The sequence below is a fragment of the Salvia miltiorrhiza genome, chromosome 2 (genome assembly GCF_028751815.1).
Source record: "Salvia miltiorrhiza cultivar Shanhuang (shh) chromosome 2, IMPLAD_Smil_shh, whole genome shotgun sequence".
NCBI lineage: Eukaryota > Viridiplantae > Streptophyta > Magnoliopsida > Lamiales > Lamiaceae > Salvia > Salvia miltiorrhiza.
This window is the reverse complement of record NC_080388.1, coordinates 44,016,408-44,088,496: the sequence shown is the minus strand read 5'-3', so window position 1 is coordinate 44,088,496 and position 72,089 is coordinate 44,016,408. Positions and strand designations below refer to the sequence as shown.

General features: G+C 37.8%; 2 protein-coding genes and 3 long non-coding RNA genes across 5 annotated transcripts; 4 read left to right on the top strand and 1 right to left on the bottom strand.

Annotated features, from left to right (window-relative positions):
* The first annotated feature begins 13,962 nt into the window (after nt 1-13,962).
* On the top strand, nt 13,963-15,218 carry LOC131013628 (uncharacterized). The gene is made up of 3 exons (XR_009097755.1): nt 13,963-14,040; nt 14,122-14,655; nt 14,838-15,218. It is a non-coding gene; the product is annotated as an uncharacterized LOC131013628 (long non-coding RNA).
* A 21,758-nt stretch (nt 15,219-36,976) lies between these two features.
* Nucleotides 36,977-42,616, top strand: LOC131013627 (transcription factor TCP24-like). Its single transcript, XM_057941758.1, has 2 exons — nt 36,977-38,360; nt 42,463-42,616. The coding sequence occupies exon 1, from the start codon at nt 37,296-37,298 to the stop codon at nt 38,334-38,336; it is 1,041 nt and encodes a 346-aa protein (XP_057797741.1). The 5' UTR covers nt 36,977-37,295; the 3' UTR covers nt 38,337-38,360; nt 42,463-42,616.
* Nucleotides 42,617-49,305: 6,689 nt separating this feature from the next.
* LOC131013626 (uncharacterized) lies at nt 49,306-50,301 on the bottom strand. Its single transcript, XM_057941757.1, has one exon. It carries the CDS (start codon nt 49,898-49,900, stop codon nt 49,403-49,405), a length of 498 nt encoding a protein of 165 aa, XP_057797740.1. The 5' UTR covers nt 49,901-50,301; the 3' UTR covers nt 49,306-49,402.
* A 9,561-nt stretch (nt 50,302-59,862) lies between these two features.
* Nucleotides 59,863-60,549, top strand: LOC131013624 (uncharacterized). Its single transcript, XR_009097754.1, has 2 exons — nt 59,863-60,208; nt 60,318-60,549. It is a non-coding gene; the product is annotated as an uncharacterized LOC131013624 (long non-coding RNA).
* Nucleotides 60,550-70,821: 10,272 nt separating this feature from the next.
* LOC131013623 (uncharacterized) lies at nt 70,822-71,461 on the top strand. The gene is made up of 2 exons (XR_009097753.1): nt 70,822-71,120; nt 71,230-71,461. It is a non-coding gene; the product is annotated as an uncharacterized LOC131013623 (long non-coding RNA).
* The last annotated feature ends 628 nt before the right edge of the window (nt 71,462-72,089 follow it).

Here is a 72,089-nt window from a genome sequence, read left to right as displayed (position 1 = left end):
TGGCTGGCATCATCTGAAGCCCCACCCCTTTTTGACGAACTTTCTTCTTGGTGCTCGGGTTTGGGCACCTCATCTCCTTGGTTCATCTTTAGATCAACCATGTTGAGGTTAGCAAAGGATTCTGCTAACTCCTGTAGATCTTCTAATCCGATTCTGTCAAGGCTATTCATGATATTTGCCTTTCATGATTCGGATTATATCCTTCGGCTGCAACTCCTTGGGTGCTGCATCAAATATAGGGGAATTCGTCGGGTCGTTGGACCATTGATTCCGAATTTTTCCGGAACATGGTTTTCGCCTTTCGATCTCCTCCATTCTTCTCTGGATATCACGCAAGAGGGTTAGGATTTCCTCTTGTTTGAGTGATATTCTGCTTAACTCCATCGGCAGATCATACAGCTTGACGCCATAATATTCCACCGTCTTTTGGATCTCCCGCAAATTGACGTTGTCGGAAGAGCTTGGCTCGATCTTTTGGTAGCCTGGAAAAGCTACATTCGTCTTGTCTTTTGGTTCCATCAGTTGTGAGACCAATGAGCATCCCACATGTTTTGTTCAATGGTCGCTCTGGCTGCGGCCATTCTCATGAGGTGTTCGTGGTAGAACTGGATACTCGCAATAATATCGCGAATAAGCTCGATATCTCCTCCTCGTCGTAGGTTGGTAACGAGGGCTCGATTGTTCCATCTGAGGTCACTTAAAAAGTGACTGGTTTCTATCTCCAGATTCTGGAGAGAGTTCCTGTAGTGTACACATCTCGGACACTCGTCCGGATCCATAAACTTTTAATGGAGTCTCCTCCCACATGGGTTAATAATAAAATAAACTAAAGATTATATAATTCCTCTATAAAAACCCGCTCTGATACCATTTTCAAACAAGGATCTTTTAAACTGTTTTTTGCTTAATAGTACGTGGCGTTGTCTCACAGTCCAGACCCAGATCACAAAGTAATCTATCGGGCACGAGGAAAGTTTCCAGCCGATATACTTTTTAAGCCAAATCTTAAACATGTTTTGGGTATAAATTGTCTTTTAGTCAAAAACAAAAGTTTTAGGGGTCAAAGTGTAATAAATTTTATAATGGGGTAATTTTTTGAATATCCATACTTTGGCCATGGGAGATTTGAGAAAGAAATGAAAGGTGATGTATTTTGAGGCAAAATTTAAAGGTGGTGTTATAAACTAGAATTTAGTCATAGTTCATGTATTTAGGGGCAATAACCCCTTACTAAAAATAGCACCTTACGAGATCTATTCTTGAAATACTACTTCATTAATAACTAGAAATTAAAAATTGAGTATGTGCATGGAAAGCTTAAACTTTTTTAAAACAATTAAGTTAATTAGCCAAACACCTATATATACCACAATCATAATATTCATGGGGTGACAATTTAAATTTGCGGCAAACTATGTCTCTACATTAAATTTGAGCACAAAAAGTTGATGTTAAACATTCAATAAACGATAAAAGTATTCACGTAGATTTTTTTTATTATTATTAAAAAAAGTTCATGATAATCACCCACACAAATGTAATTCGCTCTGTTTCCTTGAGAGAAAGAAACTAAAAGCCAATGATACGTTATCATTACAACGTAGAATACTATATAGTGGCTTTTGTTATTATTAATTCTCTCCATAAATTAACATGGGCTTTCGCTTTGAGGAAATAATGGGTAACGACCTAACTTCTCAACTTGACACTTGGTTGTTGGTTCACTTTACTTCATACGTCGCTTTAATTGATTGAGAAGCAATATTATATTTAGTGTTGCCCCTTTCTCATGTTTCTTGGAGCAAATCATCACTCTTATTTTCTTTAAAACAATATCGCAGTTTAAGGGGACCTCGAAAAATGGGCTATACAAATTTAGAATTAATTGCATGAAAATAATCAACTTATGCTAAAATTTATTTTTGATGCGAATTAGTTAATTATATACACCAATTTTATTAATTGTTCAATAAATATTATGGTTCGTTCTCGTTCTACTACTGTCCCTTGGAGATTCTTCGGCTGGTGGAGAAAGATTATTCAGGACATTGTTGGTTTACACATTACGATCTCCCATATCTTCCGCGAGGGGAACGAGTCGCTGATTTCCTGGCTTCCTTGGTGTCTAAGGAGGGTTTTTGGTCTTTTTGCATTCCTGATATTCTGCAGCTAGTTCAGGATGACAAGCGTGGTCTTCCTTATGTCTGAATCGTTTCTTAGGCGCCTCTGCTTTTGTGGGACGCTCCTTTTTTCAGGGAATGCTCTTTTTCCTTTTACTTTCTGCCCTGTGTGCTTTTGCTTTTTGCTCGCCTGGTTGTGGGGTGGGGCGAATGATCCCTCTTGCTTGATTGATTGTTGGTTGTCGGATGCTTCACTCTTGCTGAGGTCGGGTCATTGGTTGATTCGGGTGTTGCGCTTGGCTTAGGTTGTTGTCATTGTCTCGCTTGGTAGGTGCTGCCCGGGTAGTCTTATTAGCCTTTTGTTTTGGGTGCAACATCTTGGTGAGCAATTTCTTAGTGCGATTTGTCCAGTAGATGTTATGAGGAGTGTTTTCATTGCATTGCCTAATATCTTTCTCTCGTGTTTTGGATTAGTTGAGCGTTGAGAATTGATGGCTCTGGGTCTCTGCTCCTCTGGTGTTTCGATTGTCCACTATGAGCATGAGAAACCATGCAGGATCATTTTGGATTTCCTCCGAAAGTGTTCATCCCGTGAAGTTGACCTTACTGCTGAAGTTATAATTTGCTCAGTGAAATTGTTTGTGGTTCAGTGAAAGTTTGAGACTGATTGTAAATGCATATGCATTAGGAAATTCACCCATAACGGAGAACTGGGTGTATTTTTCGGAGCGCAAATTCAGCAAGAGTGGGAGTATTTTCCGGAGCATACACCACAGCTAGCAGCTCCTTCTCCGTGGTTGTGTAATTCCTCTGAGCAGAATCCAAAGTTTTACTAGTGTAGTAAATTACCTTGAATAACTTATCTCTCTTTTGCCCCAATACAGCTCTGATTTATGCTTAATTTACTCTATTTTTAAGGGTTTGTTTGTGCATGTTTTAAGATAATCTTCTGGAAATTGGTGCATTTATGGTGTATTTTATGCTTTGCAGGAGATTTAGGCTTTCGAGATGGAAGAATGCAGTTTTGAATGAATTTGGAAGAATTTGGCGTTCTCCAGGTGTTCTGGTTTCCAGAGCAGAGGAACCGACATTTTCAGAGCAGAGAAATCACCATTCCTCTGGAGTCAGAGAAATCAAAGTTCAGTGCAGCGAAATCCGCGAACGCCAGAGGAATCGAAGCGAGCGCGGAAACGCCAGAGGACTCATAAGGCGCCAGAGGAGTCGCCATTCCGGAGCGCTAGTCAGAGCAGAGAAATCAAATCGGCAGAGGAGTCGAGGCCAGAGGATTCCCTTCCCCGCTGTCAGAGGAGTCGTTATCCCTCTGATAGGGAAGTCGCCCAGGTCAGAGAAATCATCAGTCCATTACAGCGGAATCGAGAATGCCAGAGCAAAGGAATCACCCATTCCTCTGCAGAAAAGCGTCAGAGCGGAAGACACTCCGCTGGCGACCCATTCCGCTGGCGATACCATTCCTCTGGCGATAACAGGGAAATCATCCATTCCTCTGGCGAGAGCTGCGAGGTTGGCAAAAGCGGGAGTATTTTCCGGAGCGCGCATCCAGCTAGAGAGTTGCCTTATTTCACACGATTCTATTACCTTTAGAATTCTACTTTGCATGGCAACTTCCATGTTGATCCGAAGGGAATCTGAAAACTATAAATAGGTCCTCTTTTGACCTATTGAAGACATATCCGAGAACCCTAGCATTTATACTTTAGTTTTTAGCTTTAGAATTTTATTGCTTTCTAGTTTTAAGGCTTGGATCAAGATTGAAGATTCAAGCCGCTACTTCAGTTTTTATTCGGTTTTTATACAATTCAGTTTTTACAATTGCGTTCAATTTAATTATGCTTTTGTTTTATTTTGCTATGTCTGGCTAGTTTCTTTTAGCTGATTCTAGGGTTTGTAAATAGTTGATTGAATTTATGTGATTTATTTGTTAATATCTTTGTGCCTTCCACTTTATGATTCATAATCCTGGTGCTTAATTTCTTGTGAATTATCTGATCAATAGTTTGCATGTTTAGCTATTCGGTTTGAGACCTAGCGGAGATAACTGTTTAGCGGATTCATGAATGTATGATATGATTTTAACCTTGAGACCTAGCGGAGATAGGTGGATCATAGGGAGCTATTCTTAGGAACTTTTGGGAGTTAGTAGATTTTCTTGAGACCTAACGGAGATAGATAATTTACTAATCTACTATCGTTGCTGCTCTAGCGGGAGTAATTGATTAATTAAGTGATCTCTCATCATAACTGGATTAAATTGGTACATAGGATTAATAGATTTATTGCGTAGATTTAATTGATGAATTTACTACCCTAGGATCAGTTGTCTTTTAATACTTGATTTTTCCTACGTGTTTGGATTTATCGTTATTTGCGTTTTAGTTTAAATCAATCTTTACTTTCGTTGCCTGAATATTACTAGAGTTTAATTAGGATTATTTGGAGTGATTCGTTATAATAGTCCCTGTGGATACGATACTCGGTTACTTTTACTTGCTACAATTGCCTGTGTTAGTTGCGGTATTTGTTGCTAAGAAATTAGTGATCAAGCTCCCACGGCCCAATCGCTAGCATCGCACATCAACTCAAACGGAGCACTCCAATCCGGCGTGATCAACACTGGCGTAGAGATCAGCGCGGCTTTCAACTTCTCAAAGGAGACGAGGCACTCATCGGTGAAGACAAACTTCACATCCTTCTCTAGTAAAGCACAAAGTGGCTTGGACAGCTTGGAGAAATCTTTGATGAAGCGCCTATAGAATCCTGCATGCCCAAGAAAGCTCCGCACTGATTTCACAGAAGTTGGCGGCGGCAACTTTTCAATGGCCACGATCTTAGCACGATCCACCTCCAATCCTTGGGCAGAGACCCTATGTCCCAAACCAATGCCCTCACGAACCATGAAGTGGCACTTTTCCCAATTGAGCACGAGTGCCGTCTCCTCACAACGCTGCAACACTTGAGCAAGATTGTCCAGACAATTATCAAAGGAAGATCCAAAGACAGAGAAATCGTCCATAAATACCTCCATGATATTTTCAATCAACCCATGGAAAATCGCCATCATGCAGCGCTGGAAAGTGGCAGGAGCATTGCAAAGACCAAAAGAAATCCTCCTAAAAGCAAAGATGCCATAGGGACAAGTAAACGTGGTCTTATGCTGATCCTCCGGGGCTATCATGATTTGATTGTAGCCCGAGTACCCATCCAAGAAACAGTAGTACTCATATCCTGCCAAACGGTCAAGCATCCGATCAATAAACGGCAAAGGAAAGTGATCCTTACGTGTGGCTACATTCAAAGCTCGGTAATCAATGCACACGCGCCATCCTGTGACCAGTCTCGTAGCTATGAGCTCATCTCTCTCATCCTTAACCACAGTCATGCCTCCCTTCTTAGAGACAACTTGAGTTGGGCTCACCCACTCACTATCAGAGATGGCATAAATAATGTCGGCATCCAACCACTTCAGCACCTCATTTCTCACCACTTCTTGCATAGCCGGATTCAAACGTCTCTGCGGCTGCACCTTAGGCTTGTATTCCTGCTCCAATAGAATACAATGCATGCAAATAGAAGGACTAATTCCTTTGATGTCAGAAATAGACCATTCTATAGCAGACTTGTATTTCCTCAAAACTCGCATCAACTTCTCCAACTCCAACGGAGATAAATAGGCAGATACAATAACAGGAAAAGTTTCATTGTCACCCAAAAATTGGTACTTCAAATGCTCAGGAAGCGGTTTCAGCTCAATTTTGGGTGCGGCCGCTGGCCCGGCTGATCCCTCTGGCCTGGCTGATTCCTCTGGCCTGGCTGATTCCGCTGGCATGCTTGATTCCTTTGGCCTGGCTGATTCCTCTGGCCCGGCTGATTCCTCTGGCGCAGGGAATTCTTTTTCCACAGACTTCCTTGCCCCATCAACAGGTTTGTGAATATCCATGTAAGGCACAGGATCGATGGGATGTCTCTCTACAGCCTCCAGCTCTGCAATATAATCTAAGATCTCATCAGACGCCTCGTCTAGATTGGAATATGGATATAAGGACCGTGTGATGCACTCCTCCAAGGGATCCTTCACGGCTGCAGGGAAATCCACTACAGACTCAATCATGTTGCACACATCCATCTGCGGCTCGGCTGGTTTTCTCATAGCGTCATAGATAGATACAGTCAATTTTTCATCATTGACTCTAAATGTGAGATCTCCATCGTGTACATCAATCAACGCACGTCCGGTAGCTAGGAATGGACGCCCCAAAATCAATGGAGTATTCTTGTCCTCCGGCATGTCCAAGACCACAAAGTCCGCAGGAAAAATAAACTGTTCCACCTGCACAAGAACATCCTCCACAACTCCCTTGGGATATGTGATGGAACGATCTGCCATCTGCAATGCAATTGAGGTAGGCTTGATATCTCCGATCTCCAACCGGTTGAAAATAGAGAGAGGCATCAAATTGATGCTTACCCCTAAGTCACAAAGAACACGGGAGAAGTTCTGCCCTCCAATCACACAAGCGATAGTAAAGCTGCCTGGATCCTTTTGCTTCAATGGTAGCTACCTTTGTAGCACTGCACTGCATTCCTCGGAAAGATTAATCGTCTCATATTTCCCCAATTTTCTCTTGTTGGAGACTGCATCCTTAAGGAACTTGGCATAACCTGGCATATCTCTTAAAGCATCAAGTAAAGGAATGTTGATGTGAAGCTTTGAAAACATCTCCATAAACTTGGCTAACTTCTGATCCATCTTTGGCTTTGCCAGGCTATTCGAAAAGGGTGCTACAGGCTTGTACTCTGGCCTGGGAAACGTAGGAGTAGGAATAGGCTTCTTAACAGTAGAGGTTTTCGACGATCCCTTAGAAGTAGGGGGTGAATCGCACACAATCGTCTCCAGGTCATCCTCCTCCATAATCTCTCCATTTTCTTCCTTTCCATTCTTGCCATCCCGCTGTTCTGGCTGATCTCGCTGCTCTACAGAGGAATGGTGATTCCTCTGCTCTGTATGATTTTTATATTGAGTTCCGCTCCTTAGATGAATTGCATTACACTGATTTTTAGGATTGATCTCAGTGTTGCTAGGAAAGTGGCCCGGCTTGTGCTGTGCAGCTGTTTGGTTGGCAATCTGACCAACTTGAGTCTCCAAAATTTGTACTTGCTTCGACAGTGATGAAAAATTATTCCCAATGTTACCCACTTGAGACTCCAAGTTAGTCATCCTTGAATTAACAGTTGTCTTCATGCTAGACATCTCTGTTAACATCTGCTGCATCATATCCTCCATTGATGCTTTCTTCGGCTCATTTATAACTCCTCCGCTAGATACAGAGAATCCAGGTGGAGGCTGCAAAGCATTGCTCGGATTTCCGTAAGAAAGGTTAGGATGAGGACGTGCTCCTGGCTGGAACTGCTGCTGACCCTGCTGAAATTGTGGACCTCTGCCATACATTCCTGGTTGTCCTCGCTGGAAATTCCCATAATTTTTGCCATTCACAAAATTGACATCCTCCATGGCTGACGGGTCTATCACAGTTTGCTCATGACGTCCACCATTCAATTCACCAATTTTTGTAGTCAGCTCTGCTACCTGAGTAGCCATCGCTGCCTGTTGAGTAACCATTGCTGCCATAGGATCAGAACTTGACGCAGCTGCAACCTTCTTCAATTGTACTCGCTCAGATGGCCATTGGTAGCTCGTGGAAGCCATACTATCAATAATGCTCCATGCTTCAGAACTACTTTTCTGGAGAAGAGATCCACCTGCGGCTGTATCCATGTGCATCCTTGTACGCTCCCCGCAGGCAATGTAGAACATTATCACGAGCGTACCTTCATCAAATCCATGGCTTGGGCATTTTCTGAGCTTCTCCTAATATCGCTCCCAAGTCTCCGCTAGCTTTTCTCCGTCGTACTGTTGAAACTGCACGATGTCCATCTTCAGTTTCAACGTAAGGCCAGGCGGATGAAACTTGCGTAGGAATGCATGAGCCAAATCTTCCCACACGATATTTTCTCCCAGCTGCAGCGTATGATACCACGACTTCGCCTTATCCTGCAGTGAGAAGGGAAAAAGACGAAGACGGATAATGTCATCGGGGACACCATTCATCTTCACCGTGCTACACAGCTCCAGGAAATGCTCCAGGTGCGCATTAGGGTCTTCGATGGCTTGTCCACCATATTGGCTCTGTTGGGCCATCGTGATCAAGCCCGTTTTCAGCTCAAAGTTGTTGACGTTTACTCGTGGAGGCTCCTGATACACATACTGTGGTATGAATGCTTCATTGATGGCTGGTTGCTTCTGACCCTCTTCAGCCTCCGATTTATCAATCAGCTTCTTCAATTGCTCTTGCAGAGCTCGCATTTGAATTTGGATTTGCTCAGGAGTAGCCATCGTATTTATCTCAACTTGATTGTTCTGCTTCTTAAGATCGCACAAAGTCTTGTTGATTTCAAGGTCCAACTCAAAAAGAGGATTTTCGTGAGATCTAGTGTTCATGCGCACCCTACAAAATCACACTAAAAAAAAATTAGAACAGAAAAAAAATAAAAACAAATAAAAGCCTGAAGTACTATAAAGTCCTATCGGAAATATTAAAGTAACTTCTAATCAGTCCCCGGCAACGGCGCCAAAAAGTTGATCACTAATTTCTTAGCAACAAATTACCGCAACTAACACGGTGCAATTGTAGCACAAAATAAGTAACCGAGTATCGTATCCACAGGGACTGACACAACGAAACTACTTTAGCTATATCCTAAACAAACTTAAGTAGTAGACAGACAACAAAACGTAGAGATTGATTTACTTAAACTGAAACGCAAATAAGAATAATTAAAATCACGTAGAAAAATCAAATATGAAAGACAACTGATCCTAGGGTAGTAAATTCATTAACTAAATCTACGTAATTAATCTATTAATCCTATGTACCAATTTAATCCAGTTATGATGAGAGATCACTTATTTAACCAATTACTCTCGCTAGAGCAGCAATGATCGTAGATTAAAAAATTCTCTATCTCCGCTAGGTCTCAAGAAAATCTACTAACTCCCAATAGCTCCTAAGAATAGCTCCCTATGATCCACCTATCTCCGCTAGGTCTCAAGGTTAAAATCATATCATACATTCCTGAATCCGCTAAACAGTTATCTCCGCTAGGTCTCAAACCGAATAGCTAAACATGCAAACTATTGATCAGATAATTCACAAGAAATTAAGCACCAGGAATTATGAATCATAAACTGGAAGGCACAAAGGTATTAACAAATAAATCACATAAATTCAATCAACTATTTACAAACCCTAGAATCAGCTAAAGGAAATTAGCTAGACATAGCAAAAGAAAGCATAAACATAATTAAAAAGAAAGCAATAATAAAAACTGAATTATATAAAAACTGAATGAAAACTGAAGTAGCGACTTGAATCTTCAATCTTGATCCAAGCCTTGAAAACTAGAAAACAATAAAATTCTAAAGCTATAAAACTAAAGTATGAATGCTCGGGTTCGGGTTTGTCAGGTGTACGTCAATAGGTCAAAAGAGGACCTATTTATAGATCTCAGATTTCCTTCGGATCACCATAGAAGTTGCCATGAAAAGTAGAATTCTAGAGGTAATAGAATCATGTGAAATAAGGCAACTCTCCAGCTGGACGCGCGCTCCGGAAAATACTCCCACTCTTGCTGAATTTGCAGCTCTCGCCAGAGGAATGGATGTCACCCGGGGAACGAGTCACGCATATGCATTTCCTAATGCATATGCATTTGCATTTGAGCTCCGGAAAATACTGGGCGACGAGGAGAATCAATTTGGAGTTCAAGGAGGCTGGTCACACAAGGCGAGATCTATTGACGGAGTTAGATGAATGGAGGAATGAGGCCTATGAGAGTTCCCGCATCTACAAAGAGAGGGCCAAGAAATTCCATGATTTGAGCATCCGCACCAAGGAAATCAAGCCAGGAGATGAGGTACTTTTATACAATTCGAAATTACGTTTGTTTCCTGGCAAGTTGCAATCAAGATGGACAGGGCCATATGTGGTGCATAAGAGCAATTGGAATGGGACGTATGAGTTGTTTACCGCTGATGGCACTACCTTCACTGTCAATGGTCATCGTCTCAAACCATACTTCAAGTCAAACGTGGATCGTGGTCTTGAAGTTGTCAAATTCAATGACCCATGAGTTTGAGGTATCGTCGAGCTCTAGACGTTAAATTAAGCACTTGTTGGGAGGTAACCCAATTGTTTTTCTTTGTTTTGTTTTCCTTTCTTTCTGTTTCGTTTTGTTTCTCTGTGTTTCTTTGTTTAGTTTGGGGCAGGTGTTTCTCTGCCAGATTTCTGGTGGTCTTCATTTTCCAGCGCAGCCACTCTCTTCGCTGCACTTTTCCACGCTGCACCTGTCCAGCGCAGCCATTTTCCACGCTGCACCTGTCCAGCGCAGCCATTTTCCACGCTGCACCTTTCCAGCGCAGCCACTTTCTTCGCTGCACTTTTCCACGCTGTACCTGTCCAGCGTAGCCATTTTCCACGCTGCACCTGTCCAGCGCCGCTACTCTCTTCTCTGCCCAAGGCCACAAACCTTTTCGCCACCTCTCACGATGGTTCAGCTTTTCATTGCCGATAATCAGGGATGTTTTCTACACTCTTCGTATTTCTTTTATGCCCTGAGGACATGGCATACTTTAAGTGTGGGGGAGTGGTGTTTTATTGCTTATATTTTTCAAAATTGGGCGAAATTGATTTTTCTATGCTTAGTTTTTGGTCTCGAATCTTGCTAATTTTTATGAATTTGTGGAATAGAAGATGGTTTTCGATGTGCATTTCGGGTTTGTGTTTGTTCGGTGGTTATTCTTATTTTACTTTTAATATATGTTTCTTGTTTATGCAAAGAATTATGAGTTTTGTTGCAACACCATTGTAAGTTAGTAAAATGTGATTTGTCCGGTAGATGCTAGAAGGAGTGTTGTCATTGTGATTGCTTACGATCGTATCTTATCTGTGAAAATGTTGGACGAATTGCCAACTTTAAAAATTGCCAGCTCTGAAACATCTGGCCTGTTCTGAAATGTGATAGCTCTGAGTCTCTGCTCCTCTAGTCTAACTATGAGCATGGGAAACCACGTGAAAAGACTTTGGATTATATCCAAATGGTTTTATTTCATGAATTATGGCTCAACTGTCGAAATCTCAAGCACACAAAGTGTGAAAATTGGTGATATTGATTATAAAGGCGATCACATTAGGGAATTCACTTCTAGCGGAGAATTGGGTCTTTGCATTACTCTTTTGTTGCTTCTTAAACTTTGAGTTACTTGCATAACCGAGAGATGTATGTTGATTGTAAAGTGTTGAATTGACTTTGTGAATGTTTGAATGGAAATGAACATTGTTGAAATCAATCTCTTCCTAGGATTCATATAGATTTTGTTTGAGGACAAGCAAAAGGCTAAGTGTGGGGGAGTTGATTTATACTTAATTTACTCTATTTTTAAGGGTTTGAATGTGCGTGTTGTAAGATAATCTTCTGGAAATTGGTGCGTTTTATGGTGTATTTTATGCTTTGCAGGAGATTTAGGCTTTCGAGATGGAAGAATACCATCTTGGAGAATTTTGGATGAATTTGGCATTTTTTTAGGTGTTCTGGTCTCCAGAGCAGAGGAACCGACATCTCCAGAGCAGAGAAATCACCATTCCTCTGGCGTCAGAGAAATCAACTCGCCAGAGGAATCGAAGCACCAGAGGAATCGAAGCGCCAGAGAAATCACCGTTCATCTGGAGTCAGAGAAGTCAAAGTCCAGAGCAGAGAAGCGCCAGCGTCAGAAAAGCGAAGTGCCAGTACAGCGAAATCAAGTCTCCAGTGCCGCGGAATCAATAGCCAGAGAAATCTCCATTTCTCTGGAGTCAGCGAAATCAAGAAGCCAGAGAAATCACCGTTCCTCTGGCGATACCAGAGAAATCGTCATTCCGCTGGCAACCCATTCCTCTGGCGATACCATTCCTCTTGCGTGACCCGTTCCCCGGGTGACATCCATTCCTCTGGCGAGAGCTGCAAATTCAGCAAGAGTGGGAGTATTTTCCGGAGCGCGCGTCCAGCTGGAGAGTTGCCTTATTTCACACGATTCTATTACCTCTAGAATTCTACTTTGCATGGCAACTTCTATGGTGATCCGAAGGAAATCTGAGATCTATAAATAGGTCCTCTTTTGACCTATTGACGTACACCTGACAAACCCGAACCCGAGCATTCATACTTTAGTTTTATAGCTTTAGAATTTTATTGTTTTCTAGTTTTCAAGGCTTGGATCAAGATTGAAGATTCAAGTCGCTACTTCAGTTTTCATTCGGTTTTTATATAATTCAGTTTTTATTATTGCTTTCTTTCTAATTATGTTTATGCTTTCTTTTGCTATGTCTAGCTAATTTCCTTTAGCTGATTCTAGGGTTTGTAAATAGTTGATTGAATTTATGTGATTTATTTGTTAATACCTTTGTGCCTTCCAGTTTATGATTCATAATTCCTGGTGCTTAATTTCTTGTGAATTATCTGATCAATAGTTTGCATGTTTAGCTATTCGGTTTGAGACCTAGCGGAGATAACTGTTTAGCGGATTCAGGAATGTATGATATGATTTTAACCTTGAGACCTAGTGGAGATAGGTGGATCATAGGGAGCTATTCTTAGGAGCTATTGGGAGTTAGTAGATTTTCTTGAGACCTAGCGGAGATAGAGAATTTATTAATCTACGATCATTGCTGCTCTAGCGAGAGTAATTGGTTAATTAAGTGATCTCTCATCATAACTGGATTAAATTGGTACATAGGATTAATAGATTAATTACGTAGATTTAGTTAATGAATTTACTACCCTAGGATCAGTTGTCTTTCATATTTGATTTTTCTACGTGATTTTAATTATTCTTATTTGCGTTTCAGTTTAAGTAAATCAATCTCTACGTTCTGTTGCCTGTCTACTACTTAAGTTTGTTTAGGATATAGCTAAAGTAGTTTCGTTGTGTCAGTCCCTGTGGATACGATACTCGGTTACTTATTTTGTGCTACAATTGCACCGTGTTAGTTGCGGTAATTTGTTGCTAAGAAATTAGTGATCAGTTGTCCTAGCGGAAAATAGCGCGAGAGAGAGAGAGAGAGAGAGAGAAGATGAAACTGTTGCTGCTGAATTAGGATTTAGGATAGGGAAAGACGGGTCAGGGTATTTGGTCAGGTAGTAGCAGGTTGACCCGCGAATCAGACCCGTCTGATACATACATTTGAGTGTTGTGTATTAAGTATTATTATGTCATATTGAAAGTAAGGTCTATATCGTAATAACGAGCAAACTTTAGTCTTAAAAATGATAATATTGACACAAAATTGAACTATGATTTAATAATTTTCCAACAATTCATTTTCTAGAAATTATACTCCCTATGTCCCACCTTCACAGTCCATTTTATTTTTTTCCCACATATTAAGAAAATACAATTAATATTGCTTGAAAAATACAAATTATATGTAATTATTCAATTTTATCCTTATTTATTCTACGTTTGACTATATTTAAATAAGGCTATTTTAGTAAAAAAAAATACTTAATGTTAATTTAATTTAGAAAGTGGACTATATATTGGGACATCTCAAAAAAAATAAGGGACTATCAAGGTGGTATTAGCTTATTCAAGCTGCTCTTAACAAATTCTGTTAGCAGTCAGTTAAGTTGTTAAGAGAAGTTAGTTAGATAGATACATAAGTTGTATCTACAGTTATGTAGTTAGAACGTTGTATATATACCTAAAATGTAATTCATTTTTTATTCATTATGATATATGAAATTACATTTTCTCATTCTCTGTAGCTTTTCCATAGCTCAGTTTATATCTTAACATGGTATCCAAAAAAAGGTAATCTCACGGTTGATGAAAATTTTCTAAAGATGCGTGGATATGTTGATCAACTAAGTGCAATTGGTCGTGTTATCACAGATGAGGACCTAGGAGAGTTCATCATTGCTGGTTTTGGCACAGGAATATGAATATGTGGTGGTCAATCTTCTTCATCGATACGATCCACCAAATCTGCAAGAGATGCAATATGTTTTGCAATCTCATGAGATTCGTCTGCAGCAAACAACATACATTATATTTGATCCTATGGCTTACTTCATTCAAAGAGGTGGTCGAGTTTTTCGTGGCTGCGGTGGAACAATTGGAAGATCTGGTTCATTTAAGCCAGCTGCTAAATCTTTAATTATCTGCCAACTTTGCCAACGGCCTGGCCATGTGGCTCCCTAAGTGTTTTAAAAGATTTGATGTTAATTTTACAGGTGTTGAGTCACAGAATGCTAATCCCCAAGCATATCTTACTGATTTGCAGAGCACTCATGAGTATGCATATGATGAAGAAGATGGTGTTTGGTATGTTAACTAGTGGAGCAACAAACCATATCACCAACAGTCTCCAACAATCTTCAAGTGTCTACACCCTACTTTGAATCTGAAGCTTTAACTTTGGTAATGGTAAGATAGTCTCTATGAACTCCATAGGCTTTCAATCCATTCATTCCCCCTCATCCTCATCTCTTGCTCAACCATATACTGTTTGTCTCTCAAATAACTAAAAATCTCATAAGCATATCTCCATTCACAAAGGATAACAATGTTATCTTCGAATTTCATGATAATTGTTCTCTCTTGTGAAGGATAAGAATACCAATGAACTTCTACTGAAGGGTCGTCTCCACAAGGGACTTTACAAGCTTGATCTTTCAAAATTCTGTGTCACCAACTCAAGTTCCATTTCTAACAACTCAGATTCTGCTTCTCAACATGGTGCTTGCTTTCTTGTCTCTACTCAACATAAGAATAATTCTGTTTCTACTTGTAGTACAATCGTTATATGTAATTCTGATTCCTCAAATAATGTTTCTTCCAGCTCATGTATTTCCTAATATTCTTGTAGTTTCTCAAAAGCTCCATCTAAAATGAATGTTTGGCATTAGAAATTACGCCATCTAAATGTTGATGTGCTATCTCATGTACTCAAACACTTAAATATCTCTACAAAAGGTCATTTTATTCAATTCTGTGATGCCTGCAGTCTAGGGAAACTTCATCAAATTCCTCATATATCACAGTCTCTAAAAACAACCAAACCTTTCCAACTCATCCACTCTGACCTTTGGGGACCTGTTCATACTACATCCACTCAAGGTTACAAATATTACATACATTTTGTGGATGACTATAGCCGGTTTACATGGATTTATCCCATCACACTCAAATCAAACACTGCTCAAATAGTTCAACAATTCTGCAAAATGGTCCAAACTCAGTTTTCTTGTCAGGTTAAAACTTTCCAATCTGACTTGGGTGGGGAGTATAGGAGTCCAGTTCTTTTTTTCAAGTTACAAGGTATACTTTCAACACCCATGCCCTTATATTCATGCTCAAAATGGCAAGGCGGAACGAAAACACCAACACATTATTGGTGTTGGACTCACTCTTCTTGCTCAGGCATCTCTTCCATTACAATGTTGGAGGGTTGCGTTTGAAGCGGCATCATACCTTATCAATAGACTTCCTGCCTAAAATCTCAACATAAATCTGTATATCAAGTTCTATTCAACAAACTTCCCACCTATTCTCACCTCAAAGTGTTTGGATGCACTTGTTTTCCTTATCTTACTTCCTATAATGATCACAACATCCAATTCAAATCTGCAAAATGTGTTTTTCTTGGGTATAACCTTCATCACAAATGCCTTAGTTCTACTGGTAGAATCTATATAGCAGATTCTGTAAAATTTAATGAGCAAGAATTTTCTTACTCCACTCTATTCCCTGATACAACAACTACCACTAACTCTCTCCCTAATGTTCCTATTTTCTCTCTTTCCTCTCTTCCCATCACTCATCTAGTACTATCTCCTCAAGTTACTCCTTCATCCTCTACATTACCTCATTCTTTTGCTCAGTTAGTACCCACACCACCAACTCTCATTCTCCCTCAATATCTATATCACTTACCTCTCATGCTAATTCAGCTTCTCCTCAGGTTGCCTCTACTCCACATACTTCTCCAACTCCTGAACCAGCTTCATCTCCTCCCCCTTGCCCTTCCAGACCTATGAACACTCACCCTATGGCTACCAAGTCTAAACATGGCATCTCAAAAACAAAAGTTTACTATGTTGAGATTACACATCCCTCTGTCTTCACCATCACTTAAAATCTCATTCCTGACTTACCATTATCACTAGAAGAAGCTCTTCAGCATCTGGGTTGGTTTGAGGCCATGAGTACATAATTCAATGCTATTCTAGGAAAAGGTACGTGGTTGCTTGTTCCCCTAGTCCTGATCAGAAATTTATCAGCAATAAATGGGTATTTTCGTGTGAAACTAAATGTCGATGATACTCTGGACAAGCTCAAATCCAGGTTAGTTGCTCGGGGGTTTGAGCAATTAGCATGTGTGAATTTTCTTGAAACTTCCAGCCCTGTTATTAAGCCTTCCACTATCAGACTTATGTTCTCTCTATCAGCCACAAAATGATGTACCATCTAGAAAATTGATGTAAATAATGCATTCATGAATGGAGAATTAACTGACAATTTTATATGGCTTAGCCCGTAGGTTTTGAAGACTCTCAATATCCAAATAATGTTTGTAAATTGACTAAGGCTCTTTATGGTTTAAAACATGTACCACGAGCTCGGTATGACACTCTTCGTAGTGAGATTTGTTTTATTGGATTCAAGAGGCCATCATCTGATTTCTCTCTATTATTTAAAAGAACTAACTCCTCATTCACTCTGATCTTAGGGTATGTAGATGACATCTTGGTCATCGGGGATGATGCTAATGAAGTAGCTCATATTATTGATACACTCCATGCCAAATTCTCTGTGAAGAACTTTGGAAGTATTCATTATATTCTTGGAGTTGAGGTTTATAAAGTTGCAGGCAGTTACTCCTTATGCCAGCATAAATATATTCATGACTTGTTAATCAAGACTAACATGGTGAACTGCAAATCGTGTCGCACACCAATGACTACAGCTACAAAGTTATCAAAAGACATTAGCAGAGCCAACTTTGTATAGAAGCACAATTGGTGCTCTGCGGTATCTTACACTCACAAGGCAAGACATTGCCTTCATAGTCAACAAACTTAGTCAGTTTCTCACTGCTCCAACTGATCATCATTGGACCGCCTGCAAAAGACTTTTGGGGTATTTGAAAGGCACTGCTTCATTTAAGCTCTTTTTTCATCCTGCTACTTCTTCTCAGTTAGAATGTTTTGCGGATGCTTACTTTGCCAACTGTGTTGATGATAGAAGAAGCACGAGTGGTCATTGTATTTTCTTTGGCAAAAATCTCATAACATGGTCAGCCAAAAATCAAGAGTTGTGTATAGAAGTAGTGTTGAATCCGAGTACAGGAGCTTAGCTAATGCCACCACAAATATAGTTTGGCTTCAAGGTTTATGTGCTGAATTGGGGCTCCTCCTCACAAACTCTGGAGTGATAATCAAAGTGTCATTGCTATAGCTGGTAATTCTGTGTTTCATGCTCGGACCAAACATATTGAAGTTGATGTTTATTATGTTAGGGATAAAGTTTTAGATGGTACTATTGATGTTGGATTTGTACCTTCTACCGATCAAGTAGCTGATATATTCACCAAGCCTATCAGAGTCAAGATTTCAGATGCTCATAAGTCATTTAAATCTTGCCGAGGTGGAACCAACTTTGATTGTTGGGGGTGTATTAGCTTATTTAAGCTGCTCTTAACAAATTATATTAGCAGTCAATTAAGATGTTAAGAGAAGTTAGATAGATAGATAGATAGATAGATAGATAAGTTGTATAATTAGAACGTTGTATATATACCTCAAATGTAATTCATTTTTCATTCATTCTGATATATGGAATTACATTTTCTCATTCTCTGTAGCTTCTCCATAGCTCAGTTTATATCTTACGAAGAGACAGAGTGAGTAATAAGCATCTTAGTGGACCCGCTAGTTTTAATTTATCAGTGGCATTTAGTGTAATCAATTTAAACATCCAATATAAGTTTGTATACCTCGACAAAATATATAATTTGAAAATATCGTCTTACATGATGCAAAAAGTTAGGATCCCAATTATTTTTATGTTTATCAATCTCTCACTCTCTCCGATTTTTTATTTTCATTTAAAAAGAGAATATGCAGATTATTAGTTCCTGGAATTCTTGTACGTTCAACTTTTTTGAATCTTTCTCTACTTTCGAGCTGCAATAAATGGCTTTTGCAGCTCCACGACGTGGTTTACTTTATAACGACTAGTGTTTATAGTTATTTTATTTGATACGTGGTAGAATAACATACGTTAGTCCGCTAAATCAATAACATACATTAATTAGTATATAGCATAGACTTAGATATTAAAAGTATGTTATACGTAGTCATTTGGCTCATAATAGTTGCCCAAAAGGTCAATGTGACCAACCTCTATTTATCTATTTGATGCTTAAATTGCACTAATTAATATTTCATGTTGGGTTAATTTTTTAATTAATATATCATTATTGTAAAAACTATTATTACAAGAAATACAAAATAACTCAATCTCTCTAAGTGGCTCAAACCTCCGACCAACTAGTTGGAGGAGGAGAATTATTAGTGCTATGCTAATTTGTTTTGTGATTCAATATAGCGTGTCAATTAAATAAAATGCATGCAAGAAAATATTTTAAAAAATACATAATCCAATTAACAAATAATTATTTTAGCAAAATTTAAAATTTAATTAATAATAACATAATCCAGTTCTTTTAATCCTTTCCCAAGTGGACCCAATATGTTAATTGATCTTGCAATATTTTCTTAAGGTTTACTTTTTAATTAGAACTCACATGACAGATTTCACTAGGTAACTAATAATTAGAGTGAAAATAGGCTAAATGTGTAAGATTTTTTCACAAAAAAATCAAGCAAAGCCTTAAGTATCAAAGGGTAAAATAGGTTCTTCACTTAAAATTGAGCATAAATTGTTCAAATTCATAAAAATAGAGCATTTTAACATATAACTTAAGGTGCATTTTTACCTATTAACACTAATAATTATGTCAATATTAAATTAGCCAAGTCTAACCTAAAATGGACTTTTACAAGTGTGACAAACAAAATAACGAAATAGATTAAATCTGTTTTAAAATAAGGTAAATATCACTTTAAATTCTGAGTTATATCGTTTTATAAAAAAAAATTGAAATATAAGAAATAGTATATATTTATATCACAAATCACAAGCTTTGTATAAAAAATGTCTCGTATCCATTTTTCAGCCATTAGAATCTTGACGTGTCTCATCGAATGTGTTGGGTCCTGGAGGGTTGACTGAACAGGTGTTGGGAGGGGGGGAAGGGGAATACACCTGTACGCAATTTTTCGCAGCGTAGACAAACAAACCAAATTTCAGTTGGAAAATGGTTGTAGACTGATACTGAATTAACTTTAGTAATTTTGATTTCAGTCAAGCACAGAGCTTTAACTGATATCCACGTAAGGCTTCAGTCTAGAGTTTGTAAAACAGAGTAAAGTTATTGATCTTACTGACTATCAGTTGATTGGTCAGTTAGATTAATAACTCAGCAGCGAAAATTTAAACTTAGCGCCAATAGCCTTAAAAAAGTTTGTCACTTAACGAAATCCTTAGTTACACTTTTCAGTTAATCCAGTTTAGTTGAAAAATAAGTTTAACGCAGATAAGAAATAACAGAAATAAGATAAAGAGCACAAGGATTTTTACGTGGTTCGGAAAACAATTTCCTACATCCACGACCAGATGATTAGTCTGACAAACACTCTGAGCTAATGCTTACGGGTGCACAACAAACCTTACAACTGAAAATCAGATTTTCAGTACCAACACACTGGGTTGAATTTCTCGCTCGCTCTTAGCACGCTAAGACACGCAAGTGCCTTTTCCAGTGCTTGGCTACGATCTTTGGAGTCAGAACCCTGGTCTGAACTCCTCTCTACTCAAACACTCTTTTCACTCGGTTGAAAAGGGGTTCGAAATCTTCCAACTAAGATTACTGAGAACAGACTCTCAAGTAATTAATCGAAAACTTAGGCTTTGGGTAATACAAGGATTTGCCTAAGGTGACAAGAGAATATAGATAATCAGTGAACTGCTTTAGACTTTGGGGATTCTCTTCTTCGATTCAAACTTGTGAAGGCAGTTGAAGGATGAGTTGTAAATTTGGCAGAGGTTCAGTTTGTGTGTTTGAATCGGTGAAGATTGCAATGTTCCTCGAGCTCTATTTATAGGCGAAGTCTTGAATAGATCCGTTGGAGAGAAAGTCTTCAAGAGTTCATCCGTTGAGAGAGTAACTTTGAATTTGGCTGAGGTTACAATCTTCGAGGTTCCTGTTTTGGTGAAGGACGACGTCTCAAAGGTACGGCAGGTAGGGCGCCTTTGAAAAGCTTGCACTAAATAGGAACTCTCTGCAGAGAAAGGACGATCTTCAAAATCTCTGCATTTAATGCGACTGTAGGAGCATTTAATGTCGGTTTCAGCATTTCAGTCCGATGAAAAATGTCAACTGATAGTTGTCATGAGTATCAGTCCACTAATTCCATGTGGTCCGCATTAATACTTCAGTTATCACTGATCGTTTAGTGATACTCTCGTCCAGTCAATACATCAGTATTTGACTTTGTCTTTTCGCAGCAAACTTCAGTCTTCAGTCTTTAGCAGCCTAACTAGAAAACATGAACTCTAACACTTGAGTTCGAAAAGTTCTAGTCTATTACAATAAGAACAAGGAGTTTTGGTATCATCAAAACTTGGGATAAGATATTTCAGTAAGTTCCCAACAGAATGTCATGCCACCGTGTAATTTTTTTTTATAAATAACATGACATAAAAACGAATATCACTTCATACCTCAAACTATACCGTTTAAAAATGTCCCGGCCTATAAGAACTATTTATTTAAAACCCAAACTATCAACTTTGAATTAAAATGTCTCACATTCATTTTTTGGCCGCTGAAATATTGACGTGACTCGTCAGATGAGCTATAATTTATTTTTTTATTTTTTAAATAACAACGGTTTTTGGCATGTAATTTTTTTATAAAAAAATTCCATGTTGGGGTTAGTTAAAAAATGAATTAACTTAACACATTTTCAAATAAGAAAAGGGCCTCACCCTCAAGTACATAGATGTGCCTCTTCGCGATATGAATCAATTGTTCATTTGTTTGAAAAAGTGTTGAATAAGTCAACTTTATAATTAATCAAACATGTAATTTTTTTAAAGGGTAAATATCATATTAAACCCTGAATTATAGCTGGATGTCACGGTGTAATTTATATTTTATTTTTTAAATAATATGGCATATGTTGGGAACCTTGTGGAATATCATAATCCTTGTTTTGATAATACCAAAATTCATAGGACTTAATTGTAATAGACTAGAATTGTTTTGAACTCAAGTGTTAGAGTTCGTTTCTAGTTTAGCTTGCGGTGTCGAAGACTGAAGACTGAAGACTGAAGAACGAAGGACTGAAGACTGAAGACTGCAGAATCCAACTGAAGTATCAGTTGAAGAATCAGTTGAAGACTGATTACTTAATGCGCGCAATGGACTGATACTAAAGTCAAGTATCAGTTGAATATTCCTCATCGGACTTATCTTCCAACGTACAGAGGAAGCCACGTACTCACAAAGTACAGTTGCATTAAATGCAGAGATCTCAGGATCTTATCTCTGCAGAGGTCATTCCTATCGGGTGGTTACTTTTCAGAGATGTCACATCTCCTGTCCATCAAAGAGAGTCGTTTCCACTCAGACAAGGAACCTCGAAGATTGAAGCCTCAGCCCAAATTTGAATTGCTCTCCAACGGAAGAAATCTTGAGGACGATTTACGCCAACGGATCTATTCAAGAGTTCTCCTACAAATAGCGCTCGAGGATCACTTCAACCTTCACCGATTCAACGACATAAGCTGAAGCTCTGCCGAAATTGCTACTCAGCCTTAAGCTTAACCTCCCCAAAGCTTGAATCGAAGAAGAGAATTCCAAAGCCAAAATCAGTCACTGCTGATTACATACATTCTCTTAGACCTTAGGAAAAACTCTGTTCTCCCAGAAGCCAAAGGTCAAACTTGCTTCAAAGAACTTGTTCTTTGTAAGTATAGTTGGCACTAGTTCAAACCTCCCCTCCATAAGAGTGTTTTGAGTGATTCGGAGGTCAGAAGGGTTTTTTGTCTCTGAGAGTCTTAGCACGGGTTGTGTTAAGCAAGAGAAATCCGACGCGAGTGAAGCGTGGGTACTGAAGAAGGGTTTTCTTCAGTGTACGGTTGTGTGCACCCGGCAAGCACACGGTTTGGTTTGCAGTGCACCTGTTAAGCACTTGCGGAGTGGATTGTTGGTCTGATCAACCAACCGTGGATGTAGGAAAGGGTTTTTCCGAACCACGTAAAAGTCTCTGTGTTGTTTACAGCTTTCAGTTTTACATTCTTACTTGTGTTATTTCAATTGATAAACTGAACACTGACTAACTGCAAAGAGCAACCATAACCAACAACTTGCTCCACCGAGGCTATTACGAAACTAAGTTTAATTTCCGCTGCGTATGATATCAGTCTGACTGATCTATCTTCTGATAGTCAGGAAGAGTGTTATCATCTCTATTTTAGCAAACTCGACTGAAGCCCTTACTTGCATCAGTTAAGTTCCAGCAACTTAACTGATAACTCTCTACTGAAGAGCTTTCAGTATCAGTCGTGAACCATGTTTGGTCAAAACTGATTTCAGTACAACAGGCGTCTTTGTTTGCATGTAAAGTTTCGTTTTGATCTCTGACTGAGATCCCTCTGATTGAGGATTGTTGAAAAATAGCCCATAGGTGTATTTCCCCCCCCATACACCTATTCGAGACCCTCAGGACCCAACAGCATAAAACGACGTCGTTCGATACCGTGTCATTTAAAAATATTAAAATCCACGCTGTTTGAATTAAACCGTGATTTAACAAAAAAATGCAAGAAAATCAGCCGAAAAATGCAGACGAAATCAGTTTAATAATCACATCGCTTCATCTTCAACGCCAAATACAAAAATTACAGTAAATTGATGACAGTACCTCGTGCGTGTAGCTCTTGAGAGGGATGGTAAAGGCTCTTCCGAGGCCGAGACCAACGATCTTAAGTATCCCTTTAATGGAAGACGAGGTAGATGAGCTGCTAGCCGCTCTTATTGTCGACGTGCTCAACGGGGAGAAGGCGAACGACGTAGAGCGATTGAAAGAGCATATGGAGGAGGGAGACCTCGCGCTTTGGTCTGCGTTTTTGGGCTGATCTTCTTGCATATTTTTGTTCAATCACGGTTTAGTTCAAATTCCAATGTGGATTTTAATTTTTTAAATGACATGGTACGAGTAGTTTTATGTCATGTCATTTAAAAAAATAAAATATAAATTACATTGTGGCATCCAACGAGCCACATCACGTTTCTAGTGTTTGAAAATTGAATGCGGGATATGTTTTATACGAACTTAATAGTTTGAGGTTTTAGATGATAATTCATATAGTTCGGGGTATTTTTGATAAAACGGGTATAGTTCAGGGTTTAATATGATATTTACCTTTTTTAAAAATTACGGTGCACAAAACGACTTTGTTGCATATAAATTATTAATTTACAATAATTTGGGGTTTAAGTGATATTCTATCTTTGCCATGCTTTTTCAAAAATAAAAATAAAAATAATTTTTTTACAGTAGCATCCGTCAAACCACGTTAAGTTCCACAGGCTTAAAAATGAATGATGGATATTTTTTTATATACAAAATTGATAATTTAGAATTTAATTTTATATTTTTTATAAGTGGGAGTATAGTTTGAAATTTTAAGAGATATTTAAGTTTTAAAATATGATGATATAGAACTCTGAACTCTGATACGCTAGCAATTAATGTTTGAATTTTTTTTTTTTTTTTTGATATGGGGAAGGGGGGAGATTTAATATGGCATAAAATGACGTCGTTTGATACCGTGTCATTTAAAAATATTAAACTTACATAAAACTGAATTATATAAAAACCCGTAGTAAAACCAATGTAACAATCTTGAATCTTCAATCCTTGTAGAAATCCAATTCAAACTCTAAAAACTGAAAAACAATAAAAACTAAAAGCTAAAGAACTGAAAAACTAAAGTTGAGAACCCTAAATAGGTCTAAAGAAGACTTATATATAGGCACAATAGATAAATACAGTGTAGAACTCGAAAATACTGAGAAAATCCGAAAATCCCGCAAAATCGAAAATTCCCGTCGGGCACTATTCAATGCTGCGCACGATTTTCTTGTTTTGGCCATATTTTTCTCGTTCGAACTCTGATTTGCAAACCGTTTATGCCTACGAACTCGTATCGAGACGAACTACAACTTTCATTAAGACCATTCATCCAAATTCAGACTCAATATTTCTATAAAATTCATCAAAATACGAGCAAGTATCATATTTCACAAGATAAAGTAATTTAAGCATAAAATAATCATCAAACACTCAATTTCATATAAAATTGACATCATATGAACATTAAAAACCATGAAAAAGTATGTGTTATCATGTTGATTTCTTTGATTCAACTTTTTCTTCCTTTTTAAGCTCCATGTTTCATTAGAGCATCATTCTTCAACACGGAGTCTTCACAACTTCGTACTATCCAATCACCAACTGATTGCAGGAGATATACCAGTTGTTGAATATATTCATCATGATGATTCTTGATGCTCATTCTGTCTTGATGATGCGAAGTAGACTAATATCTTTGGTGGCTAAACGGGTATCGAATATACCCGACCCGAACCCGATCCTGTACAGGTTTTGGGTACTCGATACCCGTTTTAGACGGGATGCGGGTCGGGATCGGGTATTGACTAGAGAAGATTTGTGGATATCAGGTATAGTCGTCGGGTATCGGGTATACCCGCTTAAAAATTAATTAACATATATTTTTATTATTTTATATAATTTGATAATGTAATAAATCCTTAATTGTTCTGTATCTGATTTTTTGAAAATCCTAAATTGAAGAACAGTAGAAATAGCTGCTGAACGCAGCCTGCCCTAACATTGAAAAATATTTGAATTCCCTATGTCTCATCTTTGTAAAGAGAGTTGGATAGATAGCATCCAAGCATACACGCCTTTAGGATTCTTCAAACATCATTGAGATGATGGGACAAGCTCTAATAGTATGATTTTCACTACAATCCCATTATAAGATATCATGCCTTCATATTCGTTTATTAAATATATTTTTTTTCATCTTTTCATAATCTTGCGATTATATATTAAGCATGAAAAGTAAATTTATGCTCATGTATGAGTTTTAGTCGTTCAAACAAAGTAGCTTCACTGACCAAAAAACGAAGAAGAAATAATGCATGTATGGAAAAATTGGTTTCACTTGTGGGTTTGCGGGTACCCTAATACCCGCATCAGGTACCCACGTCGGGTATTAGGGTACCCGACAGTGCCGTCGGGGTCGGGACCGGGTAGGAAAATTTAGGAAATTGCGGGGTAGGGTACCCGACCCGCCCCGTTTAGCCACCCCTATGAGGTTCCCCCTTGAGTAATGACATTAGTTGTTGATATCAATGGTTGAGTATTTGCAGTTGATACCACTTGTTGGTATGTTGATTCTATTATCCTTGGAACATCAATCATTATTGAGGCGACTGCTAATGGTTTTCCAGTGTAGACTCAAATCCTTCATTCTTCTTCTGTGATATCAGCATCATCTTCCACCATAATCTTCTTGAGCTCCTTAGCTTGAGCTGGTGGACTGGTTGAACAGATGAGTAAAGTGGTTGCATCTCTGTAAGCATGGCCGGCAATAATCAGTTTAGAGTTATGTTGACCATCCAATTGTTGTCCATCATCTAGGTATTTGACTGGTTGATTGGTTCAGCTTTTACGGATGTCGAATTGGTGGATTGAAGACCTTGATTTGTTGATAGTTTTTTTGAACGAGGTCTTAGTGAGCTTTCCACTATTATCATTCCGGAAGAAACTATATTTTTTTATGAACATTTTCTCTGGCGAGTGCAACTTTGAGTAGAGCTTGTGATGCTTCAGTTGCGTGATAGATTTTGTAATATTTGTCCACAAGCTTCTTCAGACTCTTTTCATTATCTCTAGTGATTCTGTCGCCAAGCTCAATCTTGTATTTATGTTCGGAGTTTTCTTCCTTGAGCTCTTCTATTTCTTCAGCATGACTAGTTTTAGTTTGTTGAAGCTTGTTCTTCAGATAGCCGATCTCATGTTGACTTGATTTAGCAGTTTGAGCATCTTCTCATGATCTGTGTTGATTTGCTTAATCTTATCAATTTTAGGAAAGATTCTCCCTGGGTTAGCTTTTTGTTTAGAGATAACACCAGTTGTAGATATGAACATAACCTAATGCTTAGATGTTACGTCTCGCTCATTTTGCATTTGATTAAGATCAGTGAAACTGTTGTCTTAATTGTTGAGCGACTTATCTTTGGCTTTGCTGGCAAAGAGGTGGTTGCCTTCATCATTTGAGCTTGTTGATCCTTAATAATTGAGTGTGATCATCTTAAGGGAGCCTTTTATGTTTATTGAGCTTTGTTTCCATCTTCTCAAGTCTCTTGACCATGAGATTGTATATCTATGTCTGTGTCTTAGCAAGTTCCTCGGACGACAACTTATTCATGAAGCTTTCAGCTTTCTGTTGACCGCTTTTGTCTGATGTCATCTTAGCTTCCTCTTCAGCAAATGAACTTTTGAATGAGATATTCTGATCATCATTCTAAAGGAGGGCTTGATTTTTGCATGGAACTTGTGAGTTCATAATGACAGTTTATGCATTTTTGGATGAATGAAAATTCTTTTTGCAAAAGAAATTTTCAAGAAGATTTTGAGTGTAAAAATAGTTTTATTGATGAAAATTTTGAACTCTGGTTTTGAATTTTTTTTGGGGGATTTGTTCAGAGAGACTTAAGCAACATAAGCAGTCGTAAAAATTAAAGAATGCTTTCTCTTATACCAATTATTGGTCTTGAGGCTAGTATGTACTGATGTATTGGAGAAAACACTAATTAATTTGCAACTTTGATCATTTTCTCAGAGTGTTGAATAGCTCAGCTGATAATGCGTCAGCTGGAAAAGACTAATCAGCAAGCTGATAACTAACTAATTGACGAATCAGTTCAGCAAGCTAAAAGAGGGCTGACAGAAAGTGAAAGTAATTATTCAAACAAATGAATCAGTTAGTAATCATACTGACAACTTGAGAGCTTATCAGTTGGATTATTAACCGAGGTGCGAAATGTGGTGGTTTGAAAAACTCGCTTTTAGAAAATCTTTTGTCTAATCATTTAGCTTATCGCTATTTAGTTCAAAGGTTAGTGCTTGAGTCAGTCTAACTATGTATGCTAAAATGCAGTTTAATGCTTGTGTCAAAATATAAATGTAATGATTGTTTGAATAGCAGTGAGCAAAATATGAACAAGCATGAACTTAAGTACAGAATGTAAGTTACACAAACAGTTTAACATGGTTCAGAGAAACTCTCCTACATCCACGCCCTGATATACAGGGGAATCCCCTAACCTTGGATTCCTTGTTCTATAGTTGCAAGTCAGTTTGACAAGCAAGTTTCGTTATGCTTATCACACGGGTTACCCGGTCGTGACCGTAGATAGAAATTTATGCGATTGCAATATCATAGGTAGCAATTTATGCGGTTAGAATACCATTTGCTATTTCTTAGCAGCGTCCGTTACTTCGTCAACTTTCAAACTACAAACCAATAACGTATTTCATTTGTTTGAATGAATTGAAGTGGGTAGGGATCCTGTGGTGGTGGTAGTAAGTCACCTCTAATTCCGACGACACAATCTTAATGATGATTAAGGCTTCCAAGAACAATGCTAGGACAATAATAAGATCGGACGTTTGGCTAGGGTTGTAAAATTGAAATGATACATTTAACCTATCTTGGCCTTCCTATTGGCGCAAATCATAGAAGACGAGATTGCTGGCAACCTCTGATTGACCGGTTCTGAAAGAAATTGTCAGGCTGGGATAAAAGATATTTTTCTTTTGGAGGTTCAATTACTATCCTCAATTCGATCACTTCCTCTCTATCGCTCGATTACCTCTCTTTCTTTAAAGCCTCGATGAGTATCATCCATACCATTACAAAAATCCTAAAAAATAGTAATAAAGTTGTTTGAGTAAGTGAGAAAATGTGTGCATGGCTAAATTTGAAGGGGGCTTAGGAGCGAAAGATATTAGAGTGATTACTTCATCTCTCTTATGCAAATGAACAGGTTGTGGGGTGTAGTAAACACACAAAATCTTACTGGTTAAGGGATTTATAATTAATTTGGAATGAGATTGGGAACCAAGTGCATTTTCGTTGGGGAAGGAAATCTGGTTAGATTTTGGAAGGATCCTTGAGGTGAGGAAGGGGTCTTGTTGAGGGATAAATTCCCCACCCTTTTTAAATTTTTAGTACATCGAGATTACAAATTGAATAAGATGGGAATTAGAAGTGGGGATTCTTGGGTTTGAAATTTAAGATGGGAGAGAGTACTTAAAAGAATTGAATTGTAAGAATTTTTCAGAGTTTGAGCTGTTTCTTTGCAAGTGCAAAATGAACAAATTGGAATTAGATTACGTTACCTAGAAAAGCTCTATTAATGGAAGTTTTCCAACGCGATCGATGTACAATGCTCTTTTTGTTATTTGATGACTACATAGATGAAGGACTTGGGAGCAAATATGAGAAGTGCAAGGAGTTAACTGAAAAGAAAGCAAGGAAGAAGAATTCTGTTACAACAGAATTCTGTTCTAACCGAGCCAACTTCAGTCTTTCTTCCCGTTCAAGTTTCTCATTAGTTTTCTCTCAATTCTTGTGTAAATATTCTCTGAAGATAAGAGAATAGGTTTAAGAGTTTTCTCAGCTGAATAGAGGTTAAGAAGTGTGTGTGCAGTAGCTTTGAAGTTAGCTTGTTAGGCTGCAGTTTTCTTAATCTTGTTGTTGAGTGTGGAGTCTGTAATCTCTTCTTCTTGTTCATAGTGGAAATTCTTGGTTGTGTGTCCGTGGATGTAGATCTATACAGATCGAACCACGTAATTCCTGAGTCTCCTTTACATTTCTGTTTTTACAGCTTTACAAAACGAGTGAGCTTTGATCTAGAGAGTTTTGTAAGGTGATTCAACTGTTCCATTGCTGCGATCTGTGATCGTGTGTTTTTGGGAGCTGCTGCGCAACAAGTGGCGCCGTCTGTGGGAAGCGATTTCCTACGGTGAAGGAGAGTGCTCGCAGAGGAAGAATCAAACCAAGATTGATAGAGAGAAGCGAATCCATCTGTTCTTGGAAGAATGGCGATGTCTAAGTTCGATATTGAGAAATTTACTGGAAAGAACGATTTCTCTCTATGGCGTCTCAAGATGAAAGCAATACTTACTCATCAAGGATTGATTGGTGCCATAGATAAAAGTCAGATCTCAAAGAAAGAGAGTGAAGATAAAGATCTTCTTCAAGAAATGCTGCGGAAAGCTCACTGCACTATTATACTCTGTCTTGGAGACAAAGTATTGAGAGATGTTTCAAAAGAAACGACTGCAGCTGGAGTTTGGGAGAAACTAGAGAGTTTGTACATGACAAAATCTCTAGCAAACCGCTTGTACGTGAAGAGGAAGCTTTACTCCTTCAAGATTTCTGATGACAAGAACATCTTAGATCAGCTAGATGAGTTTAACAAAACTCTGGATGATCTAGCCGATATAGATGTAAAGCTTGAAGATGAAGATCAGGCAATCATGCTGATAAGTGCCTTGCCAAAATCCTATGACAATATGAAGGATGCTTTGGTATATGGCAGACAAACAACCATCACACTTGAAGAAGTGGTGACTGCAATTAGGAGTAAAGAACTCCAAAAGGCTGCAGATTCAAAGTCAGAAACACCAAATGAAAGTTTGAATGTTAAAGGCAAATCTCAGAAAGGAAAAACCAAGAAACCATGGAAAGAGAAAGCAAAGTCAGGCCCTCAATCAAAGTCCAAAGATGAAGATGGAAAAGAGACCAGAAAGTGTCACTACTGTCAAAAACCAGGCCACATCAGAAAAGATTGCTTCAGTTGGAAGAAGAAGCAAGCTCAGAAATCTTCCACTCCAGACACTGCTGATGTTGCTGAGCAATATCAAGAAGCAGAAGCCTTGAATATAATTTCAAGCTCAAATGAAACTGAGTGGATACTAGATTCTGGTTGTACTTTTCATATGTGTCCAACTAAATCTTGGTTTGTTGATCTGCAGGAAAAAGGGCTTGGTTCAATAATTCTTGGAAATGATGAAGTCTGCCCTGTGAAAGGGATAGGATCAGTCAAGCTGAAACTCCATGATGGTTCACTAAGGTTACTAACTGAGGTCAGGTACATTCCTAGCTTAAAGAGAAACTTAATATCTTTAGGCTCTCTGCAATCAAAAGGTTATGAGTTTAAATCTGAAAACCTCAGTTTGCATGTTGTTAAAAATGATAAAATCATTATGAAAGGTGTAAGGAAGAATAGCCTATATCATCTGTTGGGATCCACTGTAATAGGAGAAACTGAGCATGTTTCAACTTCTGAATCTATGTTATGGCACTCAAGGTTAGGTCATGTTAGTGAAAAAGGCTTATTAGAGCTTAAGAAGTAGGGGTTTATTGATGCTAAACATGAGATTAGTATTAATAACTGTGAATCATGCATTTTAAGCAAAAGTAAGAATTTGGTTTATCCTGTTGGTAAACATCTGTCCACTGCTCCATTACAATATATCCACTGTGATTTGTGGGGTCCTTCAAAGACCACCACTATAGGTGGAGGAAGTTATTTCATCTCCCTAATAGATGACTATTCCAGAAAGGTATGGGTATACATTCTTAAACATAAATCTGATGCATATGATAAGTTTGTTCAATGGTGCAGTGAAGTAGAAAATGAAAAAGATTGCAGGATTAAACATTTGAGAACTGACAATGGCCTTGAGTTTATATCTGAAAAGTTCAGTGAATTTTGTAAAGCTAAAGGGATCAAAAGGCATCTTACTGTACCTGGGAATCCACAGCAGAATGGGTTGTAGAAAGGATGAATAGGACCTTACTTGAGAGAGTAAGGTTTATGCTGAGTAGCTCTGGACTGCCTGCAAGGTTTTGGGGAGAAATAGTTACTACAGCAGCCTATTTGATTAATAGGTGTCCTTCTACTGCAATAAATTTGAAAACTCCAGAAGAAATGTGGAATGGCAGGTCAGGAGGTTATTCTCATTTAAGAGCATTCGGTTGTCTTGCTTATGCTCACACAAGGCAAGACAAGCTAGAACCTAGAGCTCTGAAATGTATTATGATTGGATATCCCACTGGTGTGAAGGGTTACAAATTATGGTGTATAGAGCCAGGAAAGGGAAAGGCTCTTGTAAGTAGAGATGTCATCTTTAAAGAAGATGTCATGCCATATAAGAAAGAGGTGTCAAATGCTGAACTTGAGGTGGAGTCCACTACCATATCTGCTGATTCTGAAACTCAAAAGGGAATTACTCAAGATGATGGTATAAAAGAGGAAGAATCAGAGTATCAAGACACTTCTGTGGATAACTTGAGTGACTATCACTTGGCAAGAGATAGGGTCAGAAGAGAGATCAGGCCACCAGCTAGATTTGCTCATGCTGAACAAGTCTCTTATGCTCTCAACATTGCTGAAAAGATTGCTTACCAGGAGCCAAAGAATTACAAGGAAGCAATCAGTTGTAAGGATAGTAAACAATGGATTAAAGCAATGGAGGAGGAGATTGAGTCTTTAATGAAGAATAAGACCTGGAAATTAGTACCAAGAGTAAAAACACAGAAGTGTGTTAGCTGTAAATGGATTTACAAAAGGAAGGTGGAGGTAGTTGGAAACACTGAAATGGTAAGGTATAAAGCTAGACTAGTAGCCAGGGGATTTACACAACAAGAAGGTATAGACTTTACTGAAATTTACTCTCCTGTTGTAAGACATACTTCTATTAGGATCTTGCTGTCTTTAGTTAATCAATTAGGATTAGAACTGCATCAGTTAGATGTTAAAACAGCATTCCTGAATGGAGAACTAGATGAAACAATATACATGAATCAGCCTGAGGGTTTTATTGTTAAAGGTTTAGAGTCTCAGGTCTGCCTGTTAAAGAAATCACTCTATGGTTTGAAACAGAGTCCTAGGCAATGGAATAAAAGGTTTGATGAGTTCATGTTGAGTATTGGTTTCTGCAGATCTCTTTATGATAAGTGTGTATATCAGAAAAGGGGTAAAGATGGAGGTCTAGTATTTCTATTGCTATATGTGGATGATATGTTAGTTGCTAGTAAGTCATTAACAGAGATTGTTGAAGTGAAGCAAGCCTTAAGTGCAGAATTTGACATGAAAGATCTTGGGGAGGCTAGAAGAATCCTGGGAATGGATATTAAGAGAAACAAGGAAAAGGGTGAGTTAATGCTTCTTCAGTCTGACTATATTCACAAGGTACTCAGGAAGTTCAATATGAATGAGGCAAAGACAGTAAGTGTTCCTCTTGCTCAACATATTAAACTTGATGAAAAGCAGAAACCAAGTACTAAGAAAGAAGAACAGAAGATGAGTAAAGTTCCTTATGCCAATGTTGTGGGGAGTATTATGTACTCTATGATCTGTACAAGGCCAGATTTAGCCCACTCTATTAGTGTCACTAGTAGATTTACGGCAAATCCGGGTAAAGCTCACTGGGAAGCTTTGAAAGTTATACTCAGATACTTAAAATCAACTCCTGATGTTGGGATTGTGTTCAAGCAAGTTTCTGCCATAGGTGGTGAGGTGTTGGCTGGATTTGTAGACTCTGATTATGCTAACAGTATTGATACAAGAAAATCACAAACTGGTTATGTGTTTACAATGTTTGGCTCAGCCATTAGCTGGAAGTCAATGCTCCAACCTGTTGTAGCAATCTCGACTACAGAAGCAGAATATATAGCTTTAACTGAGGCAGTAAAAGAAAGTATTTGGCTCAAAGGGATGGTTCAAGAGTTTGGTTTTCAGCAGGAATCAGTCTCTATATTTTGTGACAGTCAAAGTGCCATTCATCTTGCAAAACACCAAGAATTTCATGAACGCACTAAGCACATAGATGTGAAGTTACATTTTGTGAGAGATATTATTGAACAGGGCACTGTGAAGGTTGTTAAAGTGGGGACTGAGAATAATGCTGCTGATATGTTGACCAAATCATTACCAGCAGCCAAGTTTAATTATTGTCTTAAGTTGATAAATGTTTGCTCTCTTAAAGAGAGCTTGTCTGTGTGATGTGATTCTTTTCTGTTTTGTGATGCACAGCTGCAGGTGGAGTTGCTACTATGAAGTCAAGGTGGAGAATGTTATTTGATGACTACATAGATGAAGGACTTGGGAGCAAATATGAGAAGTGCAAGGAGTTAACTGAAAAGAAAGCAAGGAAGAAGAATTCTGTTACAACAGAATTCTGTTCTAACCGAGCCAACTTCAGTCTTTCTTCCTGTTCAAGTTTCTCATTAGTTTTCTCTCAATTCTTGTATAAATATTCTCTGAAGATAAGAGAATAGGTTTAAGAGTTTTCTCAGCTGAATAGAGGTTAAGAAGTGTGTGTGCAGTAGCTTTGAAGTTAGCTTGTTAGGCTGCAGTTTTCTTAATCTTGTTGTTGAGTGTGGAGTCTGTAATCTCTTCTTCTTGTTCATAGTGGAAATTCTTGGTTGTGTGTCCGTGGATGTAGATCTATACAGATCGAACCACGTAATTCCTGAGTCTCCTTTACATTTCTGTTTTTACAGCTTTACAAAACGAGTGAGCTTTGAACTAGAGAGTTTTGTAAGGTGATTCAACTGTTCCATTGCTGCGATCTGTGATCGTGTGTTTTTGGGAGCTGCTGCGCAACTGAGACTGATTTGGTGTTGATAAAATTGTGGTGCAAAGATGTTCCTACTAAGGTATATACTTTTTTATAAAGGCACTACGTAATAGAGCTCCTACAAGAGATAATATTGGTAAAAATGGGGATTATTTTTATGAAGATGAAAAAACCTGTATTTTATGTTCCTCGCCCTTGGAATATATTGCTCGTCTTATATGTTCTAGTAACTTCTCTTACAAAATTTAGAGAATGTGTTATTATGTATGGCTCGAGATTTAGATGGTGGGACCATTTTTTATTTTATTTTTTTAATAATTTATTAGCTTTCAAAGGAGAAAGACTATCAAGAAGATTTATTTGGCAATGTATTTGTTAGAGTATACGAAAAGCTAGAAATACTAATATTTTTGAAGGGCTCACGTTGAAGACATCAAAATTTGGAGGTGGATTCAGTCCTTTTTCTTTTCCTCTTTCACATACTCAATTCATAATTGATGTTCTTTTTCGATGGCATGTATTCCGTATAATCTCAAAAAATGAGGTGCATGATTTTGTAGTTTGAATCATTGAGCAAGGATTGACTCGTTTTTCAATAAATTTTTTAATTTAAAAATAAAAATAAAACTAAATAAAGAGTACTAGAGGAGTATTGATTATCTTCTCTAGCTCTGATGGCTGTAAATTCTAAGGTCAGATACAAGCTTTAAATATTTGTCTGTAGTCATTTAAGAATCAGTGCTTTAAAATTCATGATATTTCAACTCAAATTTTAGTCTTATATGTATTCTTGAGAAGCCTGAAATGAAGATAGTTAACATTCAATGCATTGTGACGTGTATCAGTGTATGGATGTATAACAATACATATATGCAATTAATAAGATTAGGATATTTGTGAACACATTTTAAAAATGAGATTATACAGCTCAACGATGTCTCAATTTTGTCAGTAACTCTCTTGTCCAATGTCTATACCTTAAATTGATGTTGTTTTATTGACGAAATTACATAAGTTTATAATTGAAAAAAAAAAAACTAAAAAATAGTATTGTACGTAATGGCACCATTTACTTTCGAATAAATATTGTGTTATTTCCAATTTCCAAATGCTTATATCTCCACTATATGTTAATTTAATTCATTGAGCAAAACTATAATAAATAGAAAGAAAAAAAAAAAACCATTATTTCACCTTAAAATGACTAATTCGACACTACCTCGTACCCCCTTTGTCTTCATGAGTTCATGGTCTTTTAATTGTGTAGTACTTAAGTATTAGAGAAAATAAAATGTAAAATAATATTAGGCGGCGTGCAATGAATGTATATAGGGACACCACCTCCACTAAGATAGCGTGGAATCACCTCTAAAGATGAAGGAATAAAAGTAAATGCAACATTCATCTTTTCTTTTTTGCTACCTTACATACTTTTCCTAATCATCAAATTGTGTCACCCTCTTTTATGGATATTTCATAAAAGGATGGACTATGTTAACAAGAAGGATTTAAAAGGAGAAATTTTTATTATTCGACATTCTCTCGTGATAATCATCAAATTCCTTATTTTCTATAAAATAAAATTTTACTCTTTCTCATCCCTCCTTTTTCATTCCAATGAGAAATAATATTATTTTTTTATTTTTGGGTGATAATATTATCCTTTTTTGAAGTGAAAATGAGTAGTGGAAAATGTAGAATTCTCTTTTGTAGAAAATGAGAGAATATAAAGAAGAAATTTAGCCCATGTTTAGTTGAGTGTTTTTGGAGGTTGGAAAGGAAATCAATTAATTGAATCCATTACTCATTGTTTGGTTTGGATAATAAGGTAACAATTATCCTTACTTAGGGTAATCCAATCACCCAATTTGTTACCCCTCAAAATAGAGGGGAAACAAAAGAAAGAGAAGCTCTTACTAATGATTCTTTTCCATTGTTAAACCAAACACTCAATAAAAGTAATGCTTATTGTTACCATTCAACCCCTTTATTTAATTCCATTCCATTTCCATTCCTCTACTCGAACCAAACGAAGAAGGAAATTTTTGTTATCCCTTACTTTCTCATGATAAATTTATCGACCAAAGAAACACACCCTTAAAGCTTATTTTTAGAGTTTAAGTTGTTGATGAACTTATTTTGTCAAATACTTTAAAATAGCTTATAAGCTCAGCCAAACATCCCCTTAATCGAAACAACATCGTTTTATTGCGATAAATTAATAGACGTTCAACTATAAAGTTCAAAATTAATTTTATAATCACTCTAGCTAAATTAGAAGCTTTGTGATTCTTGGACTATCAACCCTAGCTGATGCATAGATAAGAGATAATATCACATTCTAGCTTTTATATGTTATAGTTATATAGATAAAAATATAAAAATAGTTATTATATTATGTCTTTACCTACTTATACGATTTACATGAATTTTGTGTATAATTAAAATTCGTGTAACAATATTATTTACATTGTTATACCAATTGTGTAATAAAAAAATTTGTAACCAAAATTTATATGAATGTAATAATAATATTGTTGCGTAAAATTTGGTTACTGGCAAAAATTCGTGTAAGCATGCGTGTAAGAATATAATAGTCAAAATAACTGATTATTTATAAATTTTATCTATATGATTATAAGTTCCTATTATTATATGCATTTGGGTAAATTAAGGCGTTGGGCGTAGGTAACAATTCAGTGGCTAATCTATATATGTTGTCCAATCCAATTAAAGATTATGAATCCAAACTCCAGTGCAGTAGTTTCTTAATCGAGCCAGTCACGCCTAGTCATAAATATGTGTGAAAGAAAAAAGAAAATGTGGGTGTATATATACATATAGGCGCGCGTGTGTATTTGTGATTTAATTTAGGTTTGTTGTTGCAGAGTTAAAGAGTGAAGACAAGGGACAAACAGACACAGGCTTTGGATTTTTTTTATTAAAACACTGCAGAAAGCCTTCTCTCTGCTGCTAAAAATACACCGAATTGAACCCCTCTCTCTCTTCAGTATCTCTTTAGCCAAGCCGCTCACCACATTTAATCCCTCTCCCTACTGTTCTAGCTGTCTCCTTTTCAACTCAAAAACCCTACTTCTACAAATTCATCACATTTCATTCTCAATTCTCTCTCTCTCTCCTAGCCATCGAGCTCAGACAAAAACGGTATGAGAGCTACACATGGAGGTGGATCAGATCCAATGTAAATTCCCAAAAATCAGCAATGGCGGTTATGCTTCAACAATAGCAAGCCGGAGAGAGAAAATGAACGACGACGACGACGAGGGGGAGAACCGGCGGAGCAATCCGAACAAAGGCGGCTCGGCCGATCCAGTCGGCGGACTATACGGCTGGCCGTCGTCGCGGATTGTTAGGGTTTCGAGAGCCACGGGCGGGAAGGACCGCCACAGCAAGGTCCTTACATCGCGAGGGCTGAGAGACCGGCGCGTCAGGTTGTCGGTTAACACCGCGATTGAATTCTACGATTTGCAGGACCGCTTGGGCTACGATCAGCCGAGCAAGGCGGTGGAGTGGCTGCTCGCGGCGGCCGCTGGCTCCATCGCGGAGCTGCCGCCGATGAATTCCCCCTTTGCTGAGTCCGCCGCCGCCAGCGGACGCATGATGGCGCTGGACTCCGTCTTCGATGGTGGCGAGGCGGCGGCGGGGAAATCCTCGATTGGTAGCAGCAGCTCCGAGACGAGCAAGGGCTCGGGGCTTTCAATTGCCAGATCTGACAAGGCCAAGGAGAGAGAGAATGAGAAATCCTCTTACGTTGCTTCCTTCACCGAGCTACTCAGCGGTGGAGGAGGAGGAATCAACTGTTTCAACGGCCGCGATCAAAGGCCAGTTAACGAAGAAAATTCAAATTTCTTCCTCAAATTTCCGACGGATTACTTCAGCAGAGGTCTCTCAGCCCCACAGGCGACGGCTTCGCCATCGCCGCTTCTGTTCAGCGCGGCGGCGGAGCTGCAACCTCCGTTCCCATTCGCCTCCGACCAATCAGTTTCAGCAGTGAATGCTGCGAATCCGTCCGCCATTAATAGGGGGACCCTTCAGTCCAATTCTTCGTCGCCGCCGCACTTTCCTCCAAACTTCTTTGGCGGCGGAAACCACCGCCATTTCTTCCCCGGTTTCGACTCCCGTTTGCAGCTCTACTACGGCGATGCGGATCAGGGAAACGATGGCAGAAATTCCGGGCCGAAAAGGAAAGACAAACCCTGATTTCGGTCACTCTCGAAACAGCTGGTAATTAATCTCGAATTTCTTGATTCACTGCTAATTCCGCTTAATTATTTTTCGTTGCTGCATTGATTGATTGCTTTTGTCCCTGTCTGAATTCTTGTCCGGATTTGACGTTTTCTAGAACTATGGAACATTTAAGAGAGGGCTAATGCAAATGATTATTGATTCATGTGTGTTGGGTTACTTTATATTCCACATTATCTTTTTAGGCGGTAAATGAAGTAAATTATTTGTGACTTGTGAGATTTTTAAAGCTTTGTCCCAGTTTATCCAGTGAAATTCATATTTTGGTTAATTACAGTTGGAGAGCAAGTTGAAGATATAAAAGTAGTTTTGTGATATTTAACTTATATATTTTTATACATAATTAATAACTAATAAATAATGGGAAAATATCAAACGTGTTCTCAAAAATGCAAAATGCAATGTTTTAACATAGTTACAATAATGTTTCGAATCACATTTTTCTATCTGAAAAATAGATGTGTCATGATTGATCATCCTCACCCCAATGTGCCTCAGACCTCTTTTTCGATATCCATTATATGCGCTTCATGAAATTCTTGCACCAATATTTTATCTTAAGGCCCCAATCCGTTTAAAAATGTTGAGACATCTTTAGGAAAACATTTAAACGTTGGGACAAAATCTAATAATTTCCCTTAAGTATATCACAATTAAAAAATATTATACTTTTGAAGACAAAGATGAATACTTAAGTAAAATAAAACATACTCCTATATATGTATATAATTTGTTTACACCCGAATAAAAGATGACAGCTCTAGATATTTATTTGTATATATAGTACAACAATTACTAATTATTGCAGAGTGAAATGTTTTTGTTAGTTAGTTAGTAGAATGGAAAATGTTAGTGGGATTGTGAAAAGTGATTAGCGATCTGAGATAATGTGGCATTGATACCTGCGAATGGGGACCGTTATGTTTGGTTTCCCTTGTTTCAAGCATGTCTATGGCGGAGACAGGTGTTGCAAATTGTGCGCATGTTAGCGCAAACCCATGTCATTTTTTGTGGGGGAATTTCCTTATTTTAATCGAACAATATTAAATTAAATTATTCTAATATAAATTAAATGTCAGCTCTGCTCTGACGGTTACACAGAGATAAATCTTAGCTGGAGTTTAACAGTTGTCATGCTTCGGCGCTCTGTCTCAATATATACATACCCACTCATATAAGTATAATATATTAAAACATCCTTTTAGGGTTTTAGGCCTTCAATATCTTTATTTCCTTTTTTGGCTACACAGAGAGGTTGCTTTATGTGGAGTAGTATTAGGCAAATCATAATTTTACAATGTGTTTTATCGTGTATATATTATGATAAAATATGAGGACCTTGATTACATTTTTTAAAGAGACAGTTGTTTATTTGAGAGGATTAGTATTGATAGATAAAAACAGTAAGATTAATCTCTTATTTATTTTGATGGATTGCAATTTTGGGATATCCTAATGCTTTTGATTATTTCTATCATTCAAGCTAGTTTTGCTTGATTCTTATCACATGGAAAGAGTGGGATTGGAGATATCATACTTTTGACGATAAAAATACTCAATCATACATATAATCAATCATGCAAATTAAATGTCTCCAAGAGAATTAGTTTACAAAACGAGATAAACCACAGGATATGAAAAATTTAGTGTACTATTTTCAGTATTGATAATTAGATGGAGGGAGTAAAATCAAATCAAACATAAAGTCTTAGAATGTTTTATATCAGTACCTCAATAGATAACATATGTAGTTATATCAGAGATAATCTTAATTACGGTAGTATTCGGGTGGATTCAGGTCAAAACAATTGAAACTAGAACTCAAACTTCTCATAGAAAGGAACCTGAAGCATCAAAAATTTGTAGTTGGAATTGTTTGTACCCAACCCAAATGGAAATGTTCAGATCAATTCGGTTAGCTTGAAGTGATCAAATACTGGTATGTGGCATCCCAATTTGAGATTAACAATCTTTCAATGAATTTCAGATTTGTGAACGAGAATAGTGTAAATTGAAGGCTGAATTGCATTTCAGTTTCACACACACAAAAAAAAAAGGCATTCAAATCAACTTAAATCGAATTGAACCCTACGATTTGGTTAGATTTTTCGATTTTGATTTTGCTTACCCCGTATCATAATAGCTTAGTTATATCATCTAGACTACCCAAAGCCAGTCAACATTGATAAAGTAAAGATTAATTTAAATTGCAATATTTTGGCTCCCGACCTTTGTATGAAAGGTTATTGATAGTATCTTTTTAATTAGGTTAGTCATCCCGTATTTTATTGTAATTTTTGAAATTAAAAGTTTAATGGGTCATCTTTCTATATTTTTTGCAGACAAAAATAGAAAATTAGAAAGATGTTTCGTGGACGGGTGAAGTATTACTTTTGATATGGTTAATTAAATTTTGCAGAGATTAATTAATTTGTTAAATTATAACATATAAATATAATGTATGACTAGAAGTAAATTAATTACAAAATATTTTAGTATGTGCACAGAAAACATTCTCAATTGTGAATTTATCATATACAAATGTTTGTATATCGTGGATGTGTATATATATATTACATGAGATATAGTCATATAGTAGATAAAGAACACATACTTGGGTACCCTGATCGGAATGTTTATAACTTTTATTTGACTAATTAAAAAATAGGAGGAATGTCAATAATCCTTACGGTAATTAACGGTACATTAATTATGAACACAAGCAAGTTACCAGTTACCACACACACCACTCACAAACATATACTATATTATACACACATAAAAATGTGTATGTATTAAATTTCATGCTAGGCGAAAATAAAGTTTTCAGTGCATATATTGTGATGATTTTAATTATATGTTTTTATTTCCACCTAGTTTCACAAAGTTGCAAGTCAAGGTAGTTTTTGCACTGAGATCTCGTTGGTCGTGAATTTAATTTTTTATATCTAATTATAAATACAAATATATTTTATATTTTATTGCTAATGATCTATGTATGTGACGCTTGCTGCATATAACTTGGGTTAAGTATCAAATAAGCCCATATCATAGTACTTGGGTTAAGTATCAAATAAGCCCCTATCATAGTGGCCCTTATCACGTTTAGCTCCCTATAATCGAAGTTGGGCTAACTAAACCCTCATACTACCTAAAATCGAACAATCGGGCCCTCTGCCCTAACAACCACTTAACACCGTTAATTTTCGCCGGAAACACTGTTTTGGGGAAGCCCTTCACCACCAGCCACGGCGGCGGAACAATGGTGCCACCTTCCACACCCTCCGCCCCTCCATTTCCTTTCCCTCTTCCTCTCTCCTGCACTATGTCTTCTCCCTCCTCCTCCGCTCCTCCTCCCCCACCTCCGCCTCTCTCATCGACGCCACAACCAGCCGCCGCATGCCCATCTCTCTCTGCTCTTCCTCGGCGCCATCATCTCCCCTTCCAATCCCCTATCTTCCGACTCCGACATCTCCCACCAGATCCACCTCACCAGACCGACGATCGCCTTCGTCACATCTGCAACCGTCGCTGCCCCAGAGGATGGTGGTGCTCGACTCTCCTAAGTTCGAATCCCTCCTGCTCCCATGTGGCGCCGAATTTGATCCGCCGGAGGTGTTCCAGGATGACACGGTGGTGATTCTCTATTCCTCGAGCACTACGAGGAGGGTGAAAGGGGTGTTTCCGGCCAGTTTCCGGCGAAAATTAACGATGTTAAAAAAAATAAATTAAAATAGTTAACAGTGTTAAAACAGTCGTTAAGTCAGAGGGCCTGGTTGTTCAAAATTAAGGACTTCAAGGGTTTAGTTTGACCAACTTCGACTATAGGGATTTATACATGATAAGGACCTCTATGTTAGGGGCTTATTAAAATATGAAATGAAATACGTGATAAGAACCTCTATGTTAGGATACTTAACCCCATATAACTTAAACTGATTATTGAAATACGAAATGAATTTATGAATAGGTTCTGCACTATTTGTCTATATGGTTTATCAAAATAGAGATAAAAAAGAAAGAAGGCATCACCACAGATGTATCAAATATTGCAGCTAACGGTATTTATTTCATGATGCAGGTCGTGAGAGAGAGAGAGAGAGAAGCAGCCCCAACTCGTAACTCGTAAGCGGAAAAAACTGGTAGAATGTTACTATTTTTAGATGGATTGATTACAGAAAGTGGGGCTGGTTGAGGCTCGACCTATTTATTTAAAGAATATTCTTGTTATTAAATATATATATATATATATATATATATATATATGTTATATATATATATATGCTACCGAAATTGAAAGTTTTGTTGCTTTGGAAAATATAGAAATGTTGGATAGAATGATGGAACAATCGATTCAATTTTATCTTATCAAAAACAAAAAAGCAATATAAAATAAAGTACATATAATGTTGTTTTTATACTGTAATATTAATTGATTGCAGTTGTATGTTCATTATAAAAAATCTCTTTTACAACATGAATCATCTCAATAGAATCTCTCTTATTGAATGGTATTGATAAGATTCATAATAATAGAAATCATTTCTAAACCTATCAACTATGCTAGCAACAACTAGACTTTATACGAAGATAATATATGAATTCCAAACATATAAACCTACTGTTAGGTCCGGAGGGTCTCGAATAGGTGTATGGAGAGGGGGAATACACCTATATGCTATTTTTGAAAATGAAACTTAAAATACAAACTGACTCAACCTTTTTAGTTAAAAGAGTTTTATCAAAATAAGGTTGACGACTGATATTCAATACTCTTCAGTAAAGAGTTATCAGTTAAGTCAGAGACTTTAACTGATACACGTAAAGTTTCAGTCGAGTTTGTTAAACAGAGAGATGTTATGAATCTTACTGGCTATCCGGAGATAGATCAGTTAGACTAATAACACACGCAGCGGAAAACTTATGTTTCGAAATAGCCGGTGAGATTAATCACGTTGTCAGCAGTTAAGTTTCTCTTTGCAGTTGACTCAACCTAAAACACCTTTAGATTGACTTGCAATAGGACAAGGACACTCTAGCAATGGTAAGTTGACCCAAAGTTATCTCTCAAGAAAGATTTTACAGGGCTCCTAATTGTATCACAGCGAAAGCAGTAAAGTTTGGATTGAAAACTGTAAAATTAAACTAATGCTTGGAATTAAAACTTAACTTGAAATTAAACTTAAGAATTAACTAGGCGAAACTCAAATACTTAAGCATAAATAAACTATTAAACCCTAGGCAGAATTAAACGATTAAAGTAAAGCTACTAAGAATTTAAACACTATTATGCTAAGAATTTAAACAACTATAATTAAAAGCTTCTAATCTAATTGACATAAACGAAATTGCATAATTGAAAGCGAAACATAATGCATGTAGAAACTAATAAATAAACGTAATTAATAAATACTAAAATCGTCTCGAGAAGCAAATCTGTCACTTGATTACAACTCAAAACGAAGAACTAACTAAAACTGAATTGAATGCTAACTTAGAATAAAAACTCGAAACTAAAGAACTATGAAAAACGAGAATTAAACTAAAGATTGTTTTGATGCCTAAGGTCGAAGCTATTCTTGGTCCGAAGGCTGAAGGATAGTTTCTCATGATGAACATTAAGCCCTTTATATAGACTACCTTTCATCAACCCTAAAATCCATCAAGAACGGCCCAGCCAAACTGGACCTAAAAGATAAACATCAAGGCAGGCGTGCACGCACAGGAGATTGCAGCGAAGGATAACTTGTTCGGCAAGTCATGGCAGCTCTGGCAAGTGATTGCCAGCTCTGGAACAATGTTGGCTCTGGCAAGTAAAGTCAGCTCTGGAGATGTAATCTGCTCTGGATGAATAAATGCCAGCTCTGTCAGCTTTAGCTCTGCACAGATGAATGCCAGCTCTGGCAATGGAAGTCTGGTCTAGTGAAAGTCCACTCTGTCGACTTTGGTCAGTTCTGGAACTCAACTCTGGCTTGGGATTGTTAGCTCTGTCAGCTCTAGCGAGGCAGCAGAGTATGTGCCGTCAGCGCTGGGCACCACTTTGAGCCCAAATAAGCAATTTATGATCCAAAAACTCGAACAAAGCATTCTTCCTCCTATTATATCAAAATCTCCTACAAAGCATTAAACAAACCCATAAACGCACCAACTTCCAAAATATTTAACTCAAATTTAGCACACTCAAACCCCCCAAATTAAGAACAATTAGGCATAAATCAACCCCCCCACACTTATCCTTTTGCTTGTCCTCAAGCAAAATCAGTATGAATCCTAGGAAGAGAGCGTTCCACGATGATTATTTCCATCCAAACATTCAACAAGTCAATTCAAAATTTTTCAATCAACACATATCTCTCAGATCATGCAAGTAACTTAAAGTTTAAGAAGCAACACAGCAGTAATGCAAATAATTCGATCAGGCCCAATTCTCCGCTAGAAGTGAATTTCCCTAATGTGATCGCCTTTATAATCAGTATCTCCATTTCACAACTTTTCCTTTCTCACACTTTGTGTGCTTAATCACTTAAATTTCGACAGTTGAGCCATAATTCGTGAAATAAAACCATTTGGATGTAATCCAAAGTCTTCTCACGTGGTTTCCCATGCTCATAGTTAAACTAGCGGAGCAGAGACTTAGAGCTGTCATTTTCAGAGCTGGCCAGATGTTCAGAGCTGGCAAGATGTTCAGAACTGTCAATAATTCACATATAAGGATACGATCGTAGGCAATCACAATGACAACACTCTTTCTAGCATCTACCGGACAAATCACATTTTACTTACTTACAACCGTGTTGCAACAAAACTCATACTTCTTTGCACAAACAAGAAACATATATCAAAAGCAAAATCAGAATAACCACCAAACAACACTACCCCCGAAATTCACATCAAGAATCATCTCTTCCACAAATTCATAAAAATTAGCAAGCATCCAAGAACAAGCTAAGAACAGAGGGACCAATCGCCCAATCAGAAGGATGCACAAAAGCACTCATCAAAACAACACACCCTCTCTACAAAAAGAATGCCATGTCCTCAGGGCAAAAGATAAAAAGAGTTAGAAGAACGTCCCTGATTATTGGCAGTGAGAAAAAGAAGCACGGTGTGGGGTGGCGAAGGTTGAAAGTATGCAGCGTGGGATGTGGGGTTTGTGGCCTAAGGGCTTTAAGGACTCTACGCTGGAAAAAATCAGCGCTAGCAGCCCTCGTCAGCGCTGGTGGCCTTGTCAGCGCTGGCTTAAAGGTCAGCGCTGGCCGCTTTAGTCAAAGCTGGCGAGTTTGTCAGCGTTGGCGATTAAACTCATCTGCAACAAAAAAAATAAGAACACTAACAAGATTAAACCAACACCAAAGGCATCAAAACAAGAAACACAAAAGAAAGCAAAGAAACAACAGAACAAAAAGAAACGAAAAGCAAACTAAGAAGAACAACATGGGTTGCCTCCCATGCAGCGCTAGTTTTAAAGTCGCCAGCCCGACTTAGAGAAACCCTTAACCAAAATCACTTTGACGCGTCGGCTGCATTAATCCCTGTGAAAGCACGTCCTTCTCCATTTCAGTTGTGGGTCCTCTTAATGAGCAAACAACGTTCATCACATTCAACACTCTCTCGACCCAGGAGCCAGATCTCATGCTTCCCTCTTTCTTCTCCTCCAATATATAGCAGTACACCTTGCAATCCTTGCACGACACCATCATTGCATTTCAGCACGTCAGCCCATTCTTCTTCAACGACTGCGTCCTCTTTCAAGTTAGTCGGTAATTCATGAACTGCATTAACGTCGAGTTGCAGCTTGTCCAAAAATTCATCTTCAATGGCCACCTCATCTAGCAGGTTATCAAGAAACTCCTGCATTATTTTGTCCTCTTCCGGGCAAGTGCTCATCAATTTCTCCTCAGCATAATTTCGGCGAGTGCTCACCAGAGCTGGCGGCCTCGTCAATGCTGGCAGCCTGGTCAGAGCTGGCGGGCTGGTCAGAGCTGACCCGACCATACTCAAAGTTCCAGATCCCATATCAATGCGAGTCCGGGTAGTAGCCATAAAAGGCCGGCCAAGCAGAACAAGATGGTCGTTCTCTCCTCTAATGCCTTTTCCTGCATCGAGCACCACAAAATCTGCCAGCACTTTGATTCCTCTCACCGTGACTTCGACATCCTCCAAAAGTCCACGTGGGCTGCTTATAACACCGTCAGCTAGCTGAAATCTCATATTAGTGCACTTCAGCTCATCTCCGTTCCTGCCCAACTTCTGAAAAATATCAAACGACATCAAATTGACTGTCGCACCCAAGTCTAACATGCCCGAGACCTCCCCAGCTCTACCCAAACCAATACCAAAAATGAAGCTGCCTGGATCTCCTTGCTTCGGTAGTGGTTGGGTTGGATCAACAATCATCGGTGGCAAAGGTGGACTGGGACGTTGGCTAGCTTTGAAGGCTTCCACAGTTTTGCTCTTCCATTTTTCATCAGCATGTTTTTGGCAGGAGCCTGCCAGAGCTTGCAGCCTAGTTTGCTCTGGCTTTCTTGACAACACTGGCATTTTTGACAGATCTGGCGATTACTCGACAGCTCTGGCAGCCTTTTCAACTCTGGACTTATCTTCAGCTCTGGCATCCTTTTCAGCTCTGGCAGCCTTTGTCTGTTCTGGCATCCTTGATAGCTCTGGCATCCTTGACAGCGCTAGCGGTGTTGTCTGCTCTGGAAGAACAGTAATAGCTAGGACCTGATGAGCATGCAAAGGCTGACCGTGAAGTTTCCCGGGCTGCTGCTGGTTCAGAGTTCCCGACAACTGCCCCACAGTAGTCTCAAGGTGTTTGATAGTGGCTGCTTGAGACTTCATATTCTGCTTGCTGATCTCCATAAACGATTGCATTGTCTCCTCCAGAGACTGTTTCTGCTGTGGAATCTGCTTTTGATATTGTGGAGCATTCTGAAATTGTTGAGCGGGCTGAAAATTCTCTTGCTGCTGATACCTTGGTGGATATTGTTGGAAAAAGTTTTGTTGCGGTGCATAAGGCTGCTGACCTCTCCATCTGCTATTGAAGTTTTGTTGGCCTTGATTATAAGTCTGCCCAAATTGCGGTCTGCTCTGAAATCCTTGCGCCGCATAAACTTCAGCTGCGCCTTCTGGAGTATATTCTCCCATTCTATGGCATTCATTTATTCCGTGGCTAAAATCACCACATATTCCACAAGGCTCGATGCTCTGCGCAAGGACAGGCGGAGTTTCCATCTTGCTCATCTTGAGCTGTTGCAATTCTCGCATCATTGCAGCTCGCCAGTCGGTGCTACTGCGCTGGCCTCAACCCGGCGTCCACGGGTCGACTTTTGCTGAGAACTCTCGGCCAGAGTCTGGAAAATCTGGTTCAGCTCTGCAGCTGTCTTTCTAGCTATGTTCCCGTCTGCAATGCTGTCCACCATTAATTGAGTAGTTTGAAGCAGCCCGTCATAAAAAAATTGCATCAACATTACAGTGGTCAGTTGATGCTGCGGGCTGGCGGAGGAGTTCTTGAAATCTCTCCCAAGCCTCATGGAAGGGCTCGTCCGTTCCTTGGATGAAGTTCATGATTTCAGCTCTGATCTCCTGCGTCTTATGATTCGGGTAATACTTCAGCATGAACTTCTCACATGCCTCTCCCCAAGTGGTTATGGAGTTGGGCGGCAGAGATAGCAGCCACGTCCTCGCTCGATCCTTAAGCGCATAAGGGAAACACTTAAGTTTTAACTGGTCCTCAGTAAGATTAATCAGCAGTGGGATGGTTTGCACTTGAGTGCAAAAATGTAACCAAACACAAAAGTATAATATTTTAGAGTCGAATTACTTTCTTATGACAAACTTTGTATCAAACAAACGAGCTCATATATAAAATATTTCAATTCGCAAAAATCGTTAGTAAAATTTGGACCAATTATAAAATTATCGTTCAACCATCTAAATCGTCCGATCAAACCTTCCAAAATTTAACATTTCAATATTTTATCTACCTGGCTTCAAATCTACATTTATTTATGCAAGATCAACAATTTTCAACAACTTATCTTGTTTTGGACCCCAAATAATCGGACTAAGAAACCTAAATAAAATCAAATACTATATTAACTTACAAATTTATAACATATGTCACACTCTCTTGATGTAGCATTAGTCTCATTGATTTGGACATCTGAACTTTGGATTTCCATAATCTAGGTCAAGCGAAATAAGGTCAGATCTATATCACTGAAATTTTGAAATAGACATTTAAACAAACAAATTTGATAGCCCGTGTGTGCTTGGATGATCGCTTTAAATAACTAGGACAATAAATCCTGTTTTAGAGTGACTTTGGTTAGTAGGGTAGTACGTGAACAAGATTTTAGAGCTTCATTTACACAATATTAATGTTTTCACCGGATGTTGTGATTGTTTCACATAAGTTGTCAATTTAAATTTATATAATTGATGATGCACGGACATCGTAGTTGGATATATATATTACTCCTACAACTATATAGATTTACCATTTCTTTATAAAGTTTATATGATTTTACTATTAAAACATGAATGATGTCCATGATGATGCATGGACATCATACTTGGATATATTACTTTTAAAAATTATTATTTGATTATATAATAGATACCTTTTATAATTTTAAAAAAAAAAAAACCCATTTGATTGCTTAGCTCGTTAAGATAAGTCCACCATATCACAACTATAGTTAAAAAAAAAATAGAAACATATATATAAGATTAATTACACTTTATGGTCCAACCTTACAAAAAATTATAAATATAACATGAGATAAAATTAATGGTCTCAAAATGAATAACTGGATCATTTTGTTACAATACAAAATTTTGGGCAACCCAGACCGTGCATCTCTAATCACTTGGAGGCCATATATATTTACAATTTTTATGAAAAATAAAAAATCCTGCATATTTTAAAGGTCAGTATCGTATAATTAATTGTAATTTAAATACTCTCCGGCTAATTACAATAATCTATAAAAGCCTCACTACATCAATAAAAGGATCTAAGGGGAAAAAAAAAATCGAAGCTTCATGAAATGTATGTGAAGTAGTTGGTAGAACAACGATTTCTTTATACATAAAAACTCGAACTCGGGTCTCATCGATCTTAACTGAATTTGATTCATCTCCAAATTGTGTCGTGCTTGAAGCCTAATCTGCCTATTAAATCGTCGAATAAATTCCTCGACTCTTTTGTTCAATTCTTCATTGGACATTTGTGAAAACTCGTTAACTTTCTCGTCTTCGAATGATCGATGATCTTCGCGATCGTGCTTCTCCGACAATGTTCTATGCAAAACCATCGCCTTCCCCTCTTCCTCCGCCGCCGCCACGACCACGGAATTACTCCGCGCGCGAATCTTCTCCTTGGGATTCTCTTCTTCTTTCACGTCATGCCACGTAGTCGCCTCAAACAAGACGATGGCGCCGCCTTTGGGTGACGTGGCAGCAGTGTCTTTGATAGTGATAGACGATGTGGCGGCGGTGTTGTCTTTGATCATTGTTGCTTTTTGATGATGATGTGGTGGTAGCGTGTTTGATGACGTGCCCTTGGTCGTGAGAAAATGCGGCAAAATCAACGGCGGCGATGAGAACGAGGGTGTTTGATATGAAAAACCAGAATTTGGTGCTACAGATTAAGCTCGAAGGTGAGAGGTTAAAAATGTAGAACACGGAAGTGTATATCAAAATGGAAGACAAAAATGCCCACAGTGATTTTTGGTTGGGTTTAGTACTCTTTTTGAGTTTTTCCAAGTTTTGATTCTTGTTCAGTGATTTAAAATTTATTGGGTTTTCTGGGAAATCTGGAAATGGGATGGCCATTTTCAGAGAATTTGGGTGGTTTTGATTGGGAGGGTGAGATTTTGTACATAATGGAAATGAAGAGAGGAATTTATAGCGTGCCAAGTGGATGGAGCATATCATAATATTTTTTATTTTTTATTTTTTTCACTTGAAAAATAAGGGATTTGAACACTAGACCTCACTGTTTAGAGATAGGGGTTCTCACCGTTTGAATGTTCATTGACAACATCATCATATATTTAAGAAAATAATATTTATCATAAAAAAAATTATATATTAAAAAAGTGGATAATTTACTCTTCTTACCTTTGATCGATCAACTAAAAAATTTGCGTTAATGACAATAATTTTTTTGATTCAGGGTGAGAGGGAGTGGTGGAGTTTGAACCTTAGACCTCACAGTTTACAAATAGGAGTTCGCGCCACTTGAATGTCTCATTAAAAACTGTTAAGGACAATGACAAGATGAGAATTTTAATATTATATTTAAATTTTTGCCATAGAATTATGAAATTATTAGGGGACACATACTTTATTTATAAACAAAAACTTATTGGAGGAATATAGAGTATGAGTATTTTATATATATATATATATATATATATATATATATATATATATATATATATTTGTAGGGTAGACAATTTTTTCCGACTAACATGAAAAAAATCCAAATAATCATTTCTTCTTCCTTCTCCGTTTTTATCGTTCCAATTCATAATAATATTATTATGGGGGCTCGTTTGCTTGACGGTATGTGATAAGGGCTTGATATATATGTTTCATTGGCATCTTATATTGCATAAGATATCAATATTATGTTTGATTATTTGTATTAAATTATGTATTTTATTAATAAATAATTGTATTTGGTAATTTAATATATTATTAAATTTATAAATTATAATACATATTGAACCCTTTCTTTATAAAGGGCCTTATATTTTGAAGTAAACATCATATTAGGATGTCATATATTACACCCTAGCTAATACCCCTAATAAACAAGCTTAAGATACTTGTATGATTGATAATATTTTCTCATGTTTCTAAAGAAGATAAAATAAGATAAGATAAGATAATATAACACACATATATAAAAAGGTATTTGTACCATAGAGAAAATAATTTTTTATTAGTTAATTACAGGTACTGTTAATACAAACCGATGAACTTGAGAAAGAAAAATAGAATCGACGGTACATGCAGTAAAGATTAGAGTAAGTAAACCAAACTTTGGTCGTATTAGAGAAGTGGAGGATTAGTTTTCAAGTTATTTATTTTGCTTTCTATATAATAATTCAATCCCGTCGTCTATGTGTGGTGATATTTTCCCACTTTAAGTGATGTTGTATTCTCGTCTGCGTGCGGTGTTGCTTTCCCATTTTTTGGATGGTGGTGAGATCCCGCCTGCATGCGGATTGAATAATTGATTATATATATTCAGATATCTCTTATAATTTAAAAATAAAATAAAAATTACATTAACCAATTTTACCTATTTTGGATAACGAGAAAAATTTGCAATGGTAGTTACCCGATAGTGTGCCAAGATCCGATTTTATGAAATAATTAAATTGCAAATCATATGAAAATAGACGATTGTTTTTAATGTTTGATTCCAGAGATTATTAATAAGGATAGGGTTTAGGTCATTAATGAAAGTCTTCAGATAAAATATTTTATAATTTTAATATACTTATTTTAGTTGTTCAAATATGTCATAATATCAATGAGATAAAAAAATTATTGTAAAAAAAAAGCACCTACACTCATTACCCTCTTCTTGATAGCATATCAAATTGTCAACTATGACAAAAAATATTAATAATTTTATTTTTCTTGTCTTACACGAACAAAGTCATTAAATGTCCTATGACGTGGATGCCTAATCATTCAACATAAATCATTAAATTCTTGCCATGTGTAAAAATTGACATAATTGTCGACATCACAGGCATATAGATATGATTGCTGTGGTTAGGGAGATATAAATCTTGAATCTTGTCATTTTGGATTTAATTAAAAATTACTAACGTATATCATTTCCTAATCTTGTTTAAGTTCTATCGATAAGTAATTTTCACGCAATTGATCAAATGCTATTACGTGGCATATATAAAATCCATTGTTTGTAAGATAGTTATTGATTTTTTTTCCGTACCTATTTGATAAACATGAATACATGAGGTCCACTTTTGTAATCACTGCAGGCAAAAATTCATTTATACGTGTATGTGTATATCGAAAATTGATACTAATAAATATAATTGAGAGATCATTACAATTTAAATTCCAAATTTGAAATCTTATTACAAATTAAACTTAAATTCTAATTAAGGTGTTTTAGTAATAATAAAACAAACTTCCAATTTTTAACAAATTCGTCATTTTTAATATATATACAGAATGATTTTTATTTTAGCGCAATTATATATATATATAGGGTGTGGTTCTAGAGAGAACTACATTATTTGTGAGAACGTGAGAACCATCAAATCTAATACATTCACTGTAAAAATTAATGCATTCGCTGTTAAAATTAATGCACTAAAAAAAATAAAAATAAAAATTGCTCCCTTCAGAATTCGAACCCAGGATCTGCATTCATCCAACAAGATGATGCATCCACCGTAGATCTTGATGATCGAATGGCTTAAAATGGTTTTTCGTTCTTTTTTTATTTATTTAGTGGTTCTTTCTTGAACCTCTCCATATAGGGAGAGGTTCAAAAAAGAACCACTAATAAAATAAGAACGGAGAACCATTTTAAGTCATTCGATCATCAAGATCTACGGTGGATGCATCATCTTGGTGGATGGATGCAGGTGCTGGGTTCAAATCCTGAAGGAAGCAAAAAAAATTATTTTTTTCGGATGCATTAAATTTAATAGCGAATGCATTAATTTGTATAGCAGATGCAGTAATTTTATTGCTGCTATATAAATTAATGCATTCGCTATTAAATTTAATGCATCCGAAAATAATAAAAATTTTGCTCCCTTCAGGATTCGAACCCAGGATCTGCATTCATCCACCAAGATGATGCATCCACCGTAGATCTTGATGATCGAATGGCTTAAAATGGTTCTCCGTTCTAATTTTATTTAGTGGTTCTTATTTGCACCTCTCCCTATATATATATATATATATATATATATATATAGGGGGGGCTACAGTGAAAACACTTCTTAAAATATAAATATAAACGTTTTTTAATGTACGAATTTTATCCAACAGGGTTACGAATTCATCCAACATGGTTACGAATTGTGAAAAATAAATTTTTGCTACCTTTGAGATTCGAACCCAGGACCACGAATTCATCCAAAAGGGTTACGAATCAACCGTAGATCTTGATGATCTAAAGGCTGAAAATCGTTTATATTTTATATTTTAATAAGTGTTTTTATTTTAGCCCGCCCCTATATATATATATATATATATATATATATATATATATATATATATATATATATATATATAGCGAAAGGATTATATAGATCCCTTTCCCTCAGACAGTATATAGATCCAAATCTGTACCACACATTTTCTTCATGTGGCGCACCAAGATTGTGACACGTGATAGAGGTCTTCCAAGGTAAAATCCGCGCAAGGGTAAAATCAGGAAAAAAAATTGAATATTAAAAAAAATTGATATATATATATATATATATATATATATATTTCTTTTCTTTTTTTTAGTTTTTCTGAAACTTATATATTTTCCATGCACAGTATTTTACAGAATCATGCATAACTTTATATACAAAAATGCATAAAATAGTACAAAAAATGCATTGTATTTTTTGACATTTTATTTTATTTTTTCTTAATTTTTTATTTTTTTGTTGAAAATTCTTTTTTTTTTTGTACAACAGAACAACGCATATTATATATGTGACAGCCCGAAACCAAATTATTTATTTTAAATTATTTTAGATTTCAGTTATTTTTGAAGCATTTAAATTGTAAAATCATTGAAAATTTTATTTTATATTAAGCTTACGAATTATCTAGTCGCGCCCCTAGTTAGATATAAGACTTTGAACTATAGATTTTATCTATAATTATAGAAATTTATATTTTCAAAGGATTATTTAATTTAATTTGGGCCTAAATAAAACTAGTTGCAGTCTAATATATATTGGGTCATAGTTTTTAATTTTCTTTTGTTAATGGGTCAAAATTTTATTATTTGAAAGCCCATTTATCATCTTTTATCAAAAGCCCAATTATTGTCATTATCATAAGCCCATAAATATGTAATGGATTTCAGATATGAAGTGAGAGAGAGTTTACGGTATTTTAGATCCGCCACTTGTTCTTATTCATCTTTTTCTCATCCACGTATCACTCAGATTTCTATTATATTTAAATTCACCAATCTACCTCATCAATCTCATTTTCTGAAAATTCACGTGAAACAACCCAGACTTAACAGACTTCTCCTTTCTCATCATCAAATTCACATTCTTTTATCACATTTCTTCTGAAACCGAAAACACAGCACACTTCTCATTATGTTCTCCAACAATTAATCATTCAGAGATCTTCATCAAAGGGTAATTTCATTGTTTCTGTAAATTTAATCTCAACATAGCAGTAGCTTCAATTATCTTCTTATTCTTTTAGCTTGTACAGAAACCCAAATAATAAGCCTCTCATAATGACTCTTGACATAAAAATCTGATCTTCTATACTTTTGTTAAAGAAACCCACATACGCCTAATCTGATGCCTAAATGACTAATTTGCCAAAACTTCTCACCTTTGAAAAGAAATTTGCAACATGGAGATTTAGAAAGAGATTAGAGATGAAAGAGGGTGAGTGGCTGTTGTCTCGCCGTGAATAGAAGGAGAGCGGCGGCGGCTGTCCGTCTGCAGGAGAGAAAGAGGGGCGGCGCTGCTGTCACGCTACTACCGTGGCTGCTATCGGCGAGAAGGGAGAGCGAGAGTTGAGAGGAGAGATTGGGGAGGGGGGGGGGGGGGAAAGGAGGCGCTGCAGCTGCTGTCTGCCGGCGAGGCGGCGCCGGGCGCAGGGCCGTTTCTGACGAAAAATGGGCCCAGGGCGAAACGATAAAAATGGGCCCTCTATTCACCATCATAACAATACAAAAAAACACTTTTTTTAAAGTCATATTATAATATTTCGATAAAAAAATATATTAATAATTATATAAAAAATGACTTATTCTCGCCTTTTTTACTTGCAAAGTCATCTATAAGAACATTTGTTTCAATATTTTTTAAGATATATTTTTTAATACAAAAAATTGCTAAACTATTTAATCTTTTTTGCCATATCGACGTTTTTAAATATGTCTTCAATAATTTTAACTTCCATAAACTCTTCTCAGCCGAAGCTACTGTTACAGACATAGTTAACAATATTGCAACATTTGGATAACAATCTGTAATTTTCATAAATTCAAGAATTTCAATAGTGGAAGTTATTTTATTTGATAATTTCATTTGTAATATTTTTAATTCAATAAATAAATCATCTAACTCATATAATGAGTAAAAGTAGATTTAAAATTAACACATTAATGTCTTAATTTTTCACTATCCAAAAATTTTAAAGTTTTCGAATCAAATGAAAAACCAAATATATGATCAAATGATTTCATTTCTTTAAATCTACATTTTAAAGAAGTAATCGTTATGTCCACAACAACTACAAAATATTCAAATTCTAAATGACATTTTATTAAAAATATTGGATCCATATTCATATTAGATGCAAAACTCTTAGCAATAGTCAAACTTGTATTAGATATTAGACCTTCTAATTGTTTCATGATAGAGTCAATGCGCATAGTATACACAAAAAATGATATTAGACCTTATAATTTTTGGGGGCCCCAAAATTATTCAGGATGAAATTTTTTTAGCCTCATTTTTTTATTCAATGCTAATAGTATACACAAGAAGAAAGTTTGGCCAATAATAATAATAATAATAATATATATAAGAGAATATAAAAAATTTTGGGCCCCCAAAAATGATGGGCCCTGGGCGGTCGCCCATGCTGGCCCGCCCTCAGAGACGGCCCTGGCCGGGCGGTGGCTGGCGGCGAGCAATAGAAAAGGGGGAAGAGGGTTTGTGCATGTGTGTAGGGATATAAATGAATCAAATAATTTTGATTTGATTCGGTATTCGATTCAAATATTTGATATTCGAATATGAAATTTTATGATTCAAATAAGAATACAAATATTTTTTGTGATTCATTTAGTTATCGAATACAATTCGAGAATCACGATATATATATATATATATATATATATATATATATATATATATATATATATATAATAAATAATAAAATAGATTTAAAGTAAAATAAATAAAAAATACTGCTCCATCTGTCCACGAAATAAACTCTCATTTGATGATCGACATGGAAACTAAGAAAATTGATAAAGGTGTTGTGAGTGAAATATAAGAATAGTTGACTAAAGTGATACATGTATTATGAAGTGGGCTCATGAGTGGTAAATGGTACTCCCTCCGTCCCACCATTTTAGTCCACTCCCACTTTTCACACATATTAAGAAAATGCATTTAATTTTTATATTTTTATCTTTTATACCCTTATTTATTATTTTCACACATCCTTTTCACATTTAAGTGAAGCATTAAATAAGGTTAATTTAGTAAAAATAATATTTTTATATAGTATTAATTAGAAAAGTGGACTATCTTTTTGGGACATCTCAAAATAGAATAAGGGACTAAAATGGTGGGACGGAGGGAGTAGTAAATATAGAATATAAAAATGATAAAGGTGTTGTGGGGTGGGTCCATGAGGTAAAGAATAATAAATGTGAATATAAAAATGATAAATGTGTTGTGGGGTGGGCCCATGAGTGGTAAAGGATAATAAATGTAGGAAATAAGGGAAAACATAATTGTCCAAAAAGTAGAATAGGAGTTTATTTGGTGGACAAAAATTTAAGGGCAAATGAGAGTTTATTTCGTGGACGGATGGGAGTAATATTTATTAAAATAAAAGTGAATTACAATAATAGCACTGTTGATAATATTCGCATGCTTGCTTTATTTATTCAAATAATTCTAGTTAATTGAAGTGCTAGGGATGTCAAAGAAGCCTGAAACTGACGGGTCGACCCGAATAGACCGATAAAAAATGAGGGTTAGGACTGAAATTTTTTAACTCGAAAAAAATTTAGTCCAAATGGCCCGAATCGAAAATAGTCCGATGTCACGACCGCACTTGCTAAGGATAGCAAATTCGGGAAAACCGCGACTAAGGGAGGGAATTTAGGAGCGGGATTTAGAAAGGGCATATTCGTTTTCTTGATGACTCGACTTGTATAAAGAAATCAATCGAAATATCTAGATATCAACGAAGGCCACAAGGGGACCGTACATAATATTATCCCAAAACGGGGTACTCAATGGTTTTAGTACATTATTAAATAATACATATTGTTTGACAAATGACATAATATCTTAACATAATCAGTGTTCGCAGCGGAATAACAATAACTTGAGTATATGTATGAAGACATATACTCCACTCTGAGGTTCTCGTCCTAAATTGACAAAAGCTCCGCTTGCACACTACATCCTCGATCACAGCTCAACCTGCACATTTATAAATACATACAGGGCTAAGTACAAGAGTACTTAGTGGACACTTGCCGAAATTTACATACATGCATAATATTTTATTGTCAAGCCTTTCAACAGTAGTAAGATACGAGGATTTTCCTTTAAAGACTCGTATTTACCAAACATAATATCATTTCTTTCATCAATAACCCGCGCAGGTATTTTATATCATTAATCACCATATCAGTAACTCGTGCCGAGAGGGAGGCCTCCCTCTACGGACACTATGATCGGCCAACCCGCTAGATGACTCACGATCACAAGGGTGTACACTAATTCCGAAGGGATTTGCGGTCCCATCCAGAATCCGAATTCGATTAACATCAGATAGGCAATTAATAATAAAACATAAAGCATTTAGGCATTGACAATATCATTTAAATTCATAAGCATAAAGTCTTAACAATTCTAATATATAATTTTAGTTTATACGTAGAAAGCCCACCTGAATAGCCGACTCACGGTTTAGCTCTAACTCTGGTGCTTGACCTTTAATCCGAGAAAATAAAATAAGATTCTAATTCTCGAAAAATCTCAATAAATGAGGATGCGTGAAATGATTATGCATGACTCATATTCCTTTAATTAAATTATGAGATGCTAATCCTATTTAAGGAATTAAAGCTCGTCTTATGAGGTCGGATTATTAATCTTTAATAATCTACTCATCTTAAAATAATCTAATTCACTTACTAATTAATAATTAGTAAGTCTTAAAATCTTCTCTAATTAAATTTAATAGAATAATTATGAAGACCCAATTAAAATAAAATAATCAAGGCCCAAAAGGAATTTAATTCGAGCCCAAAAGAATAAATTCGAAGCCCAGTGCATTAATAATATTAGGCCCAACATCAATTAATTTCTAGAGCCCAACAAATGAGGCCCAAGATAATAAAATCATGAAGCCCAATAAGTGAGCCCATCATCACCCTAAAAAAAATAGTAAATTTTAATATTAATTACTAATTAAGAATAATTAGGATTAATAAAGAAGCCTAAAATAATAATTCTTATTGGGTTAAATAAATAAATTTCATTGGACTTAATCAATTAAATCGTAGGAGCCCAAGTAATATATAATGTGGACTGGAAAGAATTAATCTTATCTCGTCAAAACCTTAAACTCAAAACATTATCACATAACTATCATTTAGGTTCGAAACTATTTATTCGAACATCAACATGCGCATTAATCATAACTCGTTCTATTTATGTCATCAAGTCAAATATTCCGTCATTTAAAAACAAATCCTATAATATTACATAGATAAATTATATCATCATAGATCATGCTTTCTTATTTTTAAAATCGTTTAATCATTTTCAAATAATCCATATTAACAAGTCATTTGAAAAGAATTAATTTAAATGAGAGTTTAACTCGAAATATTTCATTTTATAATCCATTTATAAATACTTGAAATAAAGAACTCCATTTAAATAATTAATTTAAAGGTCAATATATATAATTAAATTAATCAAGCTCAATTTAAATTAATAATTAAGAGCTCAAATAATTTAAATAGATATAAGCCCAAATTAATTAGATAAATTAAGTCTATCATGTTTTTCTTTGAATAAGGCCCAAACAATTTAATTAAAATAGGTCCAAATCCTTTAATTAAAAGAAGCCCATCAAATTTTATTTGTAAAGGGCCGAGCCCAAACATTTAAATCGAAGCCCATCTGTTAATTAAATAAGGGCCCAAACACTTATTAAAATCGGCCCAAGTCTCGGCCCAAACAATTAATAAAATCGGCCCAAGAGGGAGCCCAACATTTAAAAAAAATCGGCCCAAACCCGGCCCAATTCCTAACCTAAGTATACACACACAATACACACACATAACACACACATAACACACCAAAACACACAAGCTTCTCTCTCTCTCTAACTCTCGGACCTCTCTCTCTCCCGACTCTCTCTGCTCTCTATCGTTCTGCCGCCGCCGCTGCCGTTCAACGGCGCCGTCGCCGCCGGCGAGCGGCGCGGCCTCTCCTCCTCTCTCCCTGAACTCTTCCCCCCTCTTCTCCTCTATCTCTCTCGCTCAATCTCGGCCGCTGGAAAGGCACAGCAAGCGCAACCACGCCGCCGCTCCGTCGCCTCCGCCTCTCCTCCATGGCAGATCCGCCGCCGCCGTTCAACGCCACGGATGTTCACGGCCATCGCCTGGCCGTGGAAGAGCACGGCCGCCGCCTGCCCGCCCTGATTCTCTCTCTCGGTTTCTAGATCTCTAGATCGGAACAGGGCATGCGCCCTCTCTGCCGGAGTCCAAGCCAGGCCGCCGTCTCTTCGTCCTCCATCGCTGCCGTTCGTCGTCGGATTCGCTGTGAGGAGCCGAGCACCGTCTCACAAAGGTAAGCCCCGGATCTCCCTATTCTCATTTCATTTTAAATTTCCTCATCTTTTTCCCCTTTTTTGTTTTTTAAAATAAAAACTGAAACTCCTCTTTCCCTTTCTTGGCAGATCGGAGACAACGGCAGGTTCACCGCCGCCGCTCCGTCGCCGGCGACGAGCCACCGCGGCTGCCGCCTCCCTCTGATTTCGACTCACACACACAGTAGGTTCAAGCCACAATTTAGTTCACAAAATAGCATAGGATTTTGAGCAGAAATCAAATACTGTAAATGCTTATTGAAATCTGAAATTCTTTTCTTGAAACTGAACTAGTCTATAAATTTCAGTTCATATGTGCATATGTAAACATGTTGTGAAATATCAGAACAGCCGTATGAATTGGTGGTTCCCTGAGGGTGATGATACCTTGAGTAGGTGGATAATAGTCTCTGCAGATATTGTATATCACAAAAATTAGGAATCAATTTGGGAAGAGAATGGAAAGATGCAGAAATTTCTTTGTTGCATTACCTTAAAATTGGCTGTGAAATTGGGCTGCAGTAGTTGAAAATGGTGGTGTGAGAATGGTGAAAGTGGCTGTGGTTTTAAAGAAAAATGGGGTGGTTTGGATGGATGAGGATTGTGGAATTTTTTTTTTCAACTTACAGGTATGAACACTTCAGCTGGCATGTAAGACTGAAGAATTTCCTTCAGCATGCGTAGTAAATTCTTCAGCATGCTTAGGATTCAGCATGCTTAGGATTATTCTAATTAAAATATCTAAGAGATTAATATATTAATTATATGGTTCCAAACTCATTTAAATACATTAAGACATATAAGCCTAATTCTTATTGAAGCATAAAATCCATTTGAGCTTGCTTCTAACATAAATTAAATTACTCATGGGCTTAAGTAAACAATCGATAAAAGATTCATATTTAACACTTCAGTGTTAAATTCTCCACAATAAATTAATGGACTCAAAATATATTTTGAGTGCATCATCTATTGAAAATAAAAAAATAAATCATCACATATATAAATGATCAAATTCATATAAGTTCGTATTTTATAAATGGATGCTGAACTCTAATTACCATAATCAATCCTTAAATCAGTAATTAAAAGTATATAATCCTTAATAAAAAGTCGGGTCATTACATACTATCCCCCTTAAAAGAAATTTCGTCCCGAAATTTGCATACCTATGTGAAAAGTTCTGGGTATTTTTCTTTCATCTGGTCCTCAAGTTCCCACGTTGCTTCTTCTGGTCCATGGTGTCTCCACAGTATTTTGACTGACGCGATCGATTTATTCCTTAACTCTTGCACCTTTCGGTCCAAAATGGCTTCAGGTTTTTCCTCGTACGTCAAGTCTGGGTTAAGAATCATTTCATCTTGGTGAATCACGTGTTTGGGGTCAAACACGTACCGTCTCAGCTGTGACACGTGGAACACATTGTGGACGTTTCCAAAGCTAGGTGGCAGTGCCAACCTATACGCTACGGGACCTATTCTTTCAAGGATCTCATAAGGTCCTACAAAACGAGGTCTCAACTTACCCTTAACACCGAATCTAACGATCCCTTTCGAGGGTGATATTTTAAGGAAAACCTTGTCTCCAATCTGAAATTGTAGTTCAGTTCGTCGGGTATCAGCATAAGACTTCTGTCTGTCCTGAGCCTCTTTAATTCTTGCTCTAATCTGGCGGATGGTCTCAATCATCTCGCTTACTGCATCTGGCCCAAGGATTTTTCTTTCACCCACCTCATCCCAGTAAAGTGGTGATCTACACTTCCTTCCATACAGCGCCTCATAAGGTGCCATATCAATGGTTGCCTGGTAACTATTGTTGTAGGCGAATTCGATTAACGGCAGCACTGATTCCCAACTTCCTCCTCGGTCTAGCACCACTGTCCTCAACATATCTTCAAGGGTCTGAATTGTCCTTTCTGATTGTCCATCTGTTTGAGGGTGAAAGGCGGTGCTAAAGTTTAATCTCGTTCCCAACTCTTTCTGCAAACTGATCCAAAATCTAGAAGTAAATTTTGAATCTCTATCTGATGTAATGGATATTGGTATTCCATGTAGCCGTACAATCTCACGAATGTACAGTTGGGATAGTTTCTCCGATCCATGGGTAATTGGAATCGGTATAAAATGAGCGCTCTTTGTGAGACGGTCTACTATTACCCAAATAGCTGTGTTGCCCCTATTTGTCTTGGGTAAACCCGTCACGAAATCCATCGCTATGTGCTCCCACTTCCATTCTGGAATTTCCAATGGCTGTAATTTCCCATATGGTCGTTGATGTAAAGCTTTCACTTGCTGGCATGCAAGGCAACGCTCTACAAACGAGGCTATATCTCGTTTCATCCCGTCCCACCAAAATTTCTGTTTTAGATCTTGGTACATTTTGGTACTTCCGGGATGAGCGGTATAGGGCGTGTCATGAGCTTCACTCATGATCTCGTTTCTCAGTTCCTCGTTATGGGGAACACACAATCTTCCTTCAAAAAGAACTGCGTTATCCGTGGCCTCTTGGTAGCCTCCTGGCGTGCCTGTTCGGATCTTGAGATGAACTTTTTCCAAGCTCTCATCCGCTCTCTGGGCACTGACGATCCTTTCTCTGAGGTCTGGGACGGCTACTAGAGTTGCAATAATTGCTCTTGTCGTTGCCGGTGGCTGAACCACTTCTATCTTCAATTTGTCAAAATCCCTTACAAGCGTGTCCTCTTGAGTGAGAAGAAGTCCTAACTCGGATTGAGTTTTACGACTTAAAGCATCAGCTACTACATTAGCTTTTCCCGGGTGGTAGTTGATACCGCAGTCGTAATCCTTCACGAGCTCGAGCCATCTCCTCTGTCTCATATTCAAGTCTTTCTGCTCGAAAAAATACTTAAGGCTTTTGTGATCAGTGAAGATTTCACATCTAACTCCGTATAGATGATGTCTCCAAATTTTCAAAGCATGCACAATTGCTGCCAGTTCCAGATCATGAGTAGGGTAGTTCAATTCATGTGGCCTTAGTTGTCGCGAGGCGTAGGCAATGACCTTTCCTTCTTGCATCAACACACAACCTAGCCCATTTTTGGACGCGTCTGTGAAGATCACGTATTCTTTATCGGCTGCTGGAACTGCTAGCACTGGTGCAGTTGTCAATTTCTTCTTCAGCTCTTGGAAGCTGACTTCACACTCTTCGTTCCACTTATACTTGATTCCTTTGCGAAGTAATTGCGTCATTGGTCTCGCTATTTTAGAGAATCCTTCGATGAATCTCCGGTAGTATCCCGCCAAACCTAAGAAACTTCGGATTTCATTAGGTGTGGTTGGTGATTTCCACTCGCGCACTGCTTGCACCTTGGCGGGGTCCACCTTGATTCCATCTGCTGATACGATGTGCCCTAGAAACATTACTTCTTTCAGCCAAAATTCGCACTTGCTGAATTTGGCGAACAACTTCTCCGTCTTTAATGTCTCCAGGATGATTCTCAAATGATTTTCATGTTCTTGGTCATTCTTAGAATAGATGAGGATATCATCTATAAACACTAAGACAAATTTGTCTAAGTATGGATGGAAAACTCGATTCATGAGGTCCATGAATACTGCCGGTGCATTGGTTAGACCAAATGGCATGACAACGAATTCATAGTGACCATATCTTGTGCGGAAAGCGGTCTTAGATATATCCTCTGATCTGATCTTCAGTTGATGATACCCAGACCTTAAATCTATTTTTGAGAATACACTGGCTCCTTTGAGTTGATCGAACAAATCATCTATCCTTGGGAGAGGGTATTTGTTTTTAAGCGTCAGTTTGTTCAACTCTCGATAATCAATACACATCCTCATGGTTCCATCTTTCTTCTTGACAAAGAGTACAGGCGCTCCCCAAGGCGAGACACTGGGCCTGATGAAACCCAAGTCCAAGAGTTCCTGTAGTTGCACCTTCAATTCTTGTAGTTCCTTTGGGGCCATCCTGTACGGTGCATTTGATACTGGGGCAGATCCAGGTTCTAGATCAATGGTGAAATCTAGTTGTCTGTCTGGAGGTAGTCCCGGCAATATTTCAGGAAAAACTTCTGGAAAGTCTCGTACTATTGCCACATCTTCCACCCTCTTGTCTTCACTAGCTTCCCCGTTTAGGTAGACGAGATAAGCTGTGCTTCCTTCCTTCATCATCTCTTTTCTGGCTTGTAATGCGGATATCACTGGTACTCTTTTCTTCATACCGATGCCGTGAAATTCCGTCGGTTCCTTTCCAGGTGGTCGAAGAGAAATTTTTCGTTCACTACAAAGGATGGTGGCGTGATTCTCAGCTAGCCAGTCCATTCCTAAGATCATATCTACGTCCCACATGAGCAGAATATTAAGATTGTTCGCTACCATCTTAAGTTCTCCTATTTCAAATTCTACGTTCGAGCAAACATGTGTGGTGGTAGATCTTTCTCCTGAGGGTGTAGTGATTCTTAAGGCACACTTAGCTCGTTCTGATTCGATTTCTACGGTATCTACGCAAGGGGCAGATATAAAAGAATGCGAGGCACCAGTATCGAACAGAATCATTATGGAAAAACCTTTAAGCTTGCCCATACCTGCCAGGTTTCCTTGGTTTTTCTCGGGCTGGTTTTGGGTGAGAGCAAAGGCTCTCGCCTGCTGCGGCAATGGTTGTTGCCGCCTCTGTTGCTGTTGGCGTTGTTGGTTCCTGTGTTGGTATTGCTGCTGGTATGGCTGTTGTTGGCGGGGCTGGTATTGGTATTGCTGCTGGTATGGCTGTTGTTGGCGGGGCTGGTGTTGCCCTTGAACTGCTTGCAGGGGCTGGGCATAAGTGGCCCTGATTGCCGCGCCCTGCTGTTTGTTGGGGCATTGTGAGGAGTAGTGGCCCTTCTGGCCACACGTGTAGCAACTGTCAGTTCCAGCCTTACAGACACCACGATGTGGTTTGTGGCATTTTGGACAAAGGGGAACTTCATTTTGTCTTTAGCTGCCTCCAGCCGGGGCAGGACCCTGTTGCTTCCCTTGTCCTTATTGCTGATATTGTCTCAACGGCGCATTTCCTTGCCATGGCCTCTTGTTAGTCTGGTTTTCATTTCCTCCATGGTCGTTCCAGTTGCGCTTCCCTTTAAAGTTCTGAGGGCGTGCAGGTGGGTTGGCTGGTGCTGAGGTCTGTGATGGAGCCAACCTTTCTACTGGCATCGCAGCTTCGATGTCCAGTGCCCTGTTCAAAGACTCAGTGTATGAGAGTCCACCATGACTAGCTAGAGTCATCCGAATCTCGTGCCTCAGACCGGCACAAAATTTCTCCGCCATTTTCTCATCAGTATCCACCTGTTGCGGAGCATAACGCGATAGATCGCAGAACTCTCTGTCATACTCTGTCACCGTCTTCTTCCCTTGTTTCAGGCTATAGAACTCAGCCTCCTTCTTCTTTCTGTAGCTCTTGGGAATATACTTATCATATAGTCCCATCTTAAAGTCTTCCCAAGTGTATGCTGCCCATTGTTCGGGAGTCAGAGTCTTTCGGCGGGCTTCCCACCAAAAGTCAGCCGATCCGGCTAGTTGGAAAGACATACATGAGAGTCGCTCCTCTTCTGTGCAGTGTAGGAAAGTGAAGATACGCTCCAAGGCGCGTATCCAAGCTTCGGCCTCGGCTGGGTCGCCTGTCCCAGTGAATGTGGGCGGATTCTGTCGAAGAAACAGTTCTTCAGTCCTTCTAGCAGGGGGTGGAGGGGGTGGGGTAGGTTCCCTATCGTTTCGCCGCCCTTCAGGTATTTCATCGCGATTTCCATCATTGTTAACGTTTCTCCTAGGGGGGCGACCTCGTTTAGGCGGCATTCTGCAAATTACAAACACCCTTTTTAATACATTCTATACAGGAATCTCTAAGGCAATTAATAAAGAACTGTTTGTTAAATTTAACTTATCATAACTCCAAAACTAATATATTAACAGGAACCGTTGCATACACAAGTCACATTATTCAAAGTTACTACATTCTTAACTGACTCGTGAAGAATAAAACCCGTAGAGAAACATAAAACATACACGAGATCGTCGTAGAAAACCCATGCTAGGGTCATTTATATCTCATGGAAAATTGTCTCATCGAGGGCTTTTACATTGTCAACCCAAAATGTAAGTAAAGTCTATCCAGTACTCCCTATGATGTACCGGCTTACTAGTTAAGTAATCACAAAAGGGTTTTTATTCACGGAACGTCCTAGAGACCAACATTTCCGTACTAATGCTAGCTAGAAACAACATAAATAAAATCATAGTCATTGGAACGAATCATCGTTTCCGGAGTACATCCACAAGCTAAAACTATCAAATCTGTGAACTCTGAGTCGCGGTACGACTGTTCCTCGGTGACGCCAGGGGGTCCTCTTCTGGATCCTCCTCGGGGTCCTCCTCCTCATCCTCCTCGGGGTCTTCCTCCTCATCCTCGCCCGGCTCCCAGCTGGGCAACGGAGTCTCTCCCTGGCCCTCGTCTGTCTCCCGCATGATCTGGGCTGAGCGGAAGATATCGTCCACAATCTCACGGATCGGATCGTCTCTGGTGCTGATCCTGGCCGTGGCACGAGGCTTGATCGGAGCTGGAGTTGGCACAGGCTCGGGACGAGTAATTCTCATCGTACCATACTGTGCTGTATCGTCATCCTCCTGCATAGGGTATTTGCCCCTATTTAGAAACTCCCTCATGTTGGCCATGACCCTGTCGACATCTGCCATGGCAGCCTCAAACCTTGCGTCTATCGTAGGTATCAGTGGTGGTGGAGTAGCAGTAGCTCGGATCGCTGAGTCAGGAGGCGATGGGAAATCTCTACGAGCCCGTGGACGAGAAGGGCCTGCCTCGTCATCGTGCCTACCACGGCGCCCTAGAACTGAGGCACGTGGTGGAGAATCTCGTGGCAAGGCCATCGGAGACTCAGGGGCAGTAGCGAGTATCTCCGCTGGCAAAGGCGTCCCCACTTGTATATAGTCTCCCGGAAGGATGTAGGGCCCTAGAGGGGCGCGGCCCCACAAAGTGAAACAGATCTGAAGCTCCGCAATAAAGCTAGGGAAGTCTCCCATGAGGTCGTGGTAATCTTCTCGGCGAAAGATGTAGTGGGCAGAGATCTGCCTAGCCCATCCCTGCCACTCGGAAGGTAACAGTAAGATCAACCTCTGGATACCGTCGTACCCTGATACTCCATGTGCACTCGCCTCGACCCAGTGTCTGTGAAAACCTGCGAGGAACTGTCCGAGGTTATCCCCGTGACATGGAGCATAGGTGCGGTAGGACCGCTCGACCTCCTCTGGACTAGCCCATGGGGGCAGTGGTCGTCGTCGGGTGAAAACAGTTCGTGCCATCTAACAAAGGAAATTCTATCGTTAAAAGTAGCACACGACAAGTAACTTAAGGCGATAAGGTTCTAAATATCTAAAATCGGAAAACAAGTTCGGTTCAATAACCATAACGTGCAAAAATACCTCATCATCTAAATCTAGTATTTACACAAGCCATACAGGTTCTTAATACTTAATTACAGATTACCAATTCGACTATCATATAGTTCTAGTGTCGTTGTTTACCGAACTTAGGGCTTGTTATGTGATGATGATATTTTCTTAAATCTAGCAACGAGCACTAAAAGTTTCAACAAAATAAGTTCAAAAGGCCAAGCTAATTCGAGATCTCATCGTAGAAAAACACTCGAATATTTAAGCTATGCCCATGTCATCAACGTACTATTGGCGTTCGTTATGCTGCTCAATCTTCATGCTCGTGGTTTCATCATGCGACCCTTCGTGTGATTCTTCTTTCTCTATTTCGACCATCATTGTCGATGTCATCGTAACATGAAGAAAAAGTTAAGGCATCTCCCTAAGTTCTCTTCTATGTTCCGTCGTGAGAGTGAGCATATATAACTTAACAGTTCTAAGTTCTTGTGATTCATACCATAGTCATACTTATTCATGCTTCATATATTTCAAGAAATTAACTTAATTAAAACTTGAAAGTACTTACCATAACCTCCGTTGAGCGTGACGAGATGTAGTGCCAAGCTTTTGTCAACTAGTTCAAAGTGTATTTACTTACTTAATCTAGACTCAACTTAGAAGGAATGAGTAGTACTCAGAGCAAAAGAAATGCTCTGATACCATTCTGTCACGACCGCACTTGCTAAGGATAGCAAATTCGGGAAAACCGCGACTAAGGGAGGGAATTTAGGAGCGGGATTTAGAAAGGGCATATTCGTTTTCTTGATGACTCGACTTGTATAAAGAAATCAATCGAAATATCTAGATATCAACGAAGGCCACAAGGGGACCGTACATAATATTATCCCAAAACGGGGTACTCAATGGTTTTAGTACATTATTAAATAATACATATTGTTTGACAAATGACATAATATCTTAACATAATCAGTGTTCGCAGCGGAATAACAATAACTTGAGTATATGTATGAAGACATATACTCCACTCTGAGGTTCTCGTCCTAAATTGACAAAAGCTCCGCTTGCACACTACATCCTCGATCACAGCTCAACCTGCACATTTATAAATACATACAGGGCTAAGTACAAGAGTACTTAGTGGACACTTGCCGAAATTTACATACATGCATAATATTTTATTGTCAAGCCTTTCAACAGTAGTAAGATACGAGGGTTTTCCTTTAAAGACTCGTATTTACCAAACATAATATCATTTCTTTCATCAATAACCCGCGCAGGTATTTTATATCATTAATCACCATATCAGTAACTCGTGCCGAGAGGGAGGCCTCCCTCTACGGACACTATGATCGGCCAACCCGCTAGATGACTCACGATCACAAGGGTGTACACTAATTCCGAAGGGATTTGCGGTCCCATCCAGAATCCGAATTCGATTAACATCAGATAGGCAATTAATAATAAAACATAAAGCATTTAGGCATTGACAATATCATTTAAATTCATAAGCATAAAGTCTTAACAATTCTAATATATAATTTTAGTTTATACGTAGAAAGCCCACCTGAATAGCCGACTCACGGTTTAGCTCTAACTCTGGTGCTTGACCTTTAATCCGAGAAAATAAAATAAGATTCTAATTCTCGAAAAATCTCAATAAATGAGGATGCGTGAAATGATTATGCATGACTCATATTCCTTTAATTAAATTATGAGATGCTAATCCTATTTAAGGAATTAAAGCTCGTCTTATGAGGTCGGATTATTAATCTTTAATAATCTACTCATCTTAAAATAATCTAATTCACTTACTAATTAATAATTAGTAAGTCTTAAAATCTTCTCTAATTAAATTTAATAGAATAATTATGAAGACCCAATTAAAATAAAATAATCAAGGCCCAAAAGGAATTTAATTCGAGCCCAAAAGAATAAATTCGAAGCCCAGTGCATTAATAATATTAGGCCCAACATCAATTAATTTCTAGAGCCCAACAAATGAGGCCCAAGATAATAAAATCATGAAGCCCAATAAGTGAGCCCATCATCACCCTAAAAAAAATAGTAAATTTTAATATTAATTACTAATTAAGAATAATTAGGATTAATAAAGAAGCCTAAAATAATAATTCTTATTGGGTTAAATAAATAAATTTCATTGGACTTAATCAATTAAATCGTAGGAGCCCAAGTAATATATAATGTGGACTGGAAAGAATTAATCTTATCTCGTCAAAACCTTAAACTCAAAACATTATCACATAACTATCATTTAGGTTCGAAACTATTTATTCGAACATCAACATGCGCATTAATCATAACTCGTTCTATTTATGTCATCAAGTCAAATATTCCGTCATTTAAAAACAAATCCTATAATATTACATAGATAAATTATATCATCATAGATCATGCTTTCTTATTTTTAAAATCGTTTAATCATTTTCAAATAATCCATATTAACAAGTCATTTGAAAAGAATTAATTTAAATGAGAGTTTAACTCGAAATATTTCATTTTATAATCCATTTATAAATACTTGAAATAAAGAACTCCATTTAAATAATTAATTTAAAGGTCAATATATATAATTAAATTAATCAAGCTCAATTTAAATTAATAATTAAGAGCTCAAATAATTTAAATAGATATAAGCCCAAATTAATTAGATAAATTAAGTCTATCATGTTTTTCTTTGAATAAGGCCCAAACAATTTAATTAAAATAGGTCCAAATCCTTTAATTAAAAGAAGCCCATCAAATTTTATTTGTAAAGGGCCGAGCCCAAACATTTAAATCGAAGCCCATCTGTTAATTAAATAAGGGCCCAAACACTTATTAAAATCGGCCCAAGTCTCGGCCCAAACAATTAATAAAATCGGCCCAAGAGGGAGCCCAACATTTAAAAAAAATCGGCCCAAACCCGGCCCAATTCCTAACCTAAGTATACACACACAATACACACACATAACACACACATAACACACCAAAACACACAAGCTTCTCTCTCTCTCTAACTCTCGGACCTCTCTCTCTCCCGACTCTCTCTGCTCTCTATCGTTCTGCCGCCGCCGCTGCCGTTCAACGGCGCCGTCGCCGCCGGCGAGCGGCGCGGCCTCTCCTCCTCTCTCCCTGAACTCTTCCCCCCCTCTTCTCCTCTATCTCTCTCGCTCAATCTCGGCCGCTGGAAAGGCACAGCAAGCGCAACCACGCCGCCGCTCCGTCGCCTCCGCCTCTCCTCCATGGCAGATCCGCCGCCGCCGTTCAACGCCACGGATGTTCACGGCCATCGCCTGGCCGTGGAAGAGCACGGCCGCCGCCTGCCCGCCCTGATTCTCTCTCTCGGTTTCTAGATCTCTAGATCGGAACAGGGCATGCGCCCTCTCTGCCGGAGTCCAAGCCAGGCCGCCGTCTCTTCGTCCTCCATCGCTGCCGTTCGTCGTCGGATTCGCTGTGAGGAGCCGAGCACCGTCTCACAAAGGTAAGCCCCGGATCTCCCTATTCTCATTTCATTTTAAATTTCCTCATCTTTTTCCCCTTTTTTGTTTTTTAAAATAAAAACTGAAACTCCTCTTTCCCTTTCTTGGCAGATCGGAGACAACGGCAGGTTCACCGCCGCCGCTCCGTCGCCGGCGACGAGCCACCGCGGCTGCCGCCTCCCTCTGATTTCGACTCACACACACAGTAGGTTCAAGCCACAATTTAGTTCACAAAATAGCATAGGATTTTGAGCAGAAATCAAATACTGTAAATGCTTATTGAAATCTGAAATTCTTTTCTTGAAACTGAACTAGTCTATAAATTTCAGTTCATATGTGCATATGTAAACATGTTGTGAAATATCAGAACAGCCGTATGAATTGGTGGTTCCCTGAGGGTGATGATACCTTGAGTAGGTGGATAATAGTCTCTGCAGATATTGTATATCACAAAAATTAGGAATCAATTTGGGAAGAGAATGGAAAGATGCAGAAATTTCTTTGTTGCATTACCTTAAAATTGGCTGTGAAATTGGGCTGCAGTAGTTGAAAATGGTGGTGTGAGAATGGTGAAAGTGGCTGTGGTTTTAAAGAAAAATGGGGTGGTTTGGATGGATGAGGATTGTGGAATTTTTTTTTTCAACTTACAGGTATGAACACTTCAGCTGGCATGTAAGACTGAAGAATTTCCTTCAGCATGCGTAGTAAATTCTTCAGCATGCTTAGGATTCAGCATGCTTAGGATTATTCTAATTAAAATATCTAAGAGATTAATATATTAATTATATGGTTCCAAACTCATTTAAATACATTAAGACATATAAGCCTAATTCTTATTGAAGCATAAAATCCATTTGAGCTTGCTTCTAACATAAATTAAATTACTCATGGGCTTAAGTAAACAATCGATAAAAGATTCATATTTAACACTTCAGTGTTAAATTCTCCACAATAAATTAATGGACTCAAAA

Coding starts and splice junctions, on each gene's coding strand:
- LOC131013627 (XM_057941758.1), top strand. CDS start 37,296: ATGGAGGTGGATCAGATCCAATGTAAATTCCCAAAAATCAGCAATGGC.
- LOC131013626 (XM_057941757.1), bottom strand. CDS start 49,900: ATGATCAAAGACAACACCGCCGCCACATCGTCTATCACTATCAAAGAC.